The sequence below is a fragment of the Populus alba genome, chromosome 3 (genome assembly GCF_005239225.2).
Source record: "Populus alba chromosome 3, ASM523922v2, whole genome shotgun sequence".
NCBI classification, from domain to species: domain Eukaryota; kingdom Viridiplantae; phylum Streptophyta; class Magnoliopsida; order Malpighiales; family Salicaceae; genus Populus; species Populus alba.
This window is the reverse complement of record NC_133286.1, coordinates 16201971-16272781: the sequence shown is the minus strand read 5'-3', so window position 1 is coordinate 16272781 and position 70811 is coordinate 16201971. Positions and strand designations below refer to the sequence as shown.

Below are 70811 nucleotides of genomic sequence, written 5' to 3'. Positions count from 1 at the left end.
AAAGAATCAATGCTGAATGATAAAAATAAAAAAAATAAATGAAAAAAAATAATGTTAACCAATTAATCTTATGATCCAAGTCATTTGACTAGAAACAACAAATTTAAAAAAACCTTAAAACCTAACTATTAACTAATCAAACATTAAAAGCTGAAATTAAAAAAAAATAATCAAACATAAAAAGGATAAAAAAAAAATAGTTATAAATCAAAGAAAGGCTCAAGCCTGTCCGGGTCAACCCACCAAATCCACAAGTCAGGTCATGAGATCAAGAAAACCTAATAAAAAAAAATAAAGAAAATCACAAAATCCAATTTTTCCAATGTCAAATTATGAGATGAAAAAAAAAATCATGTCATCTCTTCTTAGCTTATAAAATTTGTGTCGCAGACCATTTAATTGGAAGCACCAAATATAAAAAAGCCACCAAGGCCAATTCTCAACAAATAAAATATTGAAGGATAAAACCTAAGAAAAAAACCCAATCACATAAAAGGATTCAAATAAAAAAAATAATTAAAAAGAAGAAAAGGACGTGAGCCCACCTAGGTTAACCCATCAAATCACCATGCATGCTAGATTATGAGATTAAAATAACTATATAAAAAGAAAACAAAGAAAAACATGAAGTCTGATTTTCTAAAAAAAATCAACGTCAAGTAATAAGATCGGAAAATAAAATAAGTAAAAAAAATGATGTGAACTCATGTTAGCTTATAGAACTCATGACCCAGATCATTTGATCGGAAGCACCAGATTTAAAAATACCATGAAGCTCATATATATTTCAATAAATCAAATAAAAAAGGGTGAAATTGAAAAAACAATCAATTACAAAATAAAAATATCAATTAAAAAAATGTGGATCAAATAAAAAAAAATAAGAAGATAAATAATTTTGGATTGAAAGGCTAGATTGAAAAGAAAAAAGATAATTTCACAAAAGAATTAAAAGTAGAAACTACCAAAAGAATGAGCACCAAATTTAAAAAAAGTTAACAAATAATTTTTTTTCAAAAGAGATGAAATCGAAAACAATTAAAGTTTTCAAAAAAAAAAACAATAAAAAATTAGGATCAAATTTGAAAAAATAAATGAAAAATTTAGATTGAAGAATAAAATTAAAAAAAATTAAAAAAAACTAAGAAAAAAAAATTACAAATCAAAAGAATTGAGGACAAACACTCAAATATGACCACCTAAGAGTTTTGTCCTGAAATCTTAAATGCCAAGCGTGAATTTCAAGGGAGAAGAAAGAAAAGAAGGGGAAAGAAAACAACGTTAATGACAATCTGTTCAAAAACAACCAACACGCCCTGACAATGAAGGGAGAAAACGCCACAAGGAATCAAAGAACACGATAAAAGAAAATTTTTCATCGTCGAAGCGTTGTAGCTTCCTTTCACGCACTTCCACCTGCTTGACATGCGTCTGACATGTTTTAGCTTTTAATATTTTTTAATTTCCATAAAAGAAAAATTTACCTCTCCACCAATTTGATCATAACACAAAAAAATAAATCTGCATGAAAATACAAAAATGTCCACAAAATAAGCTTAAATTAATTCTGACAATAAGGGTAATTTAGCAAATTTACTGTTGAAAATATAAAATCTACAACAACGTTTTTAGCGGTTAATTATCGAATTTTTGCTTTTAAGTACAGTGAAGAAGGTATTTTATTATTCTAAGAGAGTTAAAAAATCTTTGTACCCCAATCAAAATCAGAACGACAAATGTCTGATGTCCTGGTTAAGGTTCAGATCACTGTATTGGCATCGACCCTCTTCCTTTCTCTGTTGTAAGAAAAACCACAAGTACTGCTGCTGTTCGTGCTTTAGATTCTTGTAAACTGAAAAAAGAAATGAGAAAAACTCGACCATATGCGAGACTTTTTTATATATTATTATTGTTGTTATTATTTATTTCAGGTGATTACAAGTTACAACACCTTTTAAAGCCCATATTTTCCCTCTCTTTCCCTCTTTCAATTTTGCAATTTTCCTTTTCTTGTTGGATAGTAATGATACGTATCAAATTCTGTACATGTTCCAGCTATACACCCTCATGCTTGAACTTGGCCATCTTTGAAAGCTCATCAACCGCTTCAACCAAGTGATCAAGCCTGGCGACAAACTCAATCAGTAAGGAAGTAAAATTGGCAAGTGACAGTGCTGCAGTGCCCTCTAATGCTCTCATTCGTGGCAAAAATTCTTCCATACTAAGACCCCCTTCTTCTTCTTCAAAAGCGTCAACTTCCCTTGATGGCCATGAATGCAGTCTTCTTGACTGCTTCCTCATCATCTCATGGAAGGACTCTGTCTGCTGTGGAGGAGTGCCTGAAGGCGCATTTTGGTTTGTCTGATTCGAGTTTTTTTCTGTACCGCTGCTGTCAAACTCAGTTAAAAGATTTGACGGGTCGTAGAGGGTGGTTGAAAAGGCATGAGAGAGCTTAGTGAGTGGTTTGGAAGAGTTGTCAGGAGGATCAAAATTACATGTTAGGAGATAAGAGTGCATGTCTATGGCTCGTTGCAGTCGCTCCGTTGAGCCATGAAGTTTCTTTAGCAGTGAAGTTTTGAGGCTTCGCTTCATGTCACCAATGTCTTTCCCCAAGCTCCTCACTAGTTTTGCAGCGTGTGTTGCTGCTTCGTGAATCTCTGAATGGAATGTGAGCCGGAGGTTATAAGGTGCCTACAGATAAAAATCCAACATCGAAACTAATCATGTTCCGGATATTTTGTAAAAACGTGAAATATAAATAAATAAATATCTCATATGGGAGACCATATTGTTATGTTAACATGATCAACTGTGAACCAAGTCATAGGAATCTTTGTATGATTGTTATTGAGGGAACAAGGCAATTGATATGAGACAAAGAACAAAGAATAAGCGAATATAAATTTATCATTTGTGTGTTATCTCTCAGCAAGTCATATTCTTATGCCATCGGCCCTTAATGGAAGCCAATCGAAAGAACAAATACTTATTGTTCTTCTTCGTGACTTCGTTCATAGTCCTATTAAGTGTTCTTGTGTCGTAAAGAAATCTAACGAAGGTAAGCTTTGGAAGATTCCCTTGTTGCAGGCATATTTGTACGCAGTTGATAAAGAGGAATGTGAATATCCCATCTGAAAATATATGTGTGCACACCTTAACAAGCAACAATGAAGTTGCCCACTGGATGCACACGCATGGACATAAACAGAGAAAAGTGAGAAAGGAAAATACCTGAATCTCAGAGTGTAAAACACCATGAAGTGCCATGACCTCATAAGCACAATATCGTAGAACTGCTCCAACTTTAACGTATTCTGACCATGGATAGAAGAAGTGTTGAAACCTGCCATGCGGTGGCTCCCATTTTGCCGAGATAGCCTTTCAAATGAAGCCAGCAGAAACCATGGTTATTGCTGATATTTACATATCAAAACAAGCTAAAATTGACAGAAAAAATGTTAGCAAGTATGCACCAAGGATTCAAGTTTCGCTGAGGAATTCAGGGTACTTTTACATCTCCTGTAATTTGGCTCATCTGGAAATTCATCCATCAGGGTCTTGGAAAACTCTGGATGATCTAGCCCGTCGTCTTCTAAATATTTCTTCACGCATTCTAAAATTTCGAAAATGAGTACTGACATTAGTTCCTATCTATTGTCTGTTCCTCCTTGTATATAAATATGAAGTACAGATCCTTGATTGTGTCGGGCCCGTAGGCTGAAAATAAACCTGCCTGATTATCTCACCTTCAAGAGAGTCAGCTACCGAGTTAAAGCTATTGACAAGTTCCTTGTGCAGTTGCTCCCCAGCCCATATAGGAAAAACAAGAACATTCACTAGGACTGCTACAAACCCTCCAATGGCAATAGAGTACAGTCGATCCATCGCAGTCCTTATTGGGTTCCCCATCCGATACCCAGAGACTATGATCAAGCAGTAGGTAAAGAGTACCACCCTGAACCCATACTCATATGGCACCAGTGATGGCCATAATTTCATGAATGATGCAATAGCCCCTGCAGATAATAGTGCACGTAAAATTTCTTTAACATAGACCGACTTAATCTCATTCTTTAGTTCCTAATATTTTAAAAAAATAGAAGCTATACCAATCAAAAAGATGCTAATGCCAATTATGATAGGCTCGGAGACCCGGCCAGACTGAAGAGCTAACTGAGCAACTGCGATAGCCAATATTCCTGCGAGCAAGCTTCCAAGAGCTCGGTTGAATCCTCGATTAAAAGTTGCACCTTGAGAAAACAACATCCGCATCTATCAGGGAGTTCTGTGTTCAATTTTTGCAACTTCTGTTTTTACTCAGTTTCGATATAGCACAAAAATAATGGCTTTTTACATGTGAGCATGCAAAAATAAACATGAACGTGCATATGGTCGGAGCCAGGAAGTTTTTGTAGGGGGAAAGATTAGGGAAAAAATTTCTAGGGGTGCCAAAACTTCAATTTTACTAGTTTTGGCCCTAAAATTATAAATTGTTTAATGAGGAGCCATGAATTATTTTTTTCCCAGGTCCCCGGCTCCGCCACATATTCAGATAATTGTAAGCATAAACTTACCAACTGTGTATTCGAACATGATAGCAACAGTGAGGATGGACCAGACGATATTGGTGCCAAGTATATGAAAAGGTGCTCGGAATAGTATAAGGAAAGACACTAGAAGAACAGCTAGGCCAACTTTGAATGCGAATTTTACTCTGTTGCTATCTTCTTTGGCAAAATCCCATACACTCCATAACCAAGCTTTACAGGAGGAGAAAGGTCCCATACTTAAAAGTTGCTGGTATCAGGCTGCTTGGATTTGGTAGCTGCTGGTGGAATGTTGGTCTCCTACCCTTTTTGCCATTCATTCTCCAATCAAGAATCACAAACTCTTCTAAATCATTAAGCCTCGTCTGCTTTGTATTTCCTGTACTGTAACTCGAGGTCCTGTTATATTTACCAAGAAAAAGACTTAAAACTGGGTGAAAATTTCGAAGCAAAGTAGGGTTCTGATGAGAATGATGACCTCATAAGAACACTAGTACTTGATGTTGCTAGATACGAGTTGTTTTATGAGAAGGGGAGAGCAATTTAAAGAGTTAAGGATGCAAACTAAGTCGAGGTGCAACTAGGGAAGAGAGTATGTCTTAGTCATGATATGATATATAGAGAAAAAAGAATAATACGGAAATGATAGAAGAGAAGATGAAAACTCAGGGTAAAGATGCTTAACTTCAATAATGCAAGGGGAATTAGAATCTTAAAATTGCATGGTCTTGCATTTTCAGTCGCCAAACACGTCTGCTCTTTCATTATATCACACTGTGGGAGATTTTGTCGTGGCGATTGTGATGTAGTAGATCGGTTATGGTGGCGGCGACAGTGACTCATATATAAAAAGGCCACTAAAAAATGTATTCCGTCAACAGTGTAATACTTTGATAAATCTGGCAGCTCAAAAATATACGTGCATTTTGCATTATGCTAAATGATGTTTTTTTCTTTTTGTTATCTGGTAGTTATAAATTAATTTACTGTTTCCTGCATATGAGGAAAAAATTGAACTTTCTAGCTTCACGCTTCTATGACAGGAACAGATGCATTTCTAGGTTGTCGATCCAGTCCACCAGCCAAAACTAGTAGGATGGATAAAACCTGAACCAGTAAGATTATTTGTATGATGATAAGGACGCTTGCAAAACTCAAAATCTTAACTAGAAGCATAATATTACTTGACATCACATCCTCAAAGACATGATATATATGATACATAAGCATGGCTCTAGCAGATTTCAGATACATCGACAAAGTATCCAACTTTTATTATTCTGACAAATTTCAGATGGATAAATGATCTTGATTTTCTTATGTGACAGATTCTGTTCATTTGGTTATGGTAATTCTCATAAACTCGATCGTTAAAATTAGCATAAAAGCAACGAATAGAGAGGCTTAAAATATTTAGAACAAGCTGGCGGGAATCCTTATATGGAGATGCCTTTTTATTCTCTTCATGTGGGAATACAACTAAGACAACTAGCTCCAATAATTGTTTTCTATGTACAAGTTGTTCAATTCCAGTTCCTCTTTCTTCTGTTAACATATTATGTTCTTTGTTTGCTATAAAATAACTCCGAAGGCATCAGTTTATTACATCAGGAATTTAGTTGTTTATGCTATTATTCTTCTATAGCAATTCTTCATCACTTTCTTTTTTCCAGTGTTGAAGGCAACAGTTTTGGAAAAGAAAGACGAATAGATTCTTGGAATTTTCTTCGATCTGGATTGATTGATGGCTCGCGCAACAATGTTCACTCTACACCTGATTAAGGAACAATTGAACTGCATACTGAAAACCTCAGGTTTGACATCCTTGTAGTTTTTACCTGCTAAGCCTAATAGTTTAACTGCAAAAAAAAAAAACTATCAAAAGCTTCCATTGCTATTCTTTAGGAACAAATAGCCAAGGACTTGAACTATGAGAACATAATTTTAGGATGAGGAATTTATTCCAGGGATATTCTAAAATAATACAACTGAACCATAAAGTATATTTTTTAACTCAATGATCATCTTGCCAGCAGAATCCGCCCTTGATCGGTTATTTGAGTCGTGAATAACACTAGCCAGCCATGTTCCATCTAATAAGCTTTTTCCAGAAATTCTAGTGGGATGCACTAATGCATTCCATCAGCATACAGTGGATGGTGAATGAGTTACAAGACATGGAGAAATGTGGGATGAATGATTCAGGATGGCGGATATATCGGCTTTTATAGTCTCCAAAACAAATTTAGAACGCTTATGGTGACAAATGTTAAAAAACCATCTCAACCCAATAGCTTAAGCTGTTAGGTAAGATTTCAAGATATAATTTATATTATTCTGTAACATACCTCCTCAAATGAAAGCTTTTTTAGGCTTGAAACTTACACAAGACTACATTATCTTATGTTCGATTGTTATCAAATAAATAGAGATGATGAGATTCGAACTCATGACCTTTTGGTCATTAAAGTTCTGATATCATGTCAAAGAACCATCTCAACTCAATAACTTAAGCTATTAGATGAAATTTCAAGATATAATTTATATTATTTTCTAATAACAAGAATCCATACACGACTGACCCAACCTCAATGCAACAGTGCAATAGATGGTGATAGCGCGGTCCGATTAGTATTTCTTTATTTTCTTTGTCCTCAAGCTTCTCGAAAATGTCAAACCCCTGCATGATTTTCGGAATGTTTGCTCTTGTATGGGTTTGATGGCTGATAGAACCTAAAGCTTTTAAATGGCATGCTAGAGGTGACTTTATTTTATTTACAGCAAAACCAACACTATCTAATTAATTTCATAAGCTGTTTCCTACTCATTAAGAATCTGAGTTCACTGATCAAGTCCCTCTCTCACTTTCTCTTTTGTTTTCCTGTCTGTTCTCCATCTCGGGGAAAACAGATTTTCTTCGTCGAAATCCTGTCAGAATCGGCCAATAAAAATCACTCTGTCTGCCACAAGAATTTGTTCCATTTTACAGTTCCCTGCATACATCTTAACCTCCCAATTGATCACCCTTTCCTATATGGAAATATTCTATAATAAATAATCTGTCCCTTTTAGTTTCCCTTTGTATCTTAACCTCTCGCTCGATTTCCAGGATGCTTAAACAGCAAACACCGATCTTTGTATCTTTCAATTCACGTGCTTGTGTGAGGTTCCAGTTTTTGAACAACGAAACCATCAAAAAGAAGTTCACATTTTCAGAACTCGGTTAGCCAGCAGTAATCACCATACATTAAATTTGCTATATACTACTGACAAGAAGTATATCATGGTAAATTAAGCAATATAGAAAGACAATTCAGCCAACATTATTCCGCAGGAATAAAATCAGGTTGTTTTCACATTATCTGCTACTGCTGGATGACAATATCATTATAAATGAAGCGGTATTTGAAAGTTTGGTAGTGTTTATTTTTTTAAAAAATTATTTCATTACAATTTTATTTTTTTATTTTTAAAAATTTAATTTTAATATCAATACATCAAAACGATTAAAAACAAATTAGTCAATCTCAATTTAAATTGCACTCCCAAACATGGCTAAAATAATAACATCCCATTAAAATTCACTGCTTACCTTTAAGAACTTTCTTTACTTAAATTTTTGACTTGTAAGCATGAAAACAGAAATATTGATAGGAATCTAAAATTTTCTGGTCATATATAAACACACACAAAACTTTTAAAATTTTCTGGTGCTATTTCCGGCGAAAAGTAGCGGTGTGATATTAGCCGTCAATATTTTCGTTGTTACTTGTCAAAACATCTAATGGAATTGGATGCCTAAGTGATTGATAGCTGGATAGCTTGAAACCAACTATTCCTTGTTCCCGAAAAATTGCAATGGACCACCTACTTCAATTCCCTCCACCAATTATAATGATATTATAAGTATATAAGAAATACTAAAACACATGCGAAAAACACTGTAGATGGTCTAAAGTTATTTTCCCATTTTATCCCTCTAAAAACCAGCCAAGTGCCTAGCTATTGGAAGTATTTTTTGTAATTTTATAGGGTTCGTCTGTTATTACCACTTTGATAAAGATATATTTGTCCTTTTAAATATGTTATCTACAGTTAAATGATTTCCTTACTTTTGGAATAAAAAATTTTAAAGGTTGTATCAAATGGTGTTTTTTTTTTTATATATAAACAGTAAAATAACTAAATTATCTCTAAAAAGATATTTTTTTTACTAATAATTAGGGCATTTTGGTATTTTTATAATTGTTATTTTTGTAATAATTGGTTAATGGAGGGGTGTTATTGAAATTTCATTTTTTGATGCAGTAAAATTACTTGGATGCCTCTAGGATAAAAATAAAAAAAAAAAAAAAAAGCTTCCTTACAAGGGCTTTTTCATCTTTTTATCCTGGCTTTTTTTGTTATTCTAAAAAAAAAAGGAGTGTTTTGATCTTTTAGTGTATACAAAATATTAATAAAAAAAGTTGTTAATGCGTGTTTAACCATGTTCGATGATTAAAAAATACCTTTAAAGGTGGCGTTGGAGGCACATTGACATCCTATACGTTGTGGTGTGGTGTGTGTGTGCGAAGGAGCTTTGGTTGAAGCCCGATATACTTTTTCTTTTCCTCCCTCTTTTCGCTATGTTCTTCTTGTCAAAACATGGACATGTTCTATAATTTATTTTGTATATTGAATTTAGTTTTTATTTTTTTATTATTATATCTTTTGTTTTTTGTCTCATTTTGATTGATTTTTTTTCTTCAATTTAATCCTTATCATTTAGTTTAATTTGATTTTCATGTCAAATTTGATTTTCATTTATTTTAATCTTTTTATGCTATTTAACTAATAAATTTTGTTTTCAATTTAATTTATAAACATTTGATTTTTATCTAATTTGGTATCCATTCTTTTATTATTTTTTTGTTTGGATGATTATCTCATTTCATTTTTTTTTTCAATTTAATCCCTTAGCATTTTTTTAGTTGAAATTTTTCTACATTGTTTTTTACCCTTCTATGGGTTAGTTTTGTTCTCGTGACCAAGGTTACGTATTTCAAAAATTGACACAAGTTGAATTTAATTTTTTTAAATTTTTTTATAAAATTGATTTATTTTTAATTTCATCGTTCAATTTTTTTTTTCCACTTTTCTTTTTGTGGGTTTAACTTGGTCCTATATTGACTCGGTTTTTTTTGTTGTTTTTTTTTTTTAAAATTATGTTTTTTGTTTCGTTGTTAAGCATTTTTTTATTAAGAATTTTACTTCGTTGATTTTTGGATTTTCCTTCTTTGTGGTCAGTCTCGGTCTAATGACCATGATCACATGTTTTAAAGGTAAAGCATGGTTTGACTTTGGTCTTTAAAAAAAAAAATTATTTCATCTTTCAACATATAGTTTTTTGAGAATAGTAAATTAACCCATGATCTTTGTGTTTTTCTTTTTACTTTCCTCTATATGGATCTATCTTAATCATGTGCTCGTAGTCGTGAGAATAGTAAATTAATTCCAGGTTGATTTTTTTTTTTTTCAATTTCATAATTCAATAGGGGATTGTTTGATAGTTAGGGTTCATAATTTTATTTATTTTCCTTCCATTGATGACTTTTTATACCTTTTATTGATATTCGTAATCCTGTGATTGAACAAAAAAAATATCCTAAGAATCAAAGTTATTAGACACAACTAAGTATATGATCTATATCGCGAGCTTAAATATATTAATTTTAATTATCCATTAATCAAATATTAATATATTTAATTAGATATATGTAAACATTTTAATTTATGATTGATAATTTTTTATATCCAAGAGTACATTGAAAAATCTTGTATATTTTTTTTTTGTTGATTTATTCATCTAGCGGCAAAATATGAATCACATAGCTAGTAATTATTCTAACACAACATGTAACGCTATGGTCCTCTTTTTAAGGCTGTTATAAACATGAATCAAGTAGATCATGGACCGTTGCCTTGTTCTAGTGATGGAGACAGATGTACTTGCCACATATATTGAGCCTCATAGTTGCTGTAATGACCACATCAAGTAATGAATCTTTCGCTGGAGACTCAAATCATAAAAACAGTGAACATTAGAATCCAAACACACGAATTTCCCAAGGAAATACTGCATCTTCCAATATCACGATTCATTGTCGTTGGTTATAATAATAATATTGACAGATCATTACATTGCAACCTGAAGCGTTTGTAGTCCAACGGTCAGGATAATTGCCTTCCAAGCAATAGACCCGGGTTCGACTCCCGGCAAACGCATATTTGGAGTTCTACAAGATTTTGTTTTTTTTTTTTTTTTTTTTATTTATTCTTTTATCCGTTGCCTATTTTGCCTTGCAAGTCGCAGCGAACAAGGGCCGGAAGCGAATCCATCCAATAGGCTTTAAAATGGATAATTCCTAGATAGATGGTCCGCCTACCAACTTAATTTTTCCCATCATAAATAAATGATGTAAAGGCAGTGCAAATGTTTTTTAAAGAAAAAAAATCGAGATGTCAATGATTGACTTGTTTGGATTTAATAAACTCTTGTAATTTTAATAATATGAATAAAAAATAAAAAAATTAACAGCAAAAAAAAAACCTTCAAGTTAGCATCTCAAATCAACAACTTGATTGTAATAACAATAATTTAATTTTAATAATCTTTTATATTTAAAAAAAATGTTTAAAAACATGACTACTCAATGAGAAGTAAATAAAACGTGGGCAGCAGGATCCAAACCTCTCCAATGGAAGCAACAGCTCAACTCCATGATTATTCCACAACCCAGACGATTCACATTTGATGGATGGAGTTGGTTGTGACCTGTGAACCAAATCAATCTCGTTTGATTAAATTAAAAATAATTTTACTAACATGTTTTTTTTTTCATTTTGATCCTTTTATTTTTGTTTAGTTTTTGGCTAGGTTAACTTCATAAAGGTTTATCACAATGTTTTAAAAAAAATATGATACTAAATAAATGCTGGATTTGACAAAACTAAATTTAATTTTATGGATTAAATATAATTAAAACTATGACAACCTGAATTAACATTGGAACAAATTCTTATACTCTTTTTTTATGGTTTATTGTAGCTGGGTCCATTTTTAATAGTTTTAGTCCCCAAACTTTTTTTTTTCATTTTTAAACCCTATGTTCTTTCATTTTCTTGATGTTTTGGTCCCTAAACTTGAGAGAGGAGTTCTCAAAAAATGACGGAAAAAGAAGAAGAAGACAACAAAATAGTAAAATTTGGTGTCATAGCATTTTTATTGAGGAGAGGAATGTCATTGAGATGTTTTAGGACTTTTATATGGCATGGAAAAGTATATGAAGATGTAGATATAGTTTTTTCTCGGTTTAATTTTGTATTCTTGAATATTTCTTAGGTTAATTTTGTATTCTTGAATATTTCTTAGTTTAGGGTTATCCATTGAAGTTAGCAAAAATCAAGTTTTCATATGAATAAAACAGGTGATTTGGATTGGCTCTGGCATGCAGCTGCTAAGATTTCTTATCTTTTATACACACGCACACAAACTAAACTATACAGGTGATCAAATAAATCAAAAAACTATATATTTAATAAGTGGAAAAAAACCATAAACAATAAATAAAAATAAAACTTGAAAAATTTAAAAAACAAATATAAACTATAATATTTAATATCGTGAGATGAGATATTTACTTATTTTTATTTTTTAAATTTATTTATTAAAATAATTTTTTATTCAATCAAATTATAATAGAAATAGATACACAAATTAAATTTATTAAATAAAAAAACATTATTCAAGATTCACGTGTTAGAAATATTGTATGAAAATATTTTTTTATTTTAAAAAATAAATTTCATCTATATAAAGATAAAAAAAATATAGATGAAAAAGAAAAAAATCTTTGAATTTTAAATTCATAACAAAAAAAAATATCAATCATTTAAAAGAGGCTTTCTAAACAAAATAAAAAAAGAAGTATTAATCTACATATAAATAAAAAGATTGAGGAAAAAAAACAATATAAAAAACATTAATTTAAAAGAAGAATGAGAAAAAAAATTATTTATAAAAATATATTTAATCTTGCAATATGAGATATCTAACTGATTGTGCTTGCTAAATTTATTTATTAAAATAATTTTTTTATTTAATCAAATAATAATAGAAATGGAGACAAATTAAATTAATTGAATAAAATAAAAAGAGAAAAAGTATTATTCAAGGATGCACATGTTAAAAATATTATTTGAAAAGAAGATTCTTTTATTTCCAAAAATAAAGTTGATTTATGCAAAAGATTAAAATAAAACAATCATAGATAAATAAAAAAAAACTCTTCAAAATTTAAAAGCATAACCAAAAAAATATTTGTCATTTAAAAGAGATTTTCTAAACAAAATAAAAAAGAAAAGAGATATTAATCTACATATAAATAAATAAAAAATTAAAAGAAAAAAATAGACCAAGTGCTGCTGGGTTTAGAAAGCTAGGCTAGCCCCCCTTACCCATCTTGTTAAGGTTCGCGTGACTAACATCTTATTATTATTTTTTTGTATTTAGGATGAACGATGTATTATCCTTCCTAAATTTTTTTTTAAAATCCACATGATGTGTCATATGTTATGTCCAGATCCTGCCAATTATGGTGGTTAAAAAATCAAAGTTAGAGGTTTTTTTTACTCAAAACCCTATTTTCCAACCTATTTTGACTTAAAACACTTACAAAAACACCTTAGGAACCATGACAAACATATCCATGGTTTTAAAAAACCAAAAAAACACCTAAAAAACCAAAATCAACTCGAAATAAAAGATTTACCCAAGTCCATGTATGTTTTTCAAGAAATCTTAAGGTAAAAAAACAATTAACATGAATCCCCATTATTAAATCGAACTATTTGACATAAATATCAATAATTTTAGTAGCCTAAATCGATGTCAATAACGTTTTTTTTTTTTACCCTTGGAATCCGACGATCTCTTTTTCTCCTCTCCTAACCATGGACTAAAACACAATTATAAAAATAATTTTTTATACCAAAATTCAATTGAAAAAAAATTTGAGGTGCTAAAATTTAAAAATTTGCATAATTTTTAAAGTTGACGAGTCAAAGTGTATCTTTCCTGAAACTTTTAACCTGCTATCTATATTTATTATTTTTTTTATTTTAATCCATCTTCTTTTAATTTCACCCTTATAACAATAACAACAGGTCTTACAAAATATCTACACTTGTATTTATATTTTAATTATTATCAGGAAAATGAATTTTCCATTATAGTTTTTAATTAATATTTACAATTTTTTTTAATATATTTTTCCATTCATTATTTTGCCACTGTCTTCCTTACAAAGCATAATGCGGGATCGAATCGATAAGAAGTGAGTACCGTAGTAGTTGTATCAACTGGAAATACCGTTCTAATTAATTAAAAATCAAGATGTGAATTACAAATTAATTAAGAGGATTAAATACTTATGTTTTGGGATTCGCATTACAAAATATTTTAAGTGGAAGCCTTCAACTGGCTGGCCAGCGGAATCCACGCACACACAATTCAACATACGCCTTTTACACCGTAAATCAACCCAAACCAAGCTCATTTTGGTAATTTAATCCTTCACCCCCATGTCCCTCCCCCTGTCTTAAGTCTTAACTGCTCTCTCGCTCATCGTCATTGACTCTCATTTGACCAAAATAACCTCTCACGAAATGGGAAACTGCAACAGCCTCCCCTCCTCCTCCTCCACCACCACCACCGACCACCACAACACTCCTTCCAATGGTGGCATAAAAGTCCTACCACCAACTGCCACTCCACCGCCGCGATCTCAACACCACCACCACTCCTCGGCCTCCGGATCCACCGCAGTCGGCAGAGTCCTTGGCCGGCCGAGGGAGGATGTACGAAACACATACGTATTTGGTCGCGAGCTTGGTCGCGGCCAGTTTGGAGTCACGTACTTGGTTACTCACAAGGAGACTAAACAGCACTTCGCTTGCAAGTCAATTGCGTCTCGGAAGCTCATCAACCGTGATGATATTGAAGATGTTCGCCGTGAAGTACAGATCATGCATCACCTTACTGGTCACAGGTCAACACTGATCCAAAACGACTCATTCTGGTTTATTAATTTGATTAACTCAAAATGCAGAATCAAGCTTATAACTTAAATTGCATTTTTGAACGACGTTTCTATTTTCCGTTTCGATTGATTGGAGTAGCTTAATTGAGCTGTTTAGTCATTATTTGGTTAATTAAAATGAAAAAAAAAATTGAGCAATTTAGTTCTTTTGGTTAATTAAAAATGCAAAGTTGAGATCTTTAGCTGTCTGTCTCTGGTTAATGGGGGGGGGGGGACAAAATCTAGAGCTTTTCAGGACTTAGTTTAATTTTATTTTATTTTATTTAAAAAAAAAAAAAACAAAATTTGTGATCCTTATTGTTGGTCAAATCATAATGCGAATATGTGCTTTTTATGATTTGATTTATTAAAAATCTGCAAAATTTAAACTCTTTGAGTTTCTATGTAGGAGGAATATGGTAAAATTGAAGGGGGGCCTGCAAGGATAGACATTCTTAAGTTCTCATATTGGTTGATTAGAAATTTCAGCTCTTTGGTTCTTTGATTAGTTAAAGATGCGATTTTTTTGCTTTTTAGGTTTTTGGTTGATTAGGGAAATGCAACGTTTTGTGCTTTTAGTTATTTGGGTCAATCAAAATATTCAAATTTGATCTTTAGTTCGGTTGATTCAGTAAAACAGCAAATTTGGGTTTTCAATCTCTTCGGTTAATCAAAAATACAAATCTGAACTGTTTAAATTTTCTTGATTAGTTAAAAGTATGAATCTGAAATCTTTTAGTTTCCTTGCAATAGGAATATAGTGGAATTGAAGGGAGCTTATGAGGATCAGCATTCAGTGAATTTAATAATGGAGTTGTGTGAAGGAGGGGAGTTGTTTGATCGGATAATAGCAAAAGGGCATTATTCAGAGAGAGCCGCAGCCGATTTGTGTAGGCAAATTGTGACTGTTGTGCACAATTGTCATACAATGGGAGTGATTCATAGGGATTTGAAGCCTGAGAATTTCCTCTTTTTAAGTACTCATGAGGATTCGCCTTTGAAGGCTACTGATTTTGGGCTCTCTGTATTTTTTAAGCCAGGTGATTGTTTTATGGTTAATTGAAGGCACAATAATTATAATGCCATAAAGTTATGACTTATTATTTATATTTACATATTGCACTGTAAGAATCTATCTTATCACCTTGTAATTTAGTTAAATGTTACATTTTATGAATGATAATAAATATTATTATTATTGATGATTTGCTGGTGATAAATCGTAACTCCAATTCTCCGTGTGTTTGCAGGAGATGTGTTTAAAGACCTTGTTGGAAGTGCTTATTATGTAGCTCCTGAAGTATTGCGACGAAACTATGGAGCCGAGGTTGACATTTGGAGTGCAGGGGTTATATTATATATTCTTCTCAGTGGTGTCCCACCATTCTGGGGAGGTGTGGCTTTTAAACTTAATTGAGATTAGAAAATTTGGAAACACAGCTGATTATCATTGTTCTGATGCATGTTATACATGTGCAACCTTTCTGAAGAATATACTTGATATAACTTAAAACTTTGCTGGTTATAAATTAAGTTCCTCTAAGTGAAGTTGATGTAGTTAAGATTTCTACTCCATTTTTTAGTGCATGGTGAACAGAATAACAGGTAATGTACATTACTCAGATGTGGTTGGTGGTCTTGCCTCTCACGTTTTTTCTTTGTTTCGTATGCAGATACTGAACAAGTCATCTTTGATTCTATTCTCCGGGGACATATTGATTTCTCTTCTGATCCATGGCCTTCCATATCTAGTAGCGCCAAAGATCTTGTGAAGCAGATGCTGAGAGCCGATCCAAAGGAACGGCTTTCAGCAGTTGAAGTTCTAAGTAAGTTTCACTGGTGAAGCAAGTTCTTTTTCGAGATAAAAGTGGTTTGAAGGCTTTCAATTCTTGACTCCTAAAGTTCTGCATCTGATATCTTCTTCTCCATTTTCTCTTAGTCCTGCTTCATCCCTAAAGTGTGTCATTCATGGTTTATAGATATGATTGCATGAAGTCCCATATGCTTGTTTTCATTGTTGTTGGTTGGAACTTGGCATCTTTACAGGCCAATGCTTCATCCAAGTGTCCAAGCCATCCCCCATTTAACAAGAAGATTAGATTCTTCTATTTGTGTAGTAAAGCAATTGTGTGCACATGTTTGCTTGATTGGCATTGAGGACTGCTATGTTATTTTCATCATGCCTCCTTTCCCCAGTTCACTTTTTGAAAGAATCTTGTACAAAGTTTTGCTTTAATCTCTTTTTCCTTTGAAAGTGAAGGAGGAGACTTGATTAGACTAAAAATGCCATGCAGATCATCCATGGATGCGAGAAGATGGTGCCTCTGATAAGCCTCTTGATATTGCTGTTTTAACAAGAATGAAACAATTTAGGGCAATGAACAAACTAAAAAAAGTAGCACTGAAGGTGAGAAATTCTCTTTTTGGTTGAAGATTGCAGTATCATATTTTTGAATGTACGATTATTTGAAATTAGAAAGGTCAGGGTGGGATACCATGTTCTAAATGCAAAGAAACCAAAGGCATAAGCAGGAAAGAAAATGCTTGCTGTTCTTATTGTAGTGACAAATGTCTCTTCTTTCTTCAGGTAATTGCTGAAAACCTTTCTGAAGAAGAAATTATGGGCTTGAAGGAAATGTTTAAATCTATGGACACAGACAACAATGGAACAATCACTTTTGAAGAGTTGAAAGCTGGTCTTCCAAAACTGGGTACTAAGCTTTCTGAGTCTGAAGTGAGGCATTTAATGGAAGCGGTAATGTATCTGTTCCACCTGAGCTTAATGGTGCCTTCAGATTCTTTTATTCTATTCATGCACAGAGAACAGTATTAGGGTAGCCCTACAGAAATATTTATCATTCTCAATTCTTATTCAGTTTAAGGGCCTGTTTGGAAACGCGGTCCAACCCGCATTTCCAAAAAATTTGAAATTTTTTTTTTGCTTAAAATTAATGTTTTTTTAGTGTTTTTGGATCGTTTTGATGCACTGATATCAAAAATAAATTTTTTTTTAAATGAAAAGACATCAGCTTGATGCATTTCTAAACGAAAATTATTTTGAACTGCAACCGCTACCACAATCTCAAAAAGGCCCTTAAGCAGTCAACTCTTCCCAAACTGAACCTCTAGTTTCAGATCAGGATTAAAGAATGAAGCCATTAGGATTCAGAAGTGATGTGGAAATTCATCACCCACACTGATGAATTGGAAAAATAGAATCTTTCCATTCATCTTATACCTTTAAAATGCAATTACAATGCTCAAGAATGAAGTGAATATAGCTCAAAGCAACAGCAGAGAAATGCTGCATTTTTCTGAGGCAGTTCTTTATGGCTACCTCTGGTATTTTAGATGCATGTTGTTTCTCATTTTGATGACCTGTTCTGTGGTTCAGCTGAAATTGATGAGCTGCTTTTTCAGGCTGATGTGGATGGAAACGGAACAATTGATTACATTGAGTTTATAACAGCTACCATGCACATGAATAGAATGGAAAGAGAGGACCATTTATACAAGGCCTTTGAATACTTCGACAAGGACAAGAGCGGGTATTTACTTCTACTTCTCTAAAACTTTGTATTTCTGTGAATTTCTTTTCCTGTACTTGTATGTGAGCATTGGCCTGTCTTGTTTATATATATAGGTACATCACAATGGAAGAGTTGGAGCAAGCCCTTAAGAAATATAATATGGGTGATACAAAAACAATAAAAGAGATCATTGCAGAAGTTGACACAGACCATGTGCGTTTCTTATTTCAAGCTTCCTTTTCTGCTGATTTTGCTTTTTTGAGGTCAAGGGACGGAGATATATAGTTTCTTTTACCAAAACTTGGTGCACAGATGTTTCATGCCTGAGAAAATTTGGGTTCCAAAACTTTTATATAAAGTTGTAAGGATCCGGAAACCTGTTTAACGAATATACTTGCACAATTAAATAAGAAGCTCCAGGGGATCATTCTTAGAAGGAAGTTTCATCGCTCCTGATAATGTCAAGTAATGTGTAATGCTGTGGGAGAATACAAACATATGCTATGATTACTTCATCAATATCAGGAATAATATGTTCACAACACCTTTTGCAGGATGGAAGGATCAACTATGAAGAGTTTGTTGCCATGATGAGAAAAGGCAATCCTGAGCTGGCCCCAACCAGACGGCGCAAATGAGCTCGGTACATTTTTCTTTCGTTTGGCTTCAATTTGTGAATCAACTATTTATTAATTTATTTATGCTGTTCTATCATGGCTGATATCTATGTTTGACCTCAGATTCGCCACCTTCTCACAACAAAAACTGCTCTTTGGAACCTATTGTTTTCTGCCGTATTTAGCCATTGCACAGACACTTTGAGATGTTTTTTCATGTTTGTACTTGAGATATTTGATATATTTCTTTACCGGTTAGGGTTTCGAACATAAGAAGTTTTTTATTTTGTCCTTGGGAACCTTCCTGTATACCCACATTATATTTACGCTTTAATTGTGTTTTTTTCCAGTCGTCTTAGAACTAACACGGCTTGTCATTCTCATTTCATCTATCAATGGAGAAAGGATTGCAAAATGACGGTTCTTCTCTTTTACTGGCAAGTTACGCTCTCTTGGAATTCTTCTTTAACATTTTAACTTTTTACATTTGAGCTCTCAAATCTCCGGTTAATGGTGTGTTTTGACCTTCCACTCTTGTCTTTTTATGGCTTTTGTGCTCATCTACAAATTATTATTATTATTATAGATTTGTTTTCTTAAAGAACCGTCCTTGGTATTATCTCGTGATTAATAAAAAAAACATGGGTCAATGACGTGTATTGCCCAGATATTATTATGATTTTTTTTTTTGGATTTTGTCATTGTACAAGATTTTGTATGGATTCTACCCTTTACCTCTGTGTTTGGTGAAGCTTTCTATATTTTTATCGAATTCTGTTAAATCATGTGACATGTGCATTGATTTATAAAATCGTTATTTGAAAAATAAAAACGCCTATATAAAAATTAAAAAGAAAAGAAAATCTTAATTAAAAAAATCCAAGGAAAATTTATTACATTTTTTTTTAAAAAGTGAGAATTTAGTTACGAACACTCATTTTTCAAATATTTAATATTAGTTTTGGAAATATCATTTACAAATATTATCTTATTGGTCAATGCTTGGATTTTTGGCACGTGCCATGTGATTTACAGGTATTAAATGAATAAACAGAGATTTAAAAAAAAACACATAATCGAAGGGTAAAATTCGTAAAAACATTTGTACATTGGAAAAATCTATAAAAATTAAGAGTATAGGGGAAAGTATGCAATTAACTTATTTTTATTACATGTGTATCTATTTTTATTATAAAAAATAGCTTTTGCTTTAATATTTAACTAGCCAGTGCAATGCTAGCAATTTTCAAAGCTAATTTTTATTTAATTATATAATAAAATAAAATAAATATTTGAAAGAATTTGAAAGATTTAAATTCTAACAAAAAAAAAATTATTTTTTAAGCTGAAGTTTCTATCCTTGTTTTATACATTTTGATGAAAAAATATCTTGTCATTTACAATATTGTTTTTTTTCTTATAAAAGTCTAAGATAATTAAAATAAATATTTACAAGATATCAATAATTTAAATTAAGAACAATATCAAATGTCCTTGAGAGATTGATAGAGGTAGAGAGCTTAGGGGGGTGGCCGCTGGTTTTGATGTCAGGATGAAGAGACAGATTGAGAGAATTAGATTCAGAGAGGTTGGAGAGAGCATGAGAGATGAATTCAATTTGTTTTTTTTTTTTAATTATATTTTTTGATGTTTTTTAGATAGTTTTATATGGGGTATAAAAAATAATTTTTTAAAAATATATATATTTAATATTATTTTAATATATTTTTAAAATAAAATTTTTTAAAAATAATCATTACCACATTCTCAAACATTTTTAAAAAGAATTGTTTTGGTGGAGGGCTAGGTTTGGTGAGGGTTTAAAAAAAAAATTCAATATTTATATCCTAGATTTTTTTAAAACTAAATTGGTCTGGTTCAATCATTTTTTTTTTTAATTGAAACCAAATTGTTTTTGAATTTTTTAATTAGTTTATTTGATTTTTTTTCATATTTTGATTTTTTTAATATATTTTTTAATTTTCTCGATTTTAAGAGGTTTTTTTCCATCCCTAAATCACGTATTGTTTTTATTTAAGTAAATTATAGATTAATCTCTTTAGTTTTGAAAAATAAATTAAAAAATCCTTCTAGTTCCAAAATAATTTATTAATTAATTCATCATTGTTGTCCGTGCTTAATTTTATATTTATTTGTTCCAGAAAAATATTTTCTAAATTTCTCCTCAATCTTTCAATACTATCTTTTTCTTTTTTTATTTTCCTATTTCTTAAAAACGATTCATTGAAAAGACCATGAAATGGGTGAAAAGGATGAAATAATAAATATATTTAAAAATACAGGGGCTTATTAATTATTTTTTAAACTAGGGGAACTATTTAATTCATTATGCAAAACTATTGGGACTGATTTATAATCTACTCTTTCTATTTTGTAGACAACCAGGAAAATATTGCATGTTTTAAATATTGTTTCCTCCACTTCGAGTCCCCTTTTAACTATTTTTCAATCCTTGAGTTCTTTTTATTCCATTGATTAAGGTATTCGAGTCAACTTTTACAATCATACTAGGAATTGTTTTTTTATTATCAAGTTTTAAACATCTATATCATATTTTTATTTGCATTAATTTTTTCTTTCTCGTGACCTTTTTATATAAAATCGAGGAAACATATGAATGTATGACCAAATTTTATATATTACATAATTCATTAATCATACTCTTACATATATAAAAAAATAATCAATCGTATCCTCTAGTTTATTTTATTAAAATTTATGATCACATGAGCGACATATAATAATTTCAATATAAATTAACAAAAATATTTGTCTAGATCGATAAATATGAAATAAAATATATGCTATTGATAGGGTTTGAATCTAGATAAATTTGGTGACATATAGTGTAGGTGACCATTAATTTCTTTTGATTTAAAGGAGGTACCTTCGTACTTTCATCAATGCATGTAATGCATAAGACCATTTTTTTTTAAACGGAAAGAACTAACGTAGCTGTATATTAGAAAATAGACACAAATTGATTGATTGTGGAATTTTAACATAAAAACAATGTTTAACCATTGCAAGTGTATTTTAAAGAAGAAAATAAATTTTGCGTCTTGAATCATAAAATGTATTGGGTCTAATAAAATAATTTTATTTAATTATATAATAAAAAATACTAATAATAATGAAATAAATCTAAAAAAAAAAGGAAATGATAATGATGACATGCATAAAAAGAATGATTGTCAAAAAGAAAAATTAATAAAGCTCGATCCAAATATAATCAAATATTAAAGTGCAAAATTAAAAATTAAAAATAAAAAAGATAATGAGTCTACTTAAGTTAACTTGGCTAACCTTATAAAATACAAATAAAAAAAAATAATGATACCCAATCCCCATTAATCTAAAAGTAGAAGGATAAAATAAATCAAAATCAGGTAACAAAAAAAACTTTTAAAAAATAAAACACCAGCAAACCCGAGCAAGGCCGTCAAACCTTATGAGTCGGATCATGCGAACGAAATAACCTAATAAAAAAACTACAAAAAATATAAAGCCTGGTTCTTAAAAAAAATGTTGACGGGAGAACCTGAAAAAAATATACAATGTTAAAAAAATGATTCGAAAAAAGATTTGAATTAATTTTGGTAAACCTGTTAGACACACAACCTAGGTCATGCGATTAAGATAATTTCATATGAGACCTGGGTTGTGAGACTCATATCACCGCATAAAAAAAATAACAAAACCCAACTTCTAACAAATCTAATATTAAATGGTGAAATTAAAAAAAATTCAATTCTAAAGAGAATCTAAAGCAAAAAAAATAAGTAGTAATTAAAAGAATGAGAACCAACTTTAATATAAAAATAAAATAAAACAAAATGATAAATGATAAAATTGAAAAATAAATTCAATTGAAAAAAAAGATAAAAAAATATAGCAATGAAAAAAATAAAAATCGACTTTGATATAAAAATCAAATGCTAATAGATAAAATTAAAAAAAAAAAACAGCAATCAAACAAAATAAATATCAAATATGATAAAATAAACAAATTAGAAGACACCTTTCAAAGGTTAAACGTCGGTGCAATTCTCAATAAACGAAGAGAAAAAAGAGAAAATAAAAGAAAAAATATATACAGGAGCCTAATTATCGCGTTGCCACCAACACATGCTGCACTATCAAGAAAAGCGTGGTGTGACGCTTCCAACACCACATAAGACATTGTTTGGCCATCATGGTACATCTCTCTCGCCTGATGATCGTAAAACCCTTTTACCAGCTAGTGCGTGCGTTTACCTAAGTGTATTATACCTTCTTGTTTATCCAGTCCTTATACATGTTTCAATTTTAATTTTGATCCCTTAATATTTTTATTTTTTAAAATTAGTCAAATTCTATTTTATCTTGCAAACCCAAGTATTGACTGAGCATGAGGAATTTCCCTCAGTATTGCATTATCCCCGTCTACCAAAACAACCTAACAAGTCAAATTCCAAATAAAACTAATATAAAAGAATCAAATTGAGAAAAAAGAGTTGAGGGACCAAAATAAAAAAAAAGAAGTACATGAACTTGTCCCTTGATTGTGCAAATCAGTCCCTGATTTTGGTAAAAAAAAAGAGAAGAGAAAATGAACATTTCTTGATGTTACTGGTTTATTTTAATGGAGCTCTAATTATTATAAATCAATTAAATTAAATTTCATTCAAACAACAACACACCTTCTTCTTCTTTTTTAGTCCCCAGGATTTCTTAGACTTTGGTCCCTCAGTTTCTTTGTTTTACAATTTAGTTCTTTAAAATTAAATTGCATCATGCCACCGTGTTTAACTGAAGCCTCTGTGTTTTGTTTAAAATATAATTAAGAAAGATTAGCATGTAGTTTAAACAAAGTCATGTATTGAAGTGGAACATGTTGGAGCACATCTATCAACAGCCCGTTTAATATTTTAATAATATTTATTTATTTATTTTGAAAAATTATTTTTAATATTAATAAAAAAAATCTAAAAATACTAAAAAAATAAAATATTTTTTTTTTCCACCGCAAAAACATAAAAGCTATATTACAGAGCCCAAAACACAAGTATGGTCGGGAAAAAAGAAGAAGAAAAAGAAACCCGCGAGAGACATGGATCAGTTTGTTAGATCAGCAGAGTCAATTTACAGTTACAAACAAACTTAAATCCCGACCAAACACTCCTCATTTCTTTCCTTTCCTCTATTAAACGACCGCAAAACACTCTAAAAACGACGAGCCGGTGAAGCCGCAGAACCAGCTTCTCCTCTCCAATAAATCATGGTACGCATTAATCACTCTCATTTCATGAAATCCTAACAAATCAAGCTTTTCTGTAATTAATTACATTTGTTTGATCTGTCTTCAATTTCAATCATTGGCAATTAAAGAAGATGTCTTGATCGTTGCTCTTGTTTGAGTTGATTCAGTCAGGCTTATGTTAATTTTATTGAATTGTGTCGTTTTGATTTCTGTTTCGAGTAGGCGGAGTGTAAGAATCGGCGAAAACATGTTTTACTATTAGCATATCAGAGTTTTGGGATGGTCTTTAGTGACTTATGCACTCCACCGTTATATGTTTATAAATGTACATTTTCCGGGAGATTACGTCATTATCAGAATGAAGACACCGTTTTTGGAGCCTTTTCATTGGTTTTTTGGACTCTTACGCTTTTTTCCTTGTTCAAGTATGTTGGATTCATGTTGTGTGCAAATGATAATGGCGAAGGTGAGTGTTAAATGCAGGTTTGTTGATGTGGTTTTCGTTTCGTTCTGTTTGCTTAATTGGATACTTGGTGATCTTGTTGGGTTGTATTGGCAGGAGGGATTTTTGCGCTGTACTCGGTTATTTGTAGGCACGCAAAGTTTTGTTTACTTCCTAATCAACAAGCGGCTGACGAGGAGATTTCTACATATCATAGCGTGGGTTATTCAAATAGGAATGTGGTTTCATCTCGGTTCAAGAAGTTTGTTGAGGGACATAAGAAAATGAAAACAGCTCTGCTTGTTTTAGTTTTGTTTGGTGCTGCTGTGTTTATTACCATCGCCATCTTCACGCCTGCAATTTCCAGTGAGTTGATGAATGATTGTCACACATTTTTATGTAGTTTTTATGCACTCCTGTGCTGATGAATATTTGGTCTTCTGCAGTTCTTTCATCCGTTGAAGGGCTGCAGGTTCGAGCCAAGAATTTGCATCATGGTGAGTTTATTTATCTGAATAAAGGAACCAAATAAGCTTTTTTCAGTTAATTTTCAGTTGTCATGACATTTGAGGGTTAATTCTCATCGGGTCAAGGATTAAGTGTCTGGTGAAACCTCAAAGTGAACCTTGTAAGAACTGAAACCTTAAAAAAAAGCCACTTTCATATGCTCTTTTTCAGATACATGATATAGCTTAGCTTAGTGAAAGATAGTATCTTGGTTGATGAGATCCTCTGATTTCATGACTGATTAACCACTTTCATGATCATGAGGTGTGAAATATGATGTGGGTTAAAATGATGAATGGCCTGCTTACCTTGGATGCCCCCCTAAAATAGACTCAAGATTCAAAATGTAGTTCTGCAGATTTTAGCTCCATTTGTCTTTGTTGAACAGAGAACCATTTGTCTAAGTCCAGTTGTATTGCTATTCCTTAATGATAAAGAAAAGAAGGCATAAGTAGCAGTCAATTTAACTGTCTCCACTGGATCCTTTTAGCTGAGATAGTTGAGGGTGTGGTTAGCCAGAATTTCTTCAATTAGAAAACATTCTTCAACCTCCATGGCGCATTCACCATTCAAGTTACTAACACTTCTATGTACACACAGGTATGTTGGTCATCATTGCCTTGTTTTTATTGATCGGCCTTTTTGTATTGCAACACTATGGCATGCATAGGGTGGCCTTCATATTTTCTCCCATAGTGATTCTATGGTTACTGTCCATTGCCTTTGTTGGTATCTACAATATCATTAATTGGAATCCAAGAGTATACCAGGCTCTTTCTCCATATTATATCTACAAGTTCTTTGGGGAAACAGGAAAGGATGGTTGGATTTCTCTTGGCGGAATACTTTTATGTATTACTGGTATGGCATTTGAATTTAGTTTAGTTCATTAAGCTTTGTCATTGTCTCATGTATGCTTTTCACTTAACTGCAGGAACTGAAGTTGTATTTGCAGGGCTTGGCCAGTTCACAGCTTCATCAATAAGGGTATGCGCAACCAATGATTCTCCTATGGATTTGGAGCATGCACTTATGCTGTGGGTGATAATATCCATGGATAGAACTTTTTGAGCTCTTTGGCAATGGGTTAGAGAAAAGCTTTTTGGTGCAACACGTTAGTGGTAGCATTACCTATTGCTGATAATCTGTGATGCTACTGTCCTCTAAGATATTTGTAGATCAAGATATCCTTGCTTGTCATCTGTTCACTTGGAAAGGTCTTCTCGATTTTTTTTCACAGAATTGATGCTCCTGTTGTTCAGACAACCACTGCCTTTTAAAAACTGATATAAAAAATCTGCAGCTTAGCCAATTTGCCAAAATCTGATATTTATTGGATCTACAAGGGAAATAATTTATTGCTATTAGGATAACAGATTATGCTTAATATCTGCATTGCATCTTGTTCTTAACTCAATATCTTTATTCTCTTATAGGCACTAAATTGCAACAGCTAAAACTATTTGAACTGGTTGCTATGTGCAGGTTGCATTTTCATTTGTTGTGTACCCATGTTTGGTGCTTCAATACATGGGGCAGGCTGCATTTCTTTCAAAAAACTTTTCTTCTGTATCCACGAGCTTCCATTCTTCCATTCCTGGTAAGCTGATCTTTGTTTTGAACATGTTCCAAGTCCCTCCTGTTTCACTATTTTTATACACATGCACGAGGCTTTCTCAGTGCTTGATAATCTTAAACAAAATAGAAGAGACTTCAGATGGCTATTATGTTGTTCTCAGAAAGATAAGTTTTAGGTCTTTTTCAGCACTTGTGCTATGAGCTACTAGAATTGTCATTTACATATTTACAGTTTCTCACTGCTGTTATTGATGAGCAAGAACTATTTCCAGAGTCATTTTGAGATTTATTCCCTTCAGAGATTTAATAGTCAGGAATCAGGATAATTACTATTATCTTTTTCATTATTATATTGTTATTCTAGTTGGCTATCTGTTTATAGAAATGCTTTTACAAATGGTTTAGACTCGTTGTTCTGGCCTGTCACGGTGATGGCAACTTTGGCTGCGATTGTTGCCGGTCAAGCTGTAGTCTCTGCCACATTTTCAATTGCCAAACAATGCCACGCATTAGGATGTTTCCCTCGCATCAAGATTGTACACAAATCAAAATGGGTACATCGCCAGACATACATCCCTGAGATAAATTGGGCACTTATGATTCTCTGTCTAGCAGTTACAGTTGGTTCTCAAGACACCATTCATTTAGGAAATGCTTATGGTCAGTCTCTTTTTTTTCTCAATAAATATTTCTTATTCAATTTTGAAAACATCAAAACTTCATCTTTCATTTTGTGGATATGCTTAGTTTCATATGATTATAATATTAAATTCATCTATAGATGTGGGAATTAGAGTGCATTTGGTTTGACTTATGAAAAGTTACTTTTGACTTTGAATCACAAGTTATTTTTAATAACATGTTTCTGACTTTGAGTCATAATATTTTTCATAAGAATGCAATGAAAATATTCTTAACATACTTTGTTGTCATACTGCTTTGATTCAATGAATTTTGAGCAAAATTGATTAGTAGAAGCGTAAAATTTTTATTTTTCCTTTTCTAAAGGAAACCTTTTGATTTAAGTCAGAAATAATTTCTAAACAAACATGTTTATTGATTTTCCATGAGTCAAAGTTAAAAAAAGCAACTTAAATCAGTCAATAGAAGTCATGTCAAACACAACCTGAATTTCAAATAGATATAGTTTATGATTTCAATTTACAATTTTCATTAAGATAGGAAAGCTGCTCTCACCTGTGCAAATACTCATCAACTTGATCTTTTTGAATATATATTTATGAGGAATTCAGATGCAAGTTTTATGTGATTCATTGGTTAAACAACATAAATAGTATTTCATTTGTTTAAAGCTGATGTTGCTACTACCTTTAGAAAAGCTAATTCTGCAATCTCATTTTCAGGGATTGCATGCATAACTGGGATATTTGTGACTACATGTTTGACATCAATGATCATTGACTTCGTATGGCATAAGAACCTCTTGGTTGCTCTTTTGTACTTCTCATTCTTTGGAATAATAGAGATAATTTTCGTCTCATCTTCATGTATGAGAATTCCCAAAGGTGGATGGTTTCCTCTTGTGCTCACTGCAGTCTTTATGTCTGTCATGTATGTGTGGCATTATGGTAGCAGGAAGAAGTATCTATATGATCTGCATAACAAAGCTTCCATGAAATGGATCCTCACTTTAGGTCCTGATCTCGGGATTGTAAGGATTCCTGGGATTGGTCTTGTCTACACTGAGTTAGCAAGTGGAGTCCCAGCCATGTTTTCCCAGTTCATAACTGACTTGCCTACATTTTACCAAGTGGTTGTATTTATCTGTGTTAAGACTGTTCCCATTCCTTACGTTTCCCAGAAAGAACGGTATCTTATTGGCCGGATTGGCCCCAAACCTTACAGGATGTACCGCTGCATTGTTCGATATGGATACAAAGATGTCCATGAAAATGATGACTATGATTTTGAAAATGCTATTGTGATGAGTGTAGCAGAGTTCATCCAACTGGAAGCAGAGGGTGGTGGAACTCTTGATGGTTCTGTGGATGGTCGGTTGGCAGTTGTGAGGTCATCTGAAAATTTTGGAAAAAGATTCATGATGTCAGAATCTGATGGCAATAAGGAGAGCAGCAGTTGGAGCTACCCAGCATCTGGAAGTAGCTCCAGGTCAGCTGCATTGCAGAAATTGAAGTCCATATATGAGTTGGAGTCACCAGAGTTCTGCAATAGGCGTCGGATCCAGTTAAAGTTATTGGATACAACATACAAGGATTCCCGTGTCAAGGAAGAACTCTTAGAACTCTTGGAAGCCAAAGATGCCGGGGTAGCATATGTAATAGGTCACTCTCATATTAAGGCGAAATGGAATGCAACATTCTGGAAGAGGCTTCTGATCAATGTCTTTCTCTCTTTTTTACGCAAAAACTGCCGGTCCCCTAGTGTTGGTTTGAATATTCCTCATATATCTTTGATTGAAGTGGGTATGAACTACTATCTGTAAGGCAACCTTCTGTGGAAGTATCTCCCTCGGATGCATTTTCTGGTGAAATTTGCTATGAATTGCTTAGAGGGCCGTTGGCAATCACTTTATTTCAGTGATTCCAGATTGGCTTTATTTGGTGGCATGTTAGCATTCCTGGAATGGGACCTTTTGCACCTGCTTCAGAGAAGAACACGGTTGCATTCGAGCAGCAAGCCATCGAGTTGATTATTCTAATGGGATTTGTCATGTTTGTCCAGTTCATTATTCAAGTGGGATTTTAGACAAGCTTCCGGTTCCGAAGCCAGATTTTTTTTGTCACGTCATGGTTCTCATGTTTTGCTCCACGAACGCATTTCTTTATGCAACTACATGAATTATTATTACCAAGCACACGGAGAACGTTTTAGATGTCTTAAATTACGACAAGGGAGGCAATGCATGTCTCAATGTTTCAAATGCCTCCTGTTTCTACTACGTGCCGTTATGATTTCATTTTGCTATGCTGTGGATATTTTTTATTTAAAAATATATTAAAATAAATTATTATTATTTTTTTTAAGATTATCCAAATATATATATATATATTTTAATTAAATTTTGCCTTTTCTAGATTTTCACATGATTATACATTTCCTTTGTAATTTTAAAAATTGCATTTTACATAGCGGATCAAAACAAGATTTAAATCTTAATGAAAATATCAATCTAGTTTACTGAGCTTCGTCACCTCCACCGCCAGTAAAAACAACTCCACTGCCATTCTCATTCATCTCCAATCAAAACCCAGCTGCCATCTCTCTTTATCTCCAATCAAAACCCAACCATCATGGCAACCAGGCTTGGCAAAGATACCACTGCTTAGTTGAATCTTTGTTCTGTGAAGTGTTTCAACCAATCTTGGTTATTATATCAGATTTAGTAATTTTTTCCTGGGTTTCATTTTGTTAAATGGGCTGTGATGATTTTTTGACGTCACTGCCTGTTAAATGTATTTCTACTCTTGCAAAAATGAACAAGTGGCAACTGGATCATCGATGGAGGCAATGGAGAAGCTAGTTTGGTCTCCAAAGAGCATGGTGAAAGACTGATCATTGTGCCGCTGGTCTGGAAATCAAGTTAGTTATTGTTTTATTTATTTGGACTGATGATTGTCAAATGTTTGCAAAAATTCATGAAGGAAATCGTCTTCCCTGCAATTAACCGCGATGATATGCACCTTGGAAACTTATCAGCTCGATGCTCATCACTGCTTGTTGAAATTATTTTAAAAGAAGTATCATTAAAATTATTTATCTAAATAGGATTTTAAAGATATAAATAAAATAGAAGGGCCTAGAGAAACAAGCCCATGCATAAAATTTTATTTTTGAAAGGTAATGGACGATGTGTTGCCAACTATAATAGTTTTTTTATTATTAAAGGTGATCAAAATGAGAATAGTGAAAAACTTCGAGGATCTAAAAGAAAAGGATGGTTATGAATGGTGAGGTGAATAATTTAATGTAAGGGGATGAATGTTACTGCAGGAAAAAAAAAACATATAGAAATAATGAAGTCTAATAACCAAAGTGAAAATAATGAAAACTTTAAGTACTTAAAAGGAAAAACAAAATAAGGTATGAATAGTGGGGTGAATAGTTTAACGTGAACATTAAAACAAAACTAATTCTCCTCGTGAAGTTACTATGCATTAAGACTCCTGAAACTATCTTTTGTAATATTATAATTACAAAATTGCCTTTGAACAAAAAAACCATTGAGCTTGTCATCGGAGGTAAAGTGATATTTTCATTATAATATAATTGTTTTTTATAAATTATATAAGGTTAGATTGATAATTTTATATTTTTATAGCAGTAAAATTACTTACTTAACTCTAGTACAATATTATAATGCCGGCTACCCGTGGACAATTTTATCTTTTTAATTTTTTTAGAATGATATAATTGCTTTTATGCCTTTAAAGACAAAATAAACATGACTCTCACCCAAGAGCTTTTTTTTCATTTTATATTGGTTTTATTATAAATTTTAAGGGTACTCAAGGGTATTATTATAAATTATATGGATTAAATATAGTTTAAAAAAATTGTTGGCTCTGTGTACCATGCATCTACGTGTGGATGGTTCTTTTGCTGTTTGAGCGACGCGTGTAGTGCTATTTAGTCATCAAACATCGTCTTCTAAGATAATGTTTGAAAGGTTTTGGAATCTTTGATGCAATGCAGCAACGTGTTGGGTTTAGCGCTAACAATCATTTCTTTTTTTTTTTTTCTTTTCTCTCTCCCACCTCGAATTATATATCAACCATTTCAATAATTCAGACTAACCCTTGTAATTTATTCTCCTTTTATATTTGATCCTATCTTTTTATTACCATTTTTTTTATTTTGAATAAGTCATGAAATTAAAAAAAATTTCAATTTCACCCCATTTAATTTTTTTTAATCTTTCAGATTTAGTCCTTATTCTTTAAATTACTATTTTTTATTTTTAATGAGATATAAAATTACATTTTTTTTTCAATTTCAACCCCCTTTATTTTTTTTATCTTTCAAATTTGGTTCTTATTCTTTTAATTTTTATTTATTTTGTCTGGGATCATTTTTAAGCTGTTTTTTATTTTATTTTACAATCTCATCCTCCATGGATTTGTTTTCCAGATTTAATCCTCATTTTTTTATTGTTTTCTTTTTTTTTTTGACAAGTTTTTTAAATTGATGTTTTTTTTTTACAATTCCATCCTTCAAAATTAAATTGGTTGGAAATTAAGCTTTTTGATTGAATTCGGTTCAAGAATTTCATGGGTTGTGAGTTTTAGAAAATAAACCAGGTTTAGAATGTTTGTTTGGGTTTGCTTGTTTTTTTTCCTTTTTTAAAAAGCTTATGTTTTTTATTTTTGATTTTTTTTTCTATATTTTTGCTTTATTATTTTTTATAGTTTGTTTTCTATGAGATTAGCCTCAAATTCATGATCAAAGTCACCAGTTTGAAAGGTTAATGTGGGTTGACTCTTTTTTTTTGTCTTTTTAATTAATTTATTTTAGTTTCATCCTTCAACATTTAATTTATTTGAAATTTATCTTCCCACCTTTTTTTCCCTTTACTTTCTATTGAATTATAGCAGTCATGTGCTCATGATCACAGAGTTTACGGGTTAACCCGAGTTAATTAAGATTTGTTTTCCATTGTTATGTGGTTAATCTCAAGTTTATGATCAGAGTCATCGGTTTCAAATGTTAAAATATATTGATTTTTCCTGAATCATTTTAATTTCATCATTTAATAATTTATTTATTGAAAATTGTTCTTCATACTTTTTTTTTTCATTTTCTTTTTATAGGGTTATCCCAATCATTTTGCTTTACAATCTCTTTTTCCATGGGTTTTTTTTTCTATAAAATTTAATCCATATTAATTTTATAGTTATCTTTTTTTTCTTAGACAAATTTTCTAAATTGATATCTTTTTTGTTTTACAATTTCATTATTCAAAATTAAATTGATTAGGAATTAAGCTTCTTAATCGAACCCAATTCAAGAATTTCACGATTTCCACGGTCACAAGATTTGCAGATAATCTAGGTTGACTCATATTATTTTTCATTGCTTTTTTGTTTTAAAAAAAATAAATTTATTTTTTTATTTTTGTCCTTAAATATTAAATTGTTTGATAATTAAGTTTTATGCTATTATTCGGTTTTCTTTTGAACATGATCACCTTGTTATCATGATTAGGTCATGAATTTTTCATCTTGACCTTGGTGAGTTTTTTTTTTAAAAATTTTGTCCTTCAACATTTTATTTGCTACAAATTGAGTTTTTTTTTTTTTTTTGGAGTTATCATGTTTCTTATTTGATTTATTAGAAATTAGTCTCCAAACTTTTTTTTGTTATGTCTCTTTCTATAAATTGTCCCAATTTTATATTTATGATCGTAAGGTTTGAAAGTTAACCTAGTTTAACTAGGATTTTTTTTATTGTTTTTTAATTTCACTTTTTATCATTAAGTTATTTAATAATCCGAGTTGGCTTAGATAAAAAAAAAAAGTTCATTTTTATTTTTTTTATTTGTTTATTTATTATCATTGTATTTTTTAAATTATATTATTTAAATTACCAATTAAACCAATACCTCGTGTCTCAGAGTTTTTTTTTCCTTATTATCCTTTTCTTACATTGATTTTTTTTTTTGTGCAGAGCATCCACAAATCTAATTATTACTACTATAAAAACACATCTAGTTTGTCAATATTAATTAAATATAGTTTCATTGACATTAGTTTTCATAGTATCAAAATACCAAAATCTATTGAATTTAGAGCCCGTAATGATTATTAATTAAAATAATTTTTATTTAAAAATACATTAAAATAATATATATTTTTTATTTTTTAAAATTCAATTTTGTTATCAACATGTCAAAAAATCAGTAAATGTAAAAAATATTATTTTAAAATAAACAAAAAGAATTAATAAATTTTAAAAATATTTTAAAACTCAAAAATAAACTGTAAGCGATTAACAACAACCCCCTCACCAAACACCCGCCATCCAGAAAATTATTTCACAATTACATTTTAAAACCCCCATCTATGATTACAGACTGCCTCTTCTCAACTGCCAAACACACTCGCGCCCTTAAAAAAAGGAAAAAGAAAAGGAAAAAATAACCCTTGAGTTAGGGTTTCTATTTTCCAATTTCCCGAAAACTGTGTATTTGGATTCAAATCAAATAATCAATAAAAATCCACATGCAAATAACTAGGGTTTTTATTCAGCCCCGATGTTGAGCTTATCTCAACAGCCCATTCTTGCCACTTCAATACCCAAACTTAGGGTTTTTAATCGACCTCGAAATTCTTCTCTTTTTGCAGCGCGGAATAATCGGATCTTTGAGTCCAATTCAAAGCTACCAAAGCATGTAAGTTACATTTTTTTCTCTAATTTAATAAATAGCTGTTTGGTTTTGGATTAGTAGTTAGGTCTTGAAATGCAAAGGGACTTGAAAGTTGGAATCTTTTATTGATTTAGGAGCTGAAGGCACTTGAAAATGAGCTAATAAAAGACCGTTATTTGATCCAAATTGCTATGCATCAATGGAGCAGTGATTAGTTTATTGTTTTCGTTTTGTGGTTTATGATGCAGAAATGGAGAGTTTCATGTTTTAGAAATGAGGAAATTTCTCAGGTAAATCCCGGGTCTGATAGTGTCGAACGTTACGTACCTGAGGAATTGGTGAAGCCTGAGTTGGATAATTCTGCGAATGTTAAAAGAGATCGGATATCGAGTCTTCGAGAGGTACATATTTTGTTTTTTATTTATTGATTGATTTTATGGTACTTTTAATTGCTGTGATAGATGCCATTCCAATCTTATTTATGTTGTTCTAATATGAATGAACTGAATTTAGAGTAGTGGATTTGAGAAGTGGGGAAAAATCAAGATTGTATTAGTTTTATGGTCGTGCCCTGGGTGAATTTTAGTTGTGGACTCATGTAATGCATGTCTTTCCTGCTATTTATTTGAAGACGTAGTAGATTTCCACTCAGATCTTATAGTATTTAACATGGTTCAAGGTAACTGAAGATCCTGCTATGTTCCCACTTAGGCAAGTAAATACCTTTGCAGTTGATGAGTCTGTGAGTTAATTGATTTATGGAGAGATTCTTCATTTTGATAACCAGGACTTGCATAACGACCTCATCTCATAAATCAATAGTATAGATTTGACCGTTATTATTGTTGGTTCACCAGGATGGGATTGGTATTTGATCAAAGAGTGCATTTTGAAATTAATCCTAGTAACACCAAAGACTGCAATCTTTTTTCTGCAAAATTGATGGAAAAGGGAGGAATAAAGAACAAAAAGCTTCCACTTTCAGAATAATGAAATGGGGTGCTGAGTTTGTCTTATTTCTGAAAATTGAAACAAAGTTAATACTGCTATTGATAGGGATATAATTTTGGCTATCTTGATAAATATACATGCTTCCAACAAAACTATTTGTACATCTCATTATTTAGTTTGTTAATTTTTCAGGCTGCTAATGTAGTGTTGAGGGCATTTGGGAGCTCGTGGACTGTACCATGGACAGCAGAGACCATAGTTCAGGTTACCTTCTCCACTTAATTACTCTATGATGGAGCAAAGGGAAATAGAAACTGAATAATAAGCTTTTGTGGCTGTCAAATAAATAACACAGAGCTATAAGTTTTAAGAAAATGAAAATGAGGTACACGAACTATAAATTTATGACAGTCAAAGTTTTTGCCTCTATGGCTTTTACTGGCATTGTCACGGATTTTTCTTCAATTTGTATCAGCAGGTGCAACAGTTGAGCTTTTGTGCATTGCCTGCTTTCTGAAAATTGTTCTCTAGAATATCTTCTTTTGTTGTTGTGGCAATTGTTGTTTTGATCTCACATTGCGGAACAAATAGCTAAATTCTTATTTAGATTATGACTCCTAGGAATGGAAATGAATGAAGAAAACAATACATAATGCTATCCAGCAATGCCAATAAGTAATGAAATGGTCTTCTACCATGCAAAGCTTCTTTGCAAGTTGAAACTAAAACTTATAGGATGTGGTGGAGAATAAAATAATTGAAGTAGAATTATTTGAATTATCTTTAGTGAGAACTAAAAGCTGGACCCTGTGTTTCGAATATATATTCACTGAATTTAAATCATAGTTACTAATTAAAGATTGAAAGCGAGGACAGTAACTGAGCAAAATATTTGGTGATGCAGGTGATGCTTCTCTGGGTTGTCTCATTCTGGTTCATAGGGTCCTGGGTGATTCCTTTTGCGGCACACATTGCAGGTTTCAACAAGGAATCCCTAACATTTAGAGGTCAAGCTTTGTTCAGCCTTGTGACTGATGTGACTGAAGGCCTTGCTGGAATTGCAATCCTCCATTGTTGCCTATCTCGATTTCATCCCCTTTCATCTGATTGGTTTAGGTTCAGACTGAAAGGGAACTGGCTGTTTGACGTTGCTCTTGGCTGCCTCATGTTTCCACTAGTTAACCGGCTGTCACAGTTCAATCTTAGCCTATTGCCTATTCTGCCTTCTACACCCGTCACTCTCTCAAGTGTTGAGCAGTCAATTGCAGCGCGGGATCCGGTGGCAATGGTACTGTATGCAATAGTGGTTTCAGTGTGTGCTCCTGTGTGGGAGGAGATAGTCTTCCGGGGTTTCCTCCTCCCATCCTTGACTCGGTACATGCCAGTCTGGTGTGCAATATTGGTGAGTTCGGTTGCCTTTGCACTGGTGCATTTTAATGTACAGAGAATGATACCACTTATTTTTCTTGGGGTGGTTATGGGTGTTATATTTACACGGTCACGAAATTTATTGCCATCTATGCTTCTTCATAGCCTCTGGAATGGCTTTGTATTCTTAGATTTAATGAAATAGCGCCTTAGGTTTGTACCTCACATGTAGATCATTTATCAGTTGGTCACTTCTCAATGGAATATAGATACAGGCTGACGTTGTGGAGCCATATGCTCCCCAAAGGGAAATTGAGGATAGGGTTCGTGAGAAGACTGATGCTTTTGGCAATGTTGATCAACCAATGTCTTCTTCTATATAGGCCCACACCAACATAATGCAAGTAGTGTTAATTGACAGAGATTCATGGCTTCCATCTACCAGGTGTCCGTTTGTAGAAATAGTCCATTACATCTTCAGTCAGGCCTGTAATTATACTAGGAACAATGAGGGAAAAAGGATAATCCTTTTGTTCCCTGCAATATCTCTCTGGTTAAATTTGCAAACTACTCTTTCTCACTAAACGAGATCCTCTCTTGTTTTGTTTTGTTGGTCTTTTTTTTAATTTAATTTTTATTTTCTTGTTCCTCTTTGACACGGTAGAGAGTAAAGCCAAGGAAGGAAATGAATTTGAAATGGGTTTTGTGAACTAGCAATATTTTTAAAATATTATTTGAGGATGGATATCTTTGGACAAAAGAATAGCGATTAAAAGACCCAAACTGTCCACCTCATAGGATTGGATACCACTTCTCAGCAAGATGTTACAGTGCGTGCCCGCGTGGAGACTTTTTCTTAATTCTTTTTTATTATATGATAATAAAAATAAATATTTGCATGAGTAAAATTATGAAGGAAAATGTATTTTTTATGTTATTTTTTTTATCAATGTGATTTTTTTCTGTCACAATAATTTTGTTTTTATTAGCAATATAGTTCATTGAATAAAAAGCAATGTTATTCGAGCCGTTTTAATATAATGTAGGAGGATTGTGTTAGCATAAAAGGTTCAAAGGTCCGTGACTGCATAAATTTTCGAGGACAAAAGAAAAAAAATTATATAATATAGTATTTGTAGCCCTTCAATCTTCATGATGCAGCCAAGTCTCTGGACACAATAAAAGATTATATAATATAGTATTATATTGATGCCACCGGAAACCAGCCCTTGTGGATGCTGTCTGACCGGTCACCAGCCTCCTAGGGTTTGGTGCTGGATATAGAGAAGCCTAAAAATAGATTTTAAAATTGGAAATAAACAAAGGGGTTTAGTGAAAACAGTAAAAGCAGAGCTTTTTCATTAAAGAAACGGGCAATTCAAATTAGAGAACATAACAAAGAAGTGTCTGCATTTGAAGCAGGAAATAAAAAAATAATAAAAAGAATCGGAATTCTCTATTTCTAAATAATAATAAAATGTCAGAAGTGGGATTTGAACCCACGCCCTCTCACGAGGACCAGAACTTGAGTCTGGCGCCTTAGACCACTCGGCCACCCTGACGTTGGATGCCTATATTGCTTCTTTACTAATAATTTAGATTAATAAATCCTGTTTAAGCTTAAATTCGCCCCCATAAATCAGATGCCGAAGATACTGCAATTGAATTTATTGGAAAATAGCTAACCAAACTGAACGTCGATCTTGTCACATCTTAGCTTATTATACCAAACTCACTATTTAAATTTGGATGAAATTTGAATTTAAAAGCTTGAATGAAATTTTGGTAATTATTGTTTTTTAAAATATTGTTTTTATTTGGAAATATATTGAAATAATATTTTTTTATTTTTAAAATTTTATTTATGATATCATATATCAAAACAATTTAAAAATAAAAAAATAATTTTTTTAAAAAAACTTTTAAAATATAAAAACAAATAAACTATAAAAAAAAATCATACAATGTTCACACTATAAAATACAATTTAATGTATGGTTTGTTTCTTGGAAAAACAATTGCAAGCTAGCGTCCATGACACGGGCTGTTATTTTATATCAATCAGGATTTTTTTTTTTTGATTTACGTGGGTGTCTGGGCCAGCTTGTGCGCACCACGACTAATCTCACAGCTCACTGAACATCCTGCAAACCCAGTGAGCATGTAAGGCACCGCGGGGGTGACATACGTGTACAGTGAGGTTTGAACCCAGGATGCAGAGGAAGTGATCAGGTCCCTTCAACCGCCGGGCCAAGACCTCAAGTGCTATATCAATCAGGATCTTATTACGGCAAAAGAGAGAGAGAGAGGTTCACTGATTATTTGGGAAATAACTTAAACAAATGGGTGTTTTATTTTGGTATCAAACATTTCATTGTGGATTCAAATGTTCATATAAACAATTTATTTTTTTTTTATTTTGATTATCAAACTTTTATATTTAGATAATTCATCCTGCAGATTGCAAATTTTCTTTGTTTTATTTTTTTCTTTGTATTTTGAAACTTCAAAAACTTTTTTTAACAAAATAAACAATATTAAAAATAGGACTGGATACTCAAGAACTGACAAGAATATATTTGGAATTAAACCAACCAAGCATAGATTTAAAAAATTTAAAGGTCAAAAAAGAGAATTGTATAGACTTTGCAATGCTTGTATGTAAAAATAATTGGCATTAGAGGATGGAAAGAAATAGATTTAATAATGACCTTTTTGTCTACAACTTGAGATTTTAACTCCATGGTACTAAAAGAGAGATTAATTGTGTGTTTGGATGGGAGCTAATTTGTATTTTTTTTAGTAAAAAATATATATTTTTTAATTTTAAAAAATATAATTTATGTTTAAAAAATATTATACTTTAAAAAAAATTCATCATACCTCAAAACTAAACCCACTCTAAATAGAGGAGCTAGCTTATTGATTTTGACGGGAGGAGGAAGATAAAGATAACATGTTAATGATCAATATAACAACATGGGTGCATCGATACTTGTGCATTTTAAAATTAAAACTAAGTAGAAAAAAGTAATTAATATATGAAATTAACTAGATAATAATTCATAAACTAGATAATAATTCATATATATATATATAATCTTTTGAATCTCAAATTCTAACTTGGTTATAGTTAGCTGACTTTTTTAAAATTATCTGCTAAAATTTAAACTAATTAAGAAAAAGAAGAGCCTACCTTGGGATAGCGATAGACATTTCGTATGAACATGAAATGACCTGAACGAGTGAAAGTTTAAGAACTTAGAGTTTAGGCCATTAATTATATTGTCCTCTCGAAGTGATCTGTAATTATAATTTTGAGGTTGTGAAATTTTTACTTTTTTTTTTCATTTGATGAAGTATTGAAGTAGTATCCTTCAAATGTAAATTATAAATTCTAAAAATACATATTTATAAACAACTAGTCGCAGATATCAATTAAAATGAGATTTCGAGAGTATTATTATTTGCGGGTGAAAATAATAATAAAAATGAAGTATGATGAATATGATAATCTCTATAATTAAATTTAAAGGTATTGACAAAATTAAATAAAAAATTATAAATTTTAGTTAAAAAATTCACAACCAACCTGGTAATGAGTTTAGAAGAATAGAAAAAAAATTAATACAAATATGTTTTGAGATATAGAAATGATCTCAAGAATTTAGTGGGGCAACCGAAATAATTTATGCAAAAAAATTAAACAAGATAATTTGAATTTTGATGTAAAATCACCTAAATATAACTTTCAATGCAATTATTAGATCGAGTTGAAATTTTATGAGGAGTTTCTAACATATTATTTTATTTTGGATTATGATTTAAGGTTAATTTAAATATTAGAAAAGCCTTATGATTTAGATTAGAAGCATGTATGTTTCATAAAAAAAAAATACATGGGGATAATTATAAGAATAAAAATCCGATGAAATAAAATCTTGAATATAATTTTAATAATTTGATCATAATGAATTTTGATTATATTTTAAGGATAAAAATAATAATTATGAAGAGCTGTATAAAAAAAAATATTTGCTAATATTATAACAAAATGCTATAGACTCATTTGAAAATAAAATAAAATTGAATAATATTTAATGGAATAAAACCCTAAATATAATTTAAATTATTTTGGTATAATTAATTGTAATCAAAATTTAAAAATAAAAAACAAAACAAAAATTGTTTAAAAAGAGTCTAGTCACCTAGGCACCAGCAGCGGAAGAAACCAGGCGCACGCGGGCTTGCAAGTTAGGTTTGCGTGTTTGGCTTGTTTTGTTACATGTATATGATGTAGACAAGATGACAAGTAGTCTATCCTATTTTATTTTTTTAAAAAAAGAAACAAAGTGATGACACATTGATTGTGATGGTAAACGACATGTTGTCTATACATGTAGATTTCAGCTACCATAGCAAAAAAGTTGTGTTTTGACTAATTTGACCAAAATCCTTATTTTATTAAAAAAAAAACTAAAGCTGCTCAGTAAATCCCTGTACATTGTGTCTAATATCACTGTGTATTACTGTGCTTTTTTTTACTGTGAATTCAAAGTATTGGGTCTTATTTTCATTTTATCTAAAAACACTCAAAAAACATTTTAGAGACCTTAATAACCCATTTTCAATCTTAATAAAAAATTAATTGGTCAAAAAATAAAAAATATATTCAAATAAAAAAAATCAAGGACTGATTTTTTTTAAGGGGTAAAAGTATCTAAATATAACTCTTTTTGTCAAATAAAACTTATTAACATCTAAATCAGTTTTTTTAGCTATTGAAAGGTGGGCAATCAACAATTGTTTTCTCTCCTTCATTATTTGTAAGTAAATCTCTCCTTTTCTCTCAAAAAAGTTTAACGTGAACAAGCTAAAGGGATTAAAAATTAAAAAATCCAAAAAACTATATATATATATATATATATATATATATATATATATAAAACACCTCACCACCAATGTAAAAAAGAAAAGCTTGCATTTGCACTGAGGGTCTTGGCTTGGCGGTGGAAGGAGCTTGTCTCCTTCCGCAACTCCTGAGTTCGAGTCCTTATGTGCACGCCTATCACCCCCGCGGTGCTTTACATGCCCACTAGGTTTGCAGGGTGTTCAGTAGGCCGTGAGATTAGTTGTGGTACACGCAAGCTGGCTCGGACACCCACATAAAAAAAAAAAAAAAAAAAAGCCTGCATTCTTACATCATCGTCAAATTTGGTTCCTCAATTATGGGCAAGCAACAAAACCAAATTTAATTTTATAAAATTAAACATAAATCCAATATCATGATCTTTTCTTGACACCAGTAACATATTAAACCCAAGCTCCAGCCAACGCCAAATGTAAATACAAAAGAAAAAGGGTTAGCGTTCAAAACAAGAATTTCTGAAAAGAAAAAGAAAACAAAAACTATTGAAATTCGCATAATTTTACTCACAATACACAATACCTCAACAAGGAGTCTCTTTCTTAATAATTATTAATAACAATTAATATTCTACCCAGTCTGTTTATTATTTTTTTATTAATATAAATATTTAGATTATTTTTTATATATTTTAATTAATTTTACAAACTATAAAATTAATAATTATATAAATTTTTAATAACCATCATATTAATAACCACGTAACTTGAATATAAAACCACAACTTCTCACTATTATTTTTATTTTTTAATGTAGGGGAGGGGGCATTTCAATAAATTTGATATAGCTAGAAAGTAAGATAAGGGAAAAAAACGAATATATCTTTAACATTTTTTTTTTTAAAAAAAACAACCTGTCATTCCGAAACAAAACTCAGCCAAACAGTGACGCGTAAAAAAGTTTATATAAACACTCAGCACTCCTTCACCTATCCTCTCCTCTAAAAAAAACTCAAACCCCGAGGCTATCCCCAAGCGGGAACTCCCTGGCAACCACCTTCCCTCTAACCGCCGCAACCACTCACCAGCACAGCCGCCGCCGTACCATTTCTGTACGCTCATAAACTTCTCTAGGCAAACTTTGCGTGTCTTAAGATCCGCTGCTTTCGTTCCTTAGTGTTAGGTGAAGAAAACTAACCAAACAGAAATATTTTTAGAAACAGAGAGAGAGGGAGAAAAACAGAGTAGCGGTTAATAAGAGTCGCTTAAATCGGTTTCTGTCTTATATATATATATATTAAAAAAAAAAAAAGAACTTCATTCTTATAAATCCATCACCGTTTATTCACTGTGTGATTCTAAATTATCCACTACTCTTTTTAAACTTTCTCTAAAAAATCTTCCTCTTCGTTTCAGAATAGAAACTTGCAAAATCACTCTTCTTTTATTTTTCTACTTTTTATGATAATTATGGAGCAGAATCATATAGTGTTATCGGCGTTGAGTGTAGGGGTAGGGGTTGGAATAGGATTGGCGTCATGAAAAACAGTGAGTAAATGGAGAGGAGACGCTGCTTCGGCATCCAAAGGTATAAATTCGGAGACGATGGAACAAGAATTGCTTAAGCAAGTCATCGATGGAAGAGAAAGCGGTGTCACCTTTGATCAATTCCCTTACTACCTCAGGTCGGTCCCTCCCCTCTCCCCTCTCTCTGTCTCTCTCAGTCCTCTGTTCAAATTTCATTTTTTTTTTTTATCAATTCCTTTAATTATTATATTTTTGTTGCCTGGTGTTCTGTTTGGTTCGTTACATCAAGGTTTTTTTTTTTTTTATCCAAAGGTATAAATTTCTTTTTGATATTCTTAACATTTTATTTAGTTTGGGTATGGAGAATGTGAACTTGATCAACAATAATTTTTTGAATTATAACAATCAAGATTTGATTAAATTGCTTTTCAAAAGCGAAATTGTGGTTGGTGATGTTGTTTACATAATTAATTAATTTATGGAGAGCTTTTTGTGTGCTCATTTGAGAGTTTATAATGGTCAAAAAATGATATTATTCTAGAATGTTTCAAGGAATCAAGAGTGTGCTCACTGCTCATCATTAGAAAGCCTTGAGAATGAAAGTGCGCGCGCATGAAATAATTGAGTGCAATAAAATATTCCGTTACTATTAATTTTAACTTAGTTCATGTAGTTAATCCTTGTAGTTTAGAAACTATATATTTAGTTCTTATATTTTTAAATTAATTTATTATTTTCATCCATCCCCTGTTCTCTTATTTGTTTTTTAAGTTAATAATAACTTAGTCCCTATAGTTTAGAAAGAATAATTAATTAGTCCCTATAATGTAAAAAATAATTAAATAATAATTTGATTAGTGTAGTTTAGTAGTGTTTTTTTTAGATGAAATTAGATTATGTTTATAGATGAAATTTAATCTCTATAATTTAACATACTCATGATATTGATGTTTTGATGTGTTTTGCAATCAATTGCTTATATTACACTTTAATATGTCAAGTAAATTTTATAGAAAAATCTTATCTAGAAATTTTTTTTTTTTTTTTTAGAGTTAACCTAGCTAGATTTTATCTGGTTTTGACATGGTCAATCGAGTTATATATTAATTCTTAAAATTAACTGAATTGTAATTAGGTTATTTAGATTTAACCAGATCATCCAAACTTATTTAGATTGATATTTAAAAAAATTAGAAAAAATAAATAATTTAAACCTAACTCTGTATTAATGGGTCACTAAATCAGCAAACTACATGTGAGTTTAATAACTATATTTCAAACTACAAGTACAAATTTTGATTTCATAGTGTATAATAACCGTAATATTAATAAAAACACAACTTTAAACTCCGAATACGTGCGTATATCGCACGCAACTTGGAAGAACTTTTAAGTATTTACTTTTGGTTATTCTAATCCATACTAGTTATAATTGTCTTATGATTTAAATATAACTCTGCTAATCCTGTCTTGGAACTGGTGATGTTAAAAGTAGAAATAAGCCCCTTATCAGGAGCTCAAGGTCAGCCAAAGATCGAATAGAGAATTATACAACATGGCAAATCTTTTTATTTAATTTTTTCCTATTTTTATTATCAACTGTGCTTAATGAGAAATCTCTTTATAAGTGAAACTCTCTTACAGTTGCTCAGGCCTGGTGTCTAATTTTGCGCTCTCTGACATCTTTCCTGATTGCAATATTGACAGCGAGCAGACCCGGGTATTACTAACAAGTGCTGCCTATGTCCACTTGAAGCATGCTGAAGCTTCCAAGTATACAAGGAACCTTTCACCAGCAAGTCGGACCATTTTGCTTTCAGGACCTGCAGGTTTGTTATCTGGAGTTTATATTTTGTTAATGAAAAAAAATAAAAATCATGTACCTGCGTTAACATATGGGACAAATTTTGATTGCAACTTCATGTTTAAATTCTTGAAGAACCTTACCAGCAAATGCTTGCCAAAGCTTTGGCACATTTCTTTGAAGCCAAATTGCTGCTGTTAGATGCAACCGACTTTTCTCTTAAGGCGAGTTCATGCAGTTGCTTTCCGTTGCAGTCTGATGTTCCTCCTCTCTTTTTTCTTTTTCTTTCCCTTTTCTTTCTGTGTACTAATATCCGAAATCTTGGTTTCTTGCAGATTCAGAGCAAATACGGTGCAAACAAAGAATCTGTAAGCTTTCCCTAGTTTATTCCGAACACCCTCTAGTATGGCATATGGATTTTTGTCCTTATTTAAGAAGAACGTTTTAACTTACTTTTTTCTAAATGTGTGATCTTTATCGCAGTTGTTCAAACGATCCACTTCAGAGACAACACTAGAGCGGTTGTCTGGTTTCTTTGGATCATTTTCAATCCTTCCACAAAAGGAAGAGCCTAATGGTATGTTTGCAAAATGTCTTTGTTGTCACTTAAATGAAATATGACAAAGGAGTAGCAAATAGGGAAAGCGTCATTGATATTAATGAACTACAGTTAGTGAAAGAGGGGAATGGTCCTTCCTTCAGTCTATCAAACTCTTTAAGGATATCTTTGTGAAATCCATCTGATTATTTTTAGGATGTCGGAGTCTGCTAAGAGCAATTTAAAGATACCTTCCTGCATGGTATCATGTTTTTAGGCAATGTTAGAATGTATTGTCATAGCTAACCCAATTTCTATGTGGTTTATATCTCTCATCTTCTGCCGAAGCTCTGACCAAGTCGATATCTTGCAGGCACACTGCGTAGGCAATCCAATGGTGTGGATATTCCGTCAAGGTAATGTAGGCTAGATTTCTTGATGGATCTCGTGGAATGCGCGATCCATTTTTATATATTGGCTTTATATTTCCCCCTTATGTTATGTGTGGCCTTGTCACCATCACTTCAGGGGGCTAGACAGTTCTCATAATCCTCCCAAGATAAGAAGAAATTCCTCTGCTGCAGCTAATCTAAGCAATGATATTACACAAAGCACTCCTGCAAATACAGGTATTTTCTTGAGATTTTGCTATTCTCAACGTTTTTTTTCTTATTGATATTAATTATATTGACATCTAAAGGGTGCAATATGCAATAAAGTTTCCCTTCTCTTATGCCTGGCTATCTACTAACTTTTTGGTGTAAATATAGTAGCAAGGTTTAGGGCATTGCTGTTACCAAAACTAGGGTTTGTTTATGGGTGTCACAGATGCTTTTTGTTTCGATATGTAGTTGACTTTGACTTATCAGTTTATGCATATCCAACGATGGACTGTATGTTCGTTTCTTTCTTTCTTTCTTTGTTTTTTTTTTTATAATGATATTTATATAAAATGTAGTAGAGACCAGATGCTAATTTACCATTTCTTTCACACGCTTGCATGTCATGAATGTGGAGGTGATGTGCTACCAGGAGCTGCATGTTGGAAATCGTTTTATGCAGGATTAGGCATAGTTGCATCTAATTTCTTCTGCTGCTTATAATTCTTCACGCTTTTTTTAAAGCTCCTTCGAGGCATATGAGCAGTTGGTCTTTTGACGAGAAGATTCTTATACAGTCTCTTTACAAGGTACTGGCACTTTGGATTATCGATATTTAGCAGCGACATTGTGCTGCTATGTATTTTATGCATATTTGTTGCCAATATTGGGGATTAGTTTGTCTTGTTTCGCCGCTCAGTCCTCATAGAACTTCTTGATCCATTTGATTTTTGTTTCACATGCAGGTTCTGGTTTATGTGTCTAAAACTAGTCCCATTGTGCTGTACCTGAGGGATGTAGAGAAGATCTCATTCAGATTGACCAGGATATACAATTTGTTCCAGAAGATGTTCGATAAACTGTCTGGATCAGTACTGATCCTTGGTTCACGAGTAGTGAATCTGAGTAATGACTCCAGAGAGGTGGATGAGAGGCTTACTGCTCTTTTCCCGTACAACATTGAGATCAAGCCTCCTGAAGATGAAACCCATCTTGTCAGCTTTAAAAACCGGCTGGAGGAGGATATGAAGATGATCCAAGTTCGCGATAATAGAAATCACATCATGGAAGTAATTTCAGCCAATGATCTTGATTGTGATGGTTCGGATTCAGTCTGTGTGGCTGACACAATGGCTCTCAGTAACTACATGGAAGAGATTGTGGTGTCTGCAATCTCTTATCATTTAATGAACAGCAAGTATCCGGAGTACAGGAATGGAAAACTTGTCGTGTCATCCAAAAGGTAAGTTATATAATTAGATTGGTGTTCATGCATTTGAAGTGTTATTTTCAGATACTCACCATGTTAGCTATGAAACAGTTTATCACATGGATTGAGTATATTCCAGGAGAGCAAGTCCACTGGAAAAGATTCATTGAAATTGGAAGCCAAGGCAGAAACATCGAAGGTATTATGCACTCGTCTGTGATTCAACGTGAATTTGAGGGATTACAAAATAACAGAACTAATAGAGCGCTAATGCTTGCTTTGCTTATTGTGAATAATTATAGGAAAAAGGGAAGAATGCGACTGTTACTATGAAGCCAGGAACAAAAGCTGAAGGTGTAAATGCGGAAAATAAAAGTGAAGTAGAGAAAAAAGCATCAGGGGTCAAGGCAGATGGAGAAGATTCCTTACCAGCATCAAAAGCTCGGGTATGTTTCCAATTCTGACTGAGTAATGTCACCTATCTGATGTCTGTGCATCTGCAATCACATTAATATAGATTTCCACAATTTGGGATAATGTACAAAGCTATTTTGGATAGCTTTGTTCACACTGGCAGCAAAGGTTTCCCCAACTATTATATTTGTAGATGAGGTTGATAGCATGCTCGGGCAGCGAAGTAGAGCTGGAGAGCATGAAGCAGTGAGGAAGATAAAGAATGAGTTCATGACTCATTGGGATGGAGTTTTGACACATCAGGTCAGCGCATACTTGTGCTCGCTGCAACCAACCGGCCATTTGACCTTGATGAAGCAATGATTAGGCGTTTTGAGCGGAGGTGGTTATCCTTATTTATAGCTTACAGCCCTGTCAATCCTTGTGTCTTTAGTTGTTCACTCTTCATTTCTTTGTATTTGCACACTGCCTTGCTTTATCTCAGAGACGGAGAGGTAGCATTTGGAGTACCGCTACTTTTCTAGCTCTCGTGTCATAATATTCTGAATTATGAGATTAATAAAATACACTAAATACAATGTCAAGATTATCTGATGTAGATCTCATACCACAACTAAATAATTGTCTGCGCTGACTGTGTCGACGTAAAATGCAGAATTATGGTGGGGCTTCCTTCATCGGAGCACAGGGAAAGCATTTTGAAAACTCTCTTGGGAAAAGAAAAGGTAGAAGGAGTAGATTTCAAGAAGCTTGCTACTATGACAGAAGGATATTCAGGAAGTGATCTTAAGGTGCGTATTGCTTAGAGTCTTTTTGGTATCTGATGCATCATTCAGGTCTTTATTGACGTGTGATGGCTATTTAAAACAGAACTTGTGCACTACAGCTGCCTATCGGCCTGTCAGGGAGTTGATACAGCAAGAAAGATTAAAGGATTTAGTAAGTGTTTTTTTCTTTTATCGATTCAATTGTTCTAATGTATCTAGAAATGAAAATTTTATGCACCACCATGCTCTTACAAGAATGCTTGAAGATTAACTTCAAATTTCTTTTCTTTCCACACATCTCTTTATTTGCAGGTGAAAAACCAGAGAGCTGAGGCAGCACAAAAATCAGGGGAAGCTACTGATACAAAAGGAGAAGAAAAGGAGGAGAGAGTCATTAACCTCAGACCACTAACCATGGAAGACTTTGAGCTTGCAAAGAGTCAGGTAATATTGCTTTCTTTCTTTATATTGAGCACACAGACAGAAATAGCACAAGAATGGTTTAAGGTTGAAAGATGAGGAAGAAACAAGAGAAGCTATGATCTTGTAGCAACAGCTTAAATGATTCTAGGTTGCGTTATAGATCAATTCAAAGACATAGCAGCTTCTTCTTCTTATTTCCTACTCTTTTTGTGCTAAAAGTTGTTTGTTACTTCCAACCGCCTTCGTGAGTTTCGTTTCCTCTGGAGTGTTTCGTTGTGTGATAAGATTGATAATAAATGCAAATGCAGAAATTGAAGTTAATCGAGGTTGGTTTATTTAATGTTGATTTTCATGTTTCAAAAATATTTTAAAAAAATTTAAATTTTTAAAATTTTTATTTTATTTTAAATTATTATATTTTTGGTATTTTTAAAATTATTTTGATACATTATTATTAAAAATAATTTTTAAAAATAAAAAAAATATTATTCTGATATATTTCTAAATAAAAATTATTTTAAAAAACAACATCAACCACACTTTTAAACAAATATGTTTCAGGGATAGTTTTGCGATGATTCTCTTCAGTGCTCATTGCGTGTTTAATTCAAAATAGCTAGTATTAAGAACATCATTCACAAATATCCCTCTTGGTGATGCAGGTTGCCGCTAGCTTTGCAGCAGAAGGAGCTTCAATGAACGAATTGAAGCAGTAGAATGAATTGTATGGGGAAGGAGGTTCAAGGAAAAAGCAGCAGTTGACCTATTTCTTATAAGATGATGGAACCCACTACCATGGAAGCTTGTCCCCAGAAACTGAAGGATTGTCAAAGCTTTCTCCTGTCCTCAAGATTCTCGTCTCGGCCTTTGACTAAATTGAGCAGGTGAACAAAGAAATTTTGAGCAATCTCAAGAGGTAAATGATGGGAAAAAAACCCATAATGATGAGTTATAGTGATCTTAATTTTTATTTTTTAAAATATTTTTATATAATTAGATTTTTTTTTCAATTTTATCCTTTAATATTTATTTATTTATTAAAATTAAACTTCATGATTTTTTTTAAATTGGATACTTCAAATGTAATGACTCAGATTATAAATTTAAAAAATTAAAAATATTTTTTTTAAAAAAAAACTTATAATTACTTTTATTTTTACTTAGATTATTCCAATCATATAATATATCATGAAATTGAAAAAAATCACATTTTAACTTAACTTTAATTAATATTTTTATATATTTATCATAAACAGTTTTTTATATTTTTTATTTATTTTCATATCCAAACATTTCTTCTTCTTTTTAATCTTTTTTAAAAAATTGTTTAGAGCAAGCGTTGTTACAGAAGCTAGTAAAATCTAGCAAGGGCATCACGTTTCCGCCGAATTAATAATTACTTTGTTATAAATTTTAATGTCGGTAATTTAATTAATTAGATTTTAGATTTATTTTTTGAAGGTTATTAATTTTATGATCACTAAAAATTTATATAATTTATTAATTTTATGGTTAATAAATTTAATCAAGTAGATATAAAACTGGTCTGATATCATAATTAATAAAAAATAATAATAATAATTACATTGCTATATAACCAACGGCACGTTCCCCGGAAAAAGACGTGAAATTAAGGTCTCGTGTTACAGAAGCAGGCAGAATGCTGCTGAGCGGACAACACATGCTGCTGTAAGTTTTTGACTCTTTCCTCTCGCTGTTTGTATATAATTCACCACGAGCCCACCCATTCGAACACCCTTCCTTCACACATTTACATTAGAGAATGCAATGACTTGATTATAATATCTATATTTTATTTAAGAAATCTTGAATATTTATTCGAATATTCATCACTTAATTATAATTTTTATAATCTTATAATTATATATATATATATACACTTTTATTTTATGTATATATAATACAAATATAATTATTTGCGGATGGTAATGTTATTATTTTTATTTCTAATTGAGCTTAACAATTATTCGTACGTATTCTAAAAGAAACTCACTTGTTTGGGATAATATCCCACGTGGTTAAATTATCACCCACAAGTGGTAGCCTTTTAAAATGCAGTTGTGGATATGCAGATTCAACCCTCCTCGCACACTTCACCTAAGATGCCTAGCTATATTGTGAGACCGTGAGATCAAAATATCTATTGATTTCCCCTCTTGATAGCATCTCCATAGCGAAATGAAATGCTAAAAATAAAAATAAAAAATTATTTTAATGTTTATTTTTCATGCTACAAGAGAAGTATTAAATAAAATGTTATTTTAATAATTTTTTTATAAAAATAATATTCTTATATATAGCATAAAAATACTAAAATATTATTTATTATAATATTGTTTATTTTTTTTATTATTTTTTTCTTCGATTTTTTTAAATTTATTTTTTATAAAATTTTTATGATCACATCTGAGTTTAGAAAGTTTATCCGGATTGATTCTATTTATTTTTATTGATTTTTTTTTAATCTTATCTTTTGTTCAACCCAGTTAATGCAGCTAATAAAATAATTATATATTAAAATACCATTAGCTCTTATAATTAGCTTATATAGGAGCATATATAAAACTTATTCACAAGTGGAGAGATTCTTCGGCGGCAAGACAGACCACATATAATGAGTTAAGCTGTATAGATGACCAGAGATGAATTCTTAACATAGCAATCCTCTCCAAACATTCTGACATAACGGCTGTTCCTCCACAAACATCAACAACGGGCATAAATACCTCAACGTGAACAAAACCAATTTGCGAAAGGATAAGAAAACCCCAATGTACAAGCATCTAATTAAATATGTAACATAACAACATAGTCACAAGACCACTCACAGATGATAGATCCATGGAAATGCTGCCATGTGTGTAAAAACAACTATTAAGAATCCCACATCCATTAACTTTTGAACCCAGAGATCTAAAGGGAGGAGGGAGGGAAGAAGGATTCTAAGAACACTGGACAAGGTTCAACTCCACAAACACCAGCTAGCAAATTTGCGTCAGAACCTAGCAGCCACAGGAAAACCTTCTAATCCTTTTTCATGCCCTTCAATGGCCCCCTGGGAATCTTTCTTAGAACTTTAGCATCGAAGACTGCATATTGCTTCTTAATCTCAATCATTGCCTTTTCCGCAAATGCATCTACCTGATCCTCATACTTCTCATAGAAAACAGGTACTGTGTGCAGCAATACAAAAGCTGTTCGGAAAACAATAAAAATCCACATCAAGAACACATAAACATTCATAAGAAAATATAACCAGTAATAGCAAGTTGATTACCAATATAGAACAAGGTCAAGAAGTTGCACCAGCTCCCCACAATAGACAAGACCCATAGACCTGCAATAACCTGATGAAACAGGATGCCATTGCCATCCAAGTTTAAAATGGTATTCTTACAACTTGCAGCCATATAAACATCAGAGGAACAAGAACTATAAGATGCGCAGTTAGAAGTGCAGTGCCATGAATTTTCAACAATCATGCCCCAATATAATAGCTCGCACGGGATTGCTATCATGTTTCAGAATATATATAACGTGTCATGAATTTCCACTCAAAACAGATTTTCTATGCCTATGAGATGACTAAAGCAATCTCAACTCCATTGTGCAACACAAATAAAAATAAAGAGTCTTTTTGGGTAGAAGGCAACATGCAATCCAAATTGAATATGCCTACAGTTTGGCAACACTCTGGTACTGAAACACCAAGACTGTTATTGCATGTAAGAAATCAACTTACACTAAGGAACTTCTTCAGATCCCTTCCTGATGCAATATCCCGAAGGACAGAAAAAGCCCAATTGATCTCAATCCTAAGTGCAGCAGCTATCTGTATAACTGGTTCCTCAGGAATGCGAACTTCTGGAATGTGTGGTGGGGACCTAAGACCCAAAAAAAAAGCGCTATTAGAAAATACAGATTTAAAAACTTGAATGATGTGAATAAGCCAGGACTACAAGCTTACTTGTTGATGAAGGTTGAGGCATTAGACCACAAGAACAGTAAAGCAAGAGTGAGGATCAAGAAGTAGCAAACCAAAGTGAGAAGATGGCATTCAAGCAGTTCAAACAGAACCCATATAGCAGTAGCACCACCAAGCACTCCTGCTGATATCTTCTTGTTCCTCCATAGGAAAATGTCAGCAGCTATTATACAAATACCAATTTGCACACGTTAGACACACAGAAGAAAGACTTGTCAGGTTTCATCCCAAAGGAAATCTAATTCATTCAAGAGAAATCAACTGTTAGTATCATTGCAGCAGGACAACAAATCACAATTCAACTACAAAGCTTGATTCACTATGTAATAAGAAAACTTACAGAGCTAGAAGCTAATAAATTGAGCCAGTAGGAAGTGCTTATATATTTGAACTGTTACTTTAACAACAACTTATTTAAGCCCACAAAGGAAAGAAAATTAATTTGAGCTTCTAATACAATTTATTTAGCTTATTTGTGGTGGGCTTGCGCATCAAGCCATAAAGTTAACTTTCTAGAACTCAAACAACTTTGATAGAACCAATCACATCAACATTCTTTAAAGTTTAACCACCACAATAATAGATTCTCTATCTTATCATCCTCTAGCGAGCACCAAATAGTCAAGACAAAGCCAGATACATTGCTACACACATAGAACTAGATCTAGATCTTCAAAACAAATAACTATCATAAAAGGAAACCACAACTTCATACCATGCAGCAAAAGAATACCCACTTTTAACTCTGTTATCAAAATCAAAATTTGTTAACCTTGCAACAAAATCACACTTGAGAAAAACAGTGAGCAGCAAAAAAAATCATCAATAAAGTTAAACATCAGTAAATCAAACTTAAAAACTTCAGGAAAAAAATGCCACTGGGAGCATAAATTTTAGGTACGTGTTTGGTTACTGACAGACACAGGCGTAGCAGAAGTTTTCTGTTTGATCACAATCAAGATTTGCTATCTTCACAACCAAACACACCATACGATAAAATCACACTAACAAGACACTGAGCATCAGGAGAGTATTCATTAAAAAATTTTAAAAATGCACTGAAAAGGTTTCCCTATCCTCGGAACCAAACATTTCGCACACAAGAACCACAATAAACTAGAAACCTATTGAAAGTTATGAATAAAGAAAACATACGTTTTCCACCACCTAAAACCTTGTGGACGGGCTTTTCACGGCCAAAAAGGCGATAAATCTTCGATTTGAGGGAATCGGATTCCGATTTCGGTTTCCCGTGATCGGAATCAGAATCCGAATCCGAAGACGTATCGTGGTCGTGGATCTTCTCCTTCACAGACTCGATCACAGAATCCTCCTTATCATGCTCTGCCATCTCTCAAACCCTGACCAAAACCCTAATACGCTACCGTTTTGAAAGCAGGAAATGAAGCTTTTTAGCGTTTTTAATACCTTTCGTAGCAAGAGGAAACGAACGAGAGTGTCTTTATGGAGTGGCTTTTTTAGATTTAATCTGAGCCGCTGAAATACTTGGATTGATCTTGGCCGTTGGCAGATCTGGAAACCGGAGTTAGTTGTTTGGGAGGGGACTGGTGAAGAGAGGTAAATGAATGACAGAATGAGGACTGATTTTATAGGTCCGAGGACTAAACGGGTGTTAAATTTGACGGTAAGGAAATGTTAAGTTTTGTACACGTGTGGACAACTGGATGTTTGGTAGTTTTGAAAATCAGAGTACGGCAAGGAGAGTCATAGGGGTTGCTGGATGGTACCGGGTGACATAACCGGACTCCTTGTTTGTTGACACGTGGAGTCAAAAAGCACCGTCTGATTTCTATTATCAATTTAATTTCTTAATACAGTGACCGTTTTCTTTTTCTTATTCCTAATTTAGAACATACTCTAGAGAGGTTTCACGAACAGATCTTTTTTTTTTTTTTTCCAGTTGGAAGATCCGAATTGATTGTTTGGACGAACAGGCCAGTTCAATGTATTTATATAATAATATTATATGGAAAAGTAAAATTATTTGCAACTTGAACCAGAACTAGAAATGGATGGTTATATAATAAATTTACCAAGCACTTTTAATTCGTCTTTCAATATAAACTTGTCTTTTCCGAGAATGCAAAACCTTAGCTGTTAAGCAAACAAATAGAACAGTTGACGGCAGCATTTAAGGATTGGTCACTCATAGGAGGATTAGTAATAACTAGATTACTAGCAAGTTGTAGGATTAAAAAACTAACTTGAAAATTTTAAATCATATAGAAATTAATTTGAAATCATTCAATGATCTTCATAGATCTAGAAGTAATCTGAAAACTTTATCAGATAATTAAAAATAATAAATTATAAAATTTAATTCTCAGTCAATCTAATATTTAAAAATTAAATTAAAAAAATACAAAAAACAATTCGAGTTAATTATGTTAACATATCAAACCGATGACTAGAATCATAAGATAAGGATAATGTTATAGAAAGCAAACAAAAATAAATTACAAAGCTTAATTTCCAATCAAACTAATATCGAATAATGAAATTAAAAGAAAAAAAAATGTCAATTAGAAAATAAAAAAAAAACTCGAATTAATTGAGTTAACATATTAAACTCACATTTTTTGTCACGAGTTTGGGATGACCTTACAAGAAGTAAATTGAAAAAAAATATATAAAACTCAATCTTCAATAATTTTAATGTTGAAAGATGAAATTAAAATTAAAAATAAATAGATTATAACAAAACTAGAGAGAGAGAATTAAGGAAAAAAAAATATTTTAGTGAATGGTGATTTGTGACGAGGGTTTTACCCGCATATTGATACATGCATATTGGATCCACATGGAGACTCGTTGATTCAACTTCTAAACTAAGTTTGGTGTAAAATAAATTGGGCAAGGGTTGGCATGTTATAGCCCAATCAATCTAATAAATATACTATTGACTTGGTCGATTTGGCTAAAACCTAATATGACTTAAAAAAAGCTATTAGAATCATGATGTGTTGAATTGACCCATAACAAAATTTATCAACCATGACCTTATTTTTTAAATTAATTTTTTTATTTAATTAAATGATTATAAAAACAAATATTTATATAAAAAAAAACAATGAATAAAATTATAGGAAAGAAATGCATTTCTTCAATTCAAATTCTATTTTCTTATTAATACATCTCTTTATTGTTTTAACAAAACAATTCTCATATTGGAAGTATTGTTTTTATATAAAAACCTATCATAATCTTATGAGTTTTTTAAAAATATATCCTAATATTTTGTATTTGATTAGAGGAAAATATAATGAATATGATAAAATCATGTAAAAAATGCTTCAAGAAATTAAAAGAACATAAATTTTATTCTTATTGAATATTAATGTGAAAATTATTAGTTCTTATTTTTGTATATTAAGTATATAATAATTGGAGAAAAAATTGTTAACATTCCCATAAAACATATAATATTATTTAAGAATAATGACAAAAGCAAACAGTAATATAAATACCATGTTAAGATTTTTTTATTGTACATTTTAATCAAAATAAAAAAAATAAAAAGAAGTGAGGCGACTGATAAGACTGGTCTGCGCATTTGGCACAATAAAAAAAAAAAGGTTGGTGACTTGGTGCCAACAACCTAACCTTCTTATCATTGTTTTTTTTTTTTTCCTCAAAGATAAATGTCACTTTTATTTTTTTTTTCTTAAAAAATAAAGTAAATGATGCATTACCTATTATTCTTTTATTAAAAAAAAATACAATAGACAACACCATGTCTATTTGCCTAGATCCCAACCAATAAAGAGGTAACTGAAAAATAGGCTTAGATTTTTTGGACCCAAATAAATTAATTTTAAATTTATTTTCACATAATAAACACTCTTCTAATATCAATAAATTAATTTATCAACTCAAAACATCTTTAAATTAATTTAAAAATATAAAATCAAACAAAAAAAAAATATTTCTTAACTCCGAAATGCTTTTTCAAGGACAATAAGGGGTAAAAGCACATGAATAAAATTTCTCTTATTGACACAAATAACAATTTTTTTTATTGTCTACTTTGTCTCTTCTCCTTTGATTTTCAGATATTTGTTTCTCTTTTCTTTCAAATTCAGGGAATATAATGTGAATAAAATGGAGTTTCGGGCCAAAATATAAAAACTCAACAAGCAGGTATCAAAAGTAAAAACCTAAAAACCTGGAGCTTAGGCGCCTCATGAACAGTGTAAAGTGAGAAAAAAAGGCAGTATTTTTGTTGTTTGGCTGTGCGTTTCAACTTGTGTTTTGCTAAATTTTAAAAAATTTTTTTTTTTGCTAAAATTGAGTGTGGTTTGTACTTTTTGGATTGTTTTGATGTGCTGATGTTAAAAATGATTTTTAAAAAATAAAAAAACATCATTGGCATGTATTTCGGCACGAAAAATTATTTAAAAAGCAACCGCTACCACACCGCTCTTTTAAACAGTGCAATACGAGCTGCTCCAAAAAAAACAAGTGTTTTCGCCAGGGAATTTAGTTTTTAATTTAATTTTAATTTTTAATGTAATTGTAATTGTAAAGTAACTGCAACGAGCAGAAAAAACAGGGACAAGAAACATGCAGTCCACGTTATCTACACGATCAAGAGGCCAGAAAATTGAAAAGCAAGGCCATGATCCGTCTATATTTATTCTTGCGTTTCAAAAAGAAATATCATGTTAAGATTATTTTATAGTACATTTTAATCAAAATAAAAAAGAGTTAAGAGAATATATATATATATATATATATATATATATATATATATATATATATATATATATATCTCGAAGGAAACATGGCCGACGCACTTTGCCCGACATAAAAAAAGAAAAGGTTGGTGCTAACAACCTAACATGTAAAGTAACTGCAACGAGCAGAAAAACAGGGACAAGAAACATGCAGTCCACGTTAAGACCAGTTTTGCTAAGAGGTCTAACAGTATAGATTCGAAGGCAATAAAATGATGATGAACGGACAAGAGCACAAGGATGTAAGAAGAATCAAAACTGTGTGGATGGATTAGCTATCTTAAAAAATAAGGCAGCGTGGCATGACCCTCCACCCAGCTTCTAGGCAGCCGAAGCATTCGTCGAAAAAGCAATTGCGTTTAACGAACTATATATTCCCTTATCTACCATTCAGCTGCCCTTCATTCATGCAAAAAGAAGCCATACAGTTACTCAAGTCCAGTTTGTTAACAAAAATATCTTTTCCGTGCGTTTTGGATATTTAGTATTGAGTTTTCAATCTGTTCTTTTATCCAAATATATTAAAAATTATAAGAATAAAAACTCAAATTGATATCACAATAAATAGAAGGTAACCATGAAATTACACATGGCTAGCATGAATTTAGAAGAAATTAAAGGATAAGAGGGGGAAAAATATCATCGAAATCAAACCATAGACCCAAAACCATTATGGACCACCCCAACAAAAAGAGGATAACATGATACTTCCAATGATATAATGGAATGAAGTTTTTGGTTGTCAGGAAGTATTACTTGCGTTGCTTATAGAGCGCGAGTGGCTCCCACACGTTACACGCACTAACTTTTTTATATACATTTATATTTATTTAAATACTTACCATATATTTTCTAAGCTGATGTAATAATAAAAAAACAAGAAAATAATAAAATAATAAAATATGAAAAAGCACTTCAATTCTAGTTTTAATTTGTTTTTGCTTTGAATGTTAAATAAATCATTTCACTATGATTTAGAATTATAAAAATATGAAAAACTCTTGAACACTAGTTTTAAATTCTATTCTGTTATATATATATATATTCCTTATCAATTTAATAATAACCGATAAACTCTATATAAAAACAAAATTACCTCTAGGACCATAGCTAATGAGATTTTTTTAGAAAGATAAAATCATAAATCCATTCTTCTAATCCACAATACAAATCGAGTCTTCTTGTACTCATCTCGAGCACCCTTTAGGATTTGTTAACTGCACAATGAGCCACGCGGCAAGAATCAAGATGCAACTCTGTCGTTTGATTATTACATCATGAAAGCAGCAGCACAGGCTCACAAGGCCAATCCTCATGTACTCATAGTTGCTTCTTCAAGGTTAAATTTTTGCCAGACTTTGACGTACTTCAGGAATCATTCCTTCAAATCTAATCCTTGCTGCTGCTGATAGATTCTTGAGTTGGTTTTCCACTTGGGCTGATGATAAATACTTGGATTGGGCCTTTTGGGCTTTTCAAGGAAGTTATTGTCTTAGACAAAATCCAATCAACATGGAGGAATATTTTGGAGTCTTGAATATCAATTTAAAATCGACAAGTCTAAAAGAGGCTGGGCCTTCTTAAGCAAGCACTTCGCTCGCAGAAACTATCTTATTTGCTGAAACCCTAGTTATTATTAACTTGATTTATTTTTCTGTCCAGGCATTTGCGAGGCCCTGTCTCGGTGGCTTCACGATGGAAATGAAGGTCCACTCAAGATGAAGGAAACTGGGCTGTGCCTCCAAGATATTGCCGATTGTCTGCCACCACTCCTGGCCCCAGACTGCTCTCGAGCAGAGAGCACCTGGGAACCATGGGTTTTCTTTTTAGGTTATTGACGTGTTCTATGCTATCGTTTTATGAGCTAATTTCACTAATAAAAGTTTTCTCAGTGGATGATGAACCATTCATCTCCAATACTTTTGAATCAATTTGCAAAGCTTTTGATAAATTTTGAACTGTATAAAACTAGTCTTGTTTTCTTTTCGTTTTCTTATCAAACTGTCTAGACCTAGTTGGTTCCATGAAAAAATAGTTTTAAAAATGGTTTTTTCTTTTTATAAGACACACACCGTTCCATGCTTCTTTTGAGGAGGTGTTTGTAATTGTGATTTAATATTATATTTTAATAATAATAATTTTTTAACTTTAAATTAATATTTTTTATATTTTTTTTTATTGTTTGATGTGAAAAATAAATTTTAAAAAATAAAAAATATATTATTTTAACATATTTTTATATAAAATATATTTTAAAAAACAGTTTTTATATCGTATTCTAGAAAGTCTTAATCTATTTCTACATTTTGTGCCCGTCGCTGAGATAGAATTGGGACAATCACAAGCTCGTTTAAAATACCCAATATCCTTTATGGAGACCTTTTTGGATTTAATTTTAGCATCCGAAAAATAACATCTCAACAAAAGATCAAACCACTGCTAAAAAAAAAAAACGGTTTGAGATATATAAAGGTCTTGGAAAAATTGGTTATGATATTTTTAATGAGTATATTTATGTCAAGCATAAATTAAATAGAATCTATTTTATAAAATAAATATTAGTATGTCTTAAATAAATCATAAATTATAAAATAAATATTAATATATTTTGAAAAGTGTCAAAGAAACTTTTCAATTCAATAGCTTAAGTTGTTAGGTTGGATTTTCAGAATATAATTTATATTATTCTCTAACATACCCCTTCAAATGAAAGCTACTCTTTGGGCTTGAAACTTATACAAATTCACATTATCTTGTGCTTAATTTTTTATTATTAAATAAATAAGAATTATGAGATTCGAACTCGTGTCTGCTTGGTTATCAAAACTCTGATATCATGTCAAATAACCATCTCAACTCAATAATTTAAGTTGATAGGTGAGGTTTTTAGGATATGATTTTCTAATAAAAAATAAAAATAAACAAACTAGAAAGGCACAAAAACTTATAGAGAAGAGATGTCCTGAATAATGTGGATTTTGTGTAGAAATCACATGCACAGAGTCGGCTTAGATCGGGTTTGGAATGGGGTTTTGTCTTTAATTCTTAAACGTCAAGATCAATTTGAGATGGAAAGTTCCATGCTCTATCTATCCATTGTCTTCTTGTTCTCTTGCTTTCTAGTATTAGGTTTTGTAAACATGAGCAATCTTTTTAGCTCGAAGATGTTGATTGAGAATGCATCATTATTTTGTTGGTATTGTTAAAATCTCATACGCAACTTGTATTGAGATCATTTGCCATTTCCTTTTCTATGTTTTTTTAATCCCAAAATCGGCAGCGTAGTGCCATAAAGGAGGCAGGAAAGCAAGCACCTAGGGAGAAGTACAAGGAAACAATTATGGAGCCGAAATTGTCCTTTGGGTCCCAAGACTGGAAGACGAAAGTTGAGAGGTGTCAAAGAAAAACTAAAGTGAGAAAAAAAAGAGAGAAGAAGACAATAATGGCACAACCTTTCTCGTCAAAAAGAAATGTAATTGCGGCACAGAAAAATGCCGACGTTGTGATTGCCATCATGATTCTCATGGAAGTTTATGTGTGTGTGTGTGTGTGTGTGTGTGTGTGTGTGTGTGTGTGTGTGTGTGAGAGAGAGAGAGAGAGAGAGAGAGAGAGAATAATATTATTTTAATCTATTATTAAATTAAAAAAAAAACCTTTAAAAATTAAAAGTTAGCATTAACACAGATAACATTACCTTCTATACTAAAAAAACAGTTTGGGAAGCTTCACTTAATGTTTTTTTTTTTTTTTTTAATTTTATCATTAATTTTTTGTAACAATCATTTGGATTGTTTTTTGATAGACTAAATCAACTAAATTATATTAAAATAATTCTTACATAATTTAATTTTAAATTTATATTAGACAGGAGTCAGATCTTGAGGTTTTTTTTTTATTAATTTCATTATTTTTTTTCTCGATTCTATTCTTAGTTTTTTTTTTATAGATCAACCGGTTTATCTTTCAACCAGTCAAGTTGAATGAATTATGTCTAAATAATTTTCATATTAGTTAGATAAATAGTTAAAATAAAAGTTTTCAATATTAATTTATTAAATCAGATTTAATAATTACACCAAATAATTCTCTATAATCTTCTCCTTTTTTTTTATTCCACCTCCAGCATAACGTTAAGTTAGTTCTTCCTAAAAGAATTGTACAATTTACATTACTCGAAACCTTGAACGTGGGACGGATTTTATCCTAGATGCCTCTAGATATCCACGACAAAGGAATTTTTTTATATTAAAAATGGAATGTAATTTGTAATTTAACTTTTCTTACATGGAAAATTTGTCTCGTGATCGTGCCAAATAGCTTGGTTTTTCTATCATTGTATTAATATGTTTAGCACTGCAAGCAACTTTATTAACAAGTATAAGTTGTTATCATCACCACACTCAACCAAACTTGTAAAAATCCAGCCACGTGGCTTAACTATATAAAACTCTCATTTGTTATCAATGGATTAAGGTACGATAAACCTAAATTCAGAGGATTCCCCAGCACCCCCATCTACAGTAAAAGATTCTCGAACTCCCCGAGCTCTTATTGCTCCGAAAGCAATTAAAACCCAGAACCTTAAATTCTACTCCAAACTCCAAATGTAATCTCTAATTCGTTGCATATGTAGCCAAAAAAAATCAATACTTTCAAGTCCAGCTGTTGACTTCAGACATAACCACCAACCCAGATAGAATTCCGACAATCAATAACTTAAGATTGCATTCTTGTGATGGAGATTTATGTATATCTAGTATATAGTTATATCTAACGAATAAAAGTTGTTATAGAGTAGCTAGAAAACCTACAGGCAAATACATATCTTACGATGGAGATTGTGTATATCCTAATCAATTCACCGATGACAGTTAATTTACCTTTCTCTACTCCAGTGCAGGCTTCAGGCACAATGTATTAGGTAGTGAAAAAGTCTACTACTTCTAGTCTAAGTAATTTTTATTTTTTTTATTAACTAATATATTTGAGTTAGTTTATCCACGTCCCAACTAGTTCTACAAATCATAAAGTTAACAATCATACAAGTATCCAATTATCCTGAGAGGACTTAAACTTGTAATTATTGAGGAAGTACCAAGTAATATTAGTAATATACTCTATAGTCAATCAGTTGGTCATGTGTAACACTAATTTTATTAATGTCAAATATATTTATTATAAATAAAAAGTTTTTTATCTTTAATATTTAATTATATTTAATCAATAAATTTAATGTTTGATTAATGAATCTAGAATAAAAATAAAATGTATGAAATAAAAATATTTTGTATGAAAAATTATAAAATTTTTATAATTATAAAATTTTTATTCCATCAAATTTTATTTTAAAAATTCATGAGATATAATTATCATTTAAATTATTGTTTTGAGGGGTGACCAGGGGCAGAATCAAAAGGGGCTGGCAGGGGCGAGAGCCCCTTCAAGGAAAAAGGTTTTTTTCCAGCCCTTCTCCTTTAATAAATTAATTTTTTAATTTTAAAAGTAGAAAGTTTTAAATTTAACCCTCCCAAACTAGAACTCCTTCCTCCACCCATGGACGTGACACCTCATAATTTAGTTTGGAGCAAAAAAATGGCCCTCAATCAGTTCAGTGGAAAAGTAGACAATTGATCAATCATCCGGATAGATTCAGTGTTCTTGATACTTTTATCATATATCACTTTCATCCGACTATATACGGAGCTTAGGGATGAAAATATATTATTGTCAGTTCCGAGAGATATAGTTTTAGATTTGTATTTTAGAAATTAGAAGTTTCAGTATTATAAATTTAATCATTAAAAATTTATATAATTATTAATTTTATAATCCATAAAATTAATCGAGATATATAAAAATTGATCTGAATATATATATTAATAAATAAATAAAAATTATATCATCCGGATAAATTTGGTGTATCATATATCACTTTCATCCTACTATATATTAGGCTTAGGGATGAAAATATATTATCATTAATTTTTTAAAAATACAATATAATAGATCAAGTTTTATATTTATTTTTAAAAAATTACTAGTTTGAGTCTCATAAATCTCAAGGTCATTAAAAACTTACATAATTATAACTTTATAATCAATAAAATTAATCAAGATAGATATAAGTTGATCTAAATATATATATATATATATATATAAATATTCAAAAAAAAATATTAAATTGCCCATTTAAGATTCATAAAATGAGGGACCTGAGAAAAGAGGCCTTTCCCTCTAGGCCGAGGTCTCTATATCCACCTCCAAACCATCTTAATCTAAGATCTAATAAACATGAATAGGAATAGCTAATATAAGCACATTCTTACGTAGAAACGTGTATTTTAATCGCTGATTATGTTGAAAAATGTCATCTTTTTTTATACATTTAACTTTAAAATCCTAATTTAATGGTTAAAACACTCTCTCTCTCCCTCCCTCCCTCTCTCTCTCTCAATCTAATAACGTGATTTTAGATGTCATTCCCGATATGAATCGTACGTTGGATTGATTTTTGTGCAAATATAAACTCTTTAAAACATAACTAAATAAATATTGTAGCGCACATGATACATGTAAAGGAAAAGAAAGGTAAGCTGTTTTATGATTTTTAATGTTTTTTAAAGTTTTTTTTAAACATATTAAAATAATATTTTTTATTTTTTTAAAACTTATTTTTAATAAATGATCTAAAATATATACAAAAAAATTAATTTTAAACAAGATTTTCTTGAAACAAATTCTCAAACCGCGTTTGGAATGCAATAAAAAAAAGGCTTAAATGGTGTTTACATAATTCTGCTCCGAAGCTCGCACCCTGGCAACCTACCCTCATAAAGGGTCTTTGACTTGCCTTGTGAAAGAGCATTTCCCTTGCAGTAAAGTTTGAAAGCTTGAGATGAAGCGCCTCTCCCTTTTCCTTTTCAATAAAAAAATTGTATTTGGGATTAGTTCTTTCTATAAAAGGCATACAATGAGCGTCTATAATAAATTACCTAGGATTGGTGATCAAGACTTATCCAATCCAAGAAATTTTAACATTAATTACTGTGAGGGTGTTTTGTGGAAGAAGAAAAAAACCCTTCTCTTCTTTAGTTCAGATAAATAATTCATTATGCTAAGTGCATTTGGGTTTCATGTTGTTAAACGTCGAGATTTCTGCAAAGGCTGATCGTTTCCTAAATATCCATGTGTTGTTAGACATCGAGATTTTATCCAATACATTGAAAAGAAAAATTATTAAGTTTCTTTTTTTAACACTAACAAAAAAACTAAAAGATTTGGTTAAATCATCTTAGCCACACCCACATAACACTACTTATTAGGATAATTTGAATATTATTTTGTGTTTTTTTATTATTTTTTTAATTTTATTATTCATCAACACAATTTTTTTTTTCAATTTCATTATTTAATATTATATTATTTTTTAAATTGTAAATTTTTTTATTGACTGATCCCATAGATTTGATATTTTTTCTTTTAATTTCAATTTTCAAAACTAGATTTATTAGAAATGGAGTGTTATGATTTTTTTTTATCTCTCATATCTTAAAATTAGATCTATTACTTTATCTTTCATCTCTCAAACTTAGAAACTAAAACACTAACAAGATAAAATTTTGAACGAAGATATACGAGCTAAAGTTTAAAAAATGCTCCATGAAAGCCATTATTTCATTATAAATTTTGATCTCATTGTTTCAATTTTTTTTGTAGCAATAAAATATAATTTTATCTTGCCTAGTCAAGTATTAATTTCATGTAAAATTGTTTTTTGTTTTTTTAACATTATGACTACTCCAAGATAAGCTGATTGAAATAAATTATCAAATTAAAATCATAATTAAAATAATGTATGAAGATGAAATTTTTTTAAAAATAGTAATTAAAATAAAAAATGTCTTCATGGAAAAGAAAAAACACAAAAGCAGTGTTATAATGAACGGTGCATAATGAGTGACTTTCATGCATTGTTTTTGGTAAGAGATTTTTTTATATATAATAATTATAATTATAATTGTAATGTATCTGTAAACAAAACAGTTTTATTTATAAATGAGTCTTAGAACTCGAGTCCTAACTCAACCCATTGAAGGATTTGGAAGGTTGTTTGTCAGTTTTGGGGGGTCCATGAAAACAGTTCCCCGTATCGTATCTATGAACAGGTGGGGGGTTGTTAAGATATCGGACGGCTGCTATCAAACTCAGCCACTATTTGAAGAAAAAGGCCTTTTCTCATTGCCCATCAGATAGTGATTCTTTTTATCTGTTGATTTATAATATCAGTAACAGTCTCTATCTCTCGAGGGTGGAGGATGCAACTTTTCTGTTTTGCGTTTTGTTAAAACATCTGTGGAGAGGATGGATCATGGTCCGTATGGACCCACGCATCACTACATCAAATTCTAGATAGTCATCAAGTCACGTTGGAATTAGCGCGAAATAGTAGAGGTCAATGCTTTTTTTTTTTTTTTTTTTTTTTTTTTTATACTATACAAATTTACTAAACCGGCCCAGCTTCTCTCTCAAATTCTAGATAGTCATTTAAATAGGTTAGCCGGGTTAATTTAAAAGAGTATTATTTCAAGAATTTTTTTTAAAAACTTAAATTAAATTTTAGTTGGGTTGACTAGACGCACGTTGACATGTTGGATCGTTTGAATAATATGCTTTAAATCAACTCTTACCTTTTGTAATTCAAAACCTAATTTGGGTCAGTAAATATATTTACATGTCACCGGGTAAACTCACAATCAAATTTAATAAAATTGATTTTAGGGTATTAAATTCAATTTTTTTCAACCTAAGATTTATAAAGAATTAAAAAAACACAAAATCTCCTACAAAAATTATTGTTTAATAAGAATCAAAATACTATTTATTATAATGGTGTGATAACTAAATTACTCCTCCATGAAACATTTAAACGCATTGGGGACAAGGTGATCCTTTTATTATTATGACATAATTATCATTTACAAATTCGATGATGTTAAATAAGTGATATTGTTTTTTATTACACAATATTATTATTAATTTAATCATTAAATAAAAAAAATAATATCTTTTGCTTGGTGCTGTTTTGGTCTCTTTAATTCCTTAAAAACAGTATAAATACTTTATTACCTTTTGAGATAAAATCAAATAAACTCTTATGCATGGACTCTGTTTTTTTTACTAAGGTTTTTTCTCTGTGATATTATGTTAGTTCAAGGGCATTGTCGTGTTCTAATAAAAGTTAAATACTTGGTGTGTACAATGTACATGGCATGTTCCGGCAAGTAAATTTTCTTGAATATTGTGGCGCACATGATATTTTCTTGAATTTAAATATAAAATAATAATATGACAAGTAAATTTCAATATGCCATGTCAATACTCCAGAAGCGTTTAAATATGCTTTCAGTATCTCATATTTATTTCTTATCTTGTATTGAGAACTTGGATAATATATTGGAGTGTGGTTAAACCTTTTTTTTTTTTTTTTTTTTTTTTTATGGGAATGGAAATGTTGAAACTTGCTCCGAAAAGAAATGCATCCCCTGCCTGCAGGAGTGCCACGTGAGTTTAACGAGGTGGTCTAGGCAGTAAGGTTAATGTAGCTGTAGCTAGCTAGTCCTTGTCGTAGAATTAAATAATGTTGTTAGTCTGGGTTAACGTAGCCAGTCCTAGACCACGGTCCCTCGCCAAGAGGCAGAGCAGGTTGAGTGTTCTCACAAACTTGCTTTCCTTTATGTTTCTTTTTCACTGGGCACTTTTTTAACCTTTCACTTTTCTCCCCATTTCCACTGGATCTGAATTATGTAACGAGAGTCTCTCACTGCTCTAAACTTGCCAAATGAAGAGGCATAGTACAGATGCCTTTTATTTCTTTACTTTAGGCATTCCAATGCAATAACTTTTTACTTTGTCAATAGCCATTTATATTTAAATGTAGAAATGGTCAAAATGACCAACGGCTATCAACAGATTTTTTTTTTTTTTTTGTTATTTTTTTTAACATAGAAAATTTTGTCTATAAATACATGAAGAAAAAACTTGTAGTTTTAAATTTTTGTATTGTGCCTCCCTTCTCTCAAATTTTAAAAAATAAGAATCGATTATTCTCCGGTTAATTATTAACATCGGTTGTGTTAATTAGCTGAAATTAAAAGATATGCTTGTTTAAAAGTTTTTTCTATTTTCGTTTTAATATCTCTTGATTTTTTAGAACTTTTGTTGTTAATTTAATATTTGTGATGAGTTTTATTTCTTTATTATTTTATGTTTTTAATATGGGTTAAGTAAGACAATTTTTATTTATGTTGTTATCTTTGATAAATATTTATTTTGATTGTCTGTTTTAATTTGAGGTCAATTATATTTTATCTTCTTGAAAATACAATTAAACCAGTATATCGATTCTCTTTTAGTTTCAAAAAATGGTCAAATTATTATGTTAGAACAAGTAGAAGGCAATGCTTATTATTAATTCGCATCTATGAAAACTACAAAATTGCTAAACATTGAATGTGAGCTTCTTGTTATGAAATTGATATCAATTCGTAATACTTTTATAAGTTTGAATTTGAATTTATTTTAAAAAATTAAAATTTTTAACAATAACATATAAAACTTAAAATTAAAAATATTCATATAAATAAATTTTAAATTTAATTTTAAATTATATTTTTTAACTTTTATATTACTTCATTAATTTTATATTACTTTTATAAATTACTCATATTAATTATATAATTAATAACATCATAATTATATTATATATAAAATATCTAAATTAGTTATATAATTATATTAAAATTAATTTAACATGAAATATATTAAAATATAAATGGCTTTTCTAAATAGCTTTTTATCATTGGAATGCATATAATACAAAAAGCTATATTTACACTATTCAAAAAGCTATTTTCTTTATTTAGCTCTTCAAAATGGCATTTTCCATTGGAGATGTTCTAAACAACACCCATTTTTACCTGTGCTTATCTCTACTGACACCCAACTCTAGTTCAATTACAGAGAGGATCCGGAGATCAGGAAAAAAATAATTTTTTTTTTGCTGAGGACAGTTTAACTTTTCAAGACTTCAAGCTCACTGCCTAGATCCAAAACTTGCAAGCAGTATCATCATAATCTGTCCGGCCAGTGAATTGGTAAGTATTATATATATGATGTCACGCGACACAAGCAAGCAAGTCATTAGCTTTGGTGACAAGGGCGCAGCTCATAACCCCTTTTTCTTTTTTCTTTTTCATACTCTTGATCCTGGTTAGAGCTCTTAAATCTAATGACTTTACATCACGTTTGATAATTTATAATTAAACTCGTTTATTTGAGCTCTAAAACATATAAAATAAAGTTTAACTAAACTGAAGTAAGAAATTAAGTGCATATTCAGTATTTATCTAATAGTTTTAAAATACATGCACGAAACGCTTAAAATTAATAATCATTAGAGGATTTGCACTGATAGTTTACAAACATCTTTAGAAATTGAGTTAATATTTTTTTCGTACCTTTTGTTATAAGAAAGTACCCTTTTTTTCTTCGAAAATAAAAGAAATAGAACTAATAAAATTGTTATAATATGTGCGAGTAGTTGTTTTAATAAAAAAGTATTTTCCATTTTCGTTTTAGAGTTTAGGTTAGTTTTATTGTATGATGAATAGAAAATATCGAAAATATATAAAACTGATATGAATCTAACACCTCCAACAAATATTATAGCGTCCTTTAGCACAGTTTCTTTTCGTGCACATGTATTCTCCTGAATGTTTTAGAAACTACAATTTAAATAAAGTTAATTGGATAATAAGAGTAAAATAAAAGTTTACATAAAGTAAATTAGAAATATATAACATAGTTAGTCAAACTTAAACTGATTTAATTAATTATTTTATAAAATTTATGATATAAAATCTAACCCGTGATAACTAGATAAGAAACTGACAGGATAAAATTCAATTAATCTAATTATATTTTTAATAACTTTATTAACTCAATAAAATACGAACCAAACTTGATTGGATTAACATAACTTTAGTTCAAGTCTTACTACTTATATTTTCTAACTTATATATAAATATGTGACTCACGTATAGATATGCAATCAACTGAGGGCCCGAATTTACAAGTTAACTCTCATGGTTTGGTTATTTCATGATATAAAAAAAATAGATATAATATTTAAAAAGATTTTATATTACTCTACATTTAAAGATTTTACTCAATACATGCATCTCGCCTATCCCACTAGATCGAGTAACTATGTTCGAGAAATAAAATAAATCATGGAAAAATACATAGTACATCCACAATGTTTTGCAAATACGTGCACAGTTTATATTCAACAGTAAACAGCCGATTTTTACTTAATAATCACCAAAACTGGTCAACCTCTTCATGATGAAGATAGAAATGATTTCGCCTCCAGTTGATAAAAAAAATTTAAATTTTTCAAAAACACTTCTAGAACTAAAAAACAAACAAACCTTGCTACCATCCATCACAATTATAGAACCGCTGGCTGTTCTTTATGATAGTAAAAATATTGAAAATTTCACCGTTGCACGTACCATTACTAGCTTCGTACTGTTCCCACGTTTTTTCTTTTTTTCAATTATCGCTATCCTCCATTGCCATCTCTATTTTAAACCAGATCACGGATTATAGTGCCAGAGACTGCCAAAGCACATTGCGTGAATTCCTATCTATCGTCGGATAATTGCATGTAACCAACAAAGATAATTATAAAAACAATCAGGGGAGGGAGAATTACATGTTCATTAATTTTTTGAAATATACATAAATTAATCTAACCGTCCATATTAATAATAATAATAATAATAATAATAATAAAGCTTCCTTCACTGAATTTAGTTGAACAAATGGTAATGGCACACAAAAATACACACAACAGCATAGATATCTCATGTCACAGTTCACTAGAAGTAATTTACAATAAAGAATGATTTTGAGCCAATTAACAGTACTGCTCGTGACGATTAATTAAGCTTAGCAGTATGCGTATACTCTGCACTACTGGACTGTACCTTCATCTCTACATCACTGAACAACCCTATCTTCTACTCTCCACAACTCCTGACTCGCAGACTGGTCTCACATGGACTAACCTGCACCACCCTAACAAATCAAGACAAAATAAAAGCCATCCCCTCTTTCCCTTTCCCTCTCTCTTTCTGTACCGGTAAAAAAGCTTGGCCCCCTGCCACCCCATTTTCAGGTACTATTCTGCAACTCCCATTCACCTACGCTACCCCCTCGTTCAATTTTTTTTTTTTTTTTTTAAAAAAAAACCCTTGTTCTCTCTTTCTCTCTCTGGTTTCCCCTCGTCTCCCCTTTCTCCCTCTTTTAAAACAAGACTCGCCCCCTCTTTTATTTCCCTGTAGTCCCTTTATTTTTTCATTTTACTATTCTGGCTCTCCCAACAATGGAAGCTTTCAGCTTGCTCAAGTACTGGAGAGGTGGTGGTATTGCTGTTAATGGTGGAGGGTGCGGTGGAGATGGTAATTACAACTCACGCGCCACCACAATTGTCTCTGCTGTGTCTCCAGACAGAGTGGAAACTGATGATGAGAATGATGACGATGATGGGCCTTTTTTTGACTTGGAGT

General features: G+C 31.4%; 7 protein-coding genes and 2 non-coding genes across 11 annotated transcripts in view; 6 read left to right on the top strand and 3 right to left on the bottom strand.

The window, feature by feature from the left end:
• Nucleotides 1-1865: 1865 nt before the first annotated feature.
• Nucleotides 1866-5116, bottom strand: LOC118034819 (aluminum-activated malate transporter 9). The gene is made up of 6 exons (XM_035040241.2): nt 4575-5116; nt 4110-4250; nt 3747-4016; nt 3474-3613; nt 3232-3378; nt 1866-2691 (listed from the first exon to the last, which is right to left on the bottom strand). Exons 1-6 carry the CDS (start codon nt 4783-4785, stop codon nt 2056-2058), a joined length of 1545 nt encoding a protein of 514 aa, XP_034896132.1. The 5' UTR covers nt 4786-5116; the 3' UTR covers nt 1866-2055.
• A 5623-nt stretch (nt 5117-10739) lies between these two features.
• On the top strand, nt 10740-10811 carry TRNAG-UCC (transfer RNA glycine (anticodon UCC)). The gene has a single exon. It is a non-coding gene; the product is annotated as a tRNA-Gly (tRNA).
• A 3275-nt stretch (nt 10812-14086) lies between these two features.
• LOC118034814 (calcium-dependent protein kinase 1) lies at nt 14087-19227 on the top strand. Its single transcript, XM_035040230.2, has 10 exons — nt 14087-14635; nt 15419-15705; nt 15916-16059; nt 16339-16491; nt 16960-17072; nt 17253-17420; nt 18086-18213; nt 18309-18408; nt 18750-18838; nt 18936-19227. The coding sequence occupies exons 1-9, from the start codon at nt 14253-14255 to the stop codon at nt 18831-18833; spliced, it is 1560 nt and encodes a 519-aa protein (XP_034896121.1). The 5' UTR covers nt 14087-14252; the 3' UTR covers nt 18834-18838; nt 18936-19227.
• Nucleotides 19228-23865: 4638 nt separating this feature from the next.
• On the top strand, nt 23866-29605 carry LOC118034799 (potassium transporter 3). Of its 3 annotated transcripts, XM_035040215.2 has the most exons (9): nt 23866-24096; nt 24298-24541; nt 24635-24883; nt 24964-25014; nt 25625-25885; nt 25959-26011; nt 26510-26624; nt 27008-27262; nt 27967-29605. In XM_035040215.2, exons 1-9 carry the CDS (start codon nt 24094-24096, stop codon nt 29064-29066), a joined length of 2331 nt encoding a protein of 776 aa, XP_034896106.1. In that variant the 5' UTR covers nt 23866-24093; the 3' UTR covers nt 29067-29605. The 3 variants fall into 3 exon arrangements, with proteins under 3 accessions (XP_034896106.1, XP_034896113.1, XP_073264042.1); XM_035040222.2 differs by lacking the exon at nt 27008-27262; XM_073407941.1 differs by lacking the exon at nt 24298-24541 and having other exon boundaries at nt 23867-24096.
• A 4021-nt stretch (nt 29606-33626) lies between these two features.
• On the top strand, nt 33627-36874 carry LOC118034794 (uncharacterized). The gene is made up of 4 exons (XM_035040206.2): nt 33627-33971; nt 34196-34348; nt 35091-35162; nt 35803-36874. Exons 1-4 carry the CDS (start codon nt 33834-33836, stop codon nt 36469-36471), a joined length of 1032 nt encoding a protein of 343 aa, XP_034896097.1. The 5' UTR covers nt 33627-33833; the 3' UTR covers nt 36472-36874.
• An 870-nt stretch (nt 36875-37744) lies between these two features.
• TRNAL-CAA (transfer RNA leucine (anticodon CAA)) lies at nt 37745-37828 on the bottom strand. The gene has a single exon. It is a non-coding gene; the product is annotated as a tRNA-Leu (tRNA).
• Nucleotides 37829-42123: 4295 nt separating this feature from the next.
• On the top strand, nt 42124-50747 carry LOC118034777 (uncharacterized). The gene is made up of 16 exons (XM_073408093.1): nt 42124-42244; nt 42643-42817; nt 44367-44488; nt 44599-44687; nt 44799-44831; nt 44947-45040; nt 45375-45417; nt 45530-45630; nt 46126-46190; nt 46347-46843; nt 46922-47009; nt 47113-47606; nt 47880-48015; nt 48095-48163; nt 48304-48435; nt 49077-50747. Exons 2-12 carry the CDS (start codon nt 42738-42740, stop codon nt 47272-47274), a joined length of 1374 nt encoding a protein of 457 aa, XP_073264194.1. The 5' UTR covers nt 42124-42244; nt 42643-42737; the 3' UTR covers nt 47275-47606; nt 47880-48015; nt 48095-48163; nt 48304-48435; nt 49077-50747.
• Nucleotides 50748-51193: 446 nt separating this feature from the next.
• LOC118034784 (reticulon-like protein B2) lies at nt 51194-54007 on the bottom strand. The gene is made up of 5 exons (XM_035040192.2): nt 53576-54007; nt 52403-52583; nt 52178-52319; nt 51713-51782; nt 51194-51629 (listed from the first exon to the last, which is right to left on the bottom strand). The coding sequence occupies exons 1-5, from the start codon at nt 53769-53771 to the stop codon at nt 51460-51462; spliced, it is 759 nt and encodes a 252-aa protein (XP_034896083.1). The 5' UTR covers nt 53772-54007; the 3' UTR covers nt 51194-51459.
• A 16193-nt stretch (nt 54008-70200) lies between these two features.
• Nucleotides 70201-70811, top strand: part of LOC118035156 (probable membrane-associated kinase regulator 2) — a 2626-nt gene continuing 2015 nt past the window's right edge. The window contains exon 1 of the mRNA XM_035040674.2: nt 70201-70811. This exon is cut by the window's right edge and continues 1062 nt beyond it. Coding sequence (XP_034896565.1) covers nt 70628-70811 — 184 coding nt within the window. The 5' untranslated portion in view covers nt 70201-70627.

What these genes read in the sequence shown, in the direction of transcription:
- LOC118034819 (XM_035040241.2), bottom strand. Translation starts at nt 4,785, where the DNA reads ATGGGACCTTTCTCCTCCTGTAAAGCTTGGTTATGGAGTGTATGGGAT. An exon ending in GGTAGCTGACTCTCTTGAAG is followed by an intron (nt 3,614 to 3,746) that starts GTGAGATAATCA and finishes TCGAAATTTTAG; the next exon opens with AATGCGTGAAGAAATATTTA. An exon ending in TTTTACACTCTGAGATTCAG is followed by an intron (nt 2,692 to 3,231) that starts GTATTTTCCTTT and finishes TTTTATCTGTAG; the next exon opens with GCACCTTATAACCTCCGGCT.
- LOC118034814 (XM_035040230.2), top strand. Translation starts at nt 14,253, where the DNA reads ATGGGAAACTGCAACAGCCTCCCCTCCTCCTCCTCCACCACCACCACC. An exon ending in CATCACCTTACTGGTCACAG is followed by an intron (nt 14,636 to 15,418) that starts GTCAACACTGAT and finishes TCCTTGCAATAG; the next exon opens with GAATATAGTGGAATTGAAGG. An exon ending in TAAAAAAAGTAGCACTGAAG is followed by an intron (nt 17,073 to 17,252) that starts GTGAGAAATTCT and finishes TTCTTTCTTCAG; the next exon opens with GTAATTGCTGAAAACCTTTC.
- LOC118034799 (XM_035040215.2), top strand. An exon ending in TGCAAATGATAATGGCGAAG is followed by an intron (nt 24,542 to 24,634) that starts GTGAGTGTTAAA and finishes TTGTATTGGCAG; the next exon opens with GAGGGATTTTTGCGCTGTAC. An exon ending in TCACAGCTTCATCAATAAGG is followed by an intron (nt 26,012 to 26,509) that starts GTATGCGCAACC and finishes TGCTATGTGCAG; the next exon opens with GTTGCATTTTCATTTGTTGT.
- LOC118034794 (XM_035040206.2), top strand. Translation starts at nt 33,834, where the DNA reads ATGTTGAGCTTATCTCAACAGCCCATTCTTGCCACTTCAATACCCAAA. An exon ending in ATTCAAAGCTACCAAAGCAT is followed by an intron (nt 33,972 to 34,195) that starts GTAAGTTACATT and finishes TTTATGATGCAG; the next exon opens with AAATGGAGAGTTTCATGTTT. An exon ending in CAGCAGAGACCATAGTTCAG is followed by an intron (nt 35,163 to 35,802) that starts GTTACCTTCTCC and finishes TTGGTGATGCAG; the next exon opens with GTGATGCTTCTCTGGGTTGT.
- LOC118034777 (XM_073408093.1), top strand. Translation starts at nt 42,738, where the DNA reads ATGGAACAAGAATTGCTTAAGCAAGTCATCGATGGAAGAGAAAGCGGT. An exon ending in ACGGTGCAAACAAAGAATCT is followed by an intron (nt 44,832 to 44,946) that starts GTAAGCTTTCCC and finishes TCTTTATCGCAG; the next exon opens with TTGTTCAAACGATCCACTTC. An exon ending in GGTGTGGATATTCCGTCAAG is followed by an intron (nt 45,418 to 45,529) that starts GTAATGTAGGCT and finishes CCATCACTTCAG; the next exon opens with GGGGCTAGACAGTTCTCATA.
- LOC118034784 (XM_035040192.2), bottom strand. Translation starts at nt 53,771, where the DNA reads ATGGCAGAGCATGATAAGGAGGATTCTGTGATCGAGTCTGTGAAGGAG. An exon ending in GCCTCAACCTTCATCAACAA is followed by an intron (nt 52,320 to 52,402) that starts GTAAGCTTGTAG and finishes TTTGGGTCTTAG; the next exon opens with GTCCCCACCACACATTCCAG. An exon ending in ATCTGAAGAAGTTCCTTAGT is followed by an intron (nt 51,783 to 52,177) that starts GTAAGTTGATTT and finishes CTGTTTCATCAG; the next exon opens with GTTATTGCAGGTCTATGGGT.